The sequence below is a fragment of the Magnolia sinica genome, chromosome 5 (genome assembly GCF_029962835.1).
Source record: "Magnolia sinica isolate HGM2019 chromosome 5, MsV1, whole genome shotgun sequence".
Taxonomy (NCBI): domain Eukaryota; kingdom Viridiplantae; phylum Streptophyta; class Magnoliopsida; order Magnoliales; family Magnoliaceae; genus Magnolia; species Magnolia sinica.
The window spans coordinates 109,147,038-109,204,465 of NC_080577.1; the positions used below are offsets into that span (position 1 = coordinate 109,147,038).

Genomic DNA, 57,428 nt, shown 5'->3' on the forward strand with positions numbered 1-57,428 from the left:
CAAGATCGATGCCGACCGTTAACTTATTATTATTATTTCACTGGAGCCCTAGGGTCTTCCAAATTGCGAGAATTTCCAACCATCAGCCGTCCATGATGGGACACACTAGGTGAAATGTCTCGATGTACCGGCTCTCATGCCACATGGCTAGTCTTAGTATGATAGACGTCTTTTCCCATCATTTCTTGTTTGATTTTCTAAAGATGATGTGCGCGCGGAAACTCGCCCCTTTTACCCACCCCAAGATAATCCTAACTGTTCATCTAGCAAGACTCAGATATATGGGCCTTGGATATAAAAGCTTTCACCGAAGATAATAGAGCCACTAGGAGTTTGGATCCTTAGGCCCGGTTGTTAAATCTAAAGTCTAAAGACAGTTTCTGAAATCTAAAGCCGGAGTATGAAATCTGAAGTAAAAAGCCTTGTTTGATAATTATGGTTAAAGTCTAAAAATTAAGTAATGAATCTTAAATAAATTATTTGTTAATAAACATCTTAAATGTCTGAAATATGTTAATTTGACACATTTGCCTCTATCTCTCGTTTGGAAATGTTTTACACTATAAAGAAATTATTTTTTATTAAATAGAAATAAAATCATTATATTTAATTAAAATAAACTAAAATACTTAATAAAAAACTAAAATATCATCATAAAGCCTTCAATTCCTCTTAGCGGGGAGATTGTCACTATGTGTTGTATAGGATTGAACATCAGTAGCTAGCAACAAAACCTTCAAATAAGGCCCACCGTATATTTATATGCTATACAAACCGTTTATAAGGTCATTCCAAATTGGATGAAGTGAAAACATATCCAAAACTTCTGTGGCCTATTTAAGTTTATTTTTCATCCAATATGTTCATAAGGTCACAAATACTGGTATGAAGAGGGGGAAAAAAAATTATCATATTGATCCAAAGCTTCTGTGACCCCAAAAAGGGTTTCAATGGTAGACATTCAATCCCCTGTTGCTTTATGCAGCTTTTTTTTTTCATCTCAAGCGTTAATACCAACTCGCCAAATGGATGGATGGTTTTGGATATAACACATGCCTCATGATGGGATTCACAGAACTTGCTGATACAGCAGCTATAGAGCTTGTGCGAGGTACATCAACCAATCCGCATCCTACTTGGCCATGGATTAGCTACTAGCAAGTTGAATAGCAATATTCGCTACCGAAGTGATGTCATCAAGTTCCATGGGCCACTATGATGTATGTGCTTTATCTACATCGTCCATCTATTTAGAGATTTAATTTTAGAGCATGAGTTAAAGAATGAGGCAGATCCAAATATGGAGTTGACCCCACCATAAAAAACAGTGGCGAGATTGATGCCTACCATTGAAACCTTCCTAAGGCTCACCGTGATTTTTATTTGAAATCCAACCTGTTCACAAGTTAACATAGACATGAAAGAAGGGAAAAAAACAATATCAGCCTAATTAAAAACTTGTGTGGCCTATTTAATTTTTTAATGGTGGGAGTCACTCTCCCCACTATTTTCTGTGGTGAGGTCCACTGGAGCTTTTGATTTGACTCATTCTTTGGATCTCTACCTAAAATTATATTTCCAAATGGATGGACCGCGTGGATACAAAACATACATCATGATGGGACCCACATAACTTGGTGACGTTACTTCAGGCTACTCCCCTGCCACTAACCAATGCCTAATGGTTGGTGCTATGTTGGCCCTAGCATGATGTATGCATTTCATCCATGCCATCCATCTATGTTTCTATATCATTTTATGGCATGAAACCAAAAATGAGGTATATCCCAATCTCAAGTGGACCACATTACAAGAAAACAGTGTTGAATGAACGTCGACCATTAAAAACTTTTTCGGGGCCATAAAAGTTTTGGATCAAGCTGATCTTTGTTTTTATCATTCATCTAGGTCTATATGACCTAATCAACAGATTAGATGTCAAATAAACAGTACATTAGGCCTTTGGAAAATTTTAATGGTAGATATCCAATCACTATTGTTTTCCTGTGGTATGGTCCAAATGAGATTTATATCCCTATCATTTTTGGTATCAAGCCCTAAAATGATCTTTAAAAATGGATGAATGGAATAGATAAAACACAGGTTAAAAGTTGATTTTGTATTGCATAGACAATTTAAAGAGAAAAAATCGCTGTAGGAACTTGGAAAGGGGTAATTTTGAAAGTAAAAATTTTTGTTTGATGAAAAATTCACTGAGCGCATTCCGCATTCACTATTAAGCCACAGTCCCATCACTGAAAGAATTTAGTGAAAAATCGCTTAGCGCTTTCCTTCTTCCGCGTTAACGATGCATTAACAACCACCACCAAACACGGAACATTTTCTCAATTCTATGTTAAGTGTGAAAATTTAGCATTAACAAACAGGCCCTTACTCCTGCTCCGGTGGTAGACTCTTGGGAGTTTCAACACCCGGTTAAGGGTTCGAGTATCCCTAGGAGGTGAAATCCTATTAGGGTGTGAGTGTGTGGGGGTGTGTGTGTTTGTTTATATATATATATATATATAAAATAGAGCAATAGAGAGGAAAGTTCTTTTTTATTTTTTTTATTTTTTTAAAAAAAAATTAAGTATCACTGAAAAATTACTCCTCTGGCATTAATGCCATCTTCACATGCATCGGTGCATTGCATTTACATCAATGAACTTCATATGCAACCATGCTAACTCATATACATCATAATGCTTTCTATGTGCACCGCGATGTCACTTACTATCATGATGTTATCTCAAAAGACCCTTAAAGGTAAGCACGAAGAAGGATATTTATATTATCTCATCATGTGAGAATGCCGAAGAATCCAAGTTTATGACTTCAAAACCAATTTATAGAAAATCATAATTATACTTCAGATTACCTTTACTTTAATAGTAAAATCTCATGACTACACTGTGAAGTAAACATATCATCGAATAGGCAATTTCATTGAACCATGTAATTTTTTATGTATTTTGGTTTGACTCTCTTTTATATTAGTATTGCAACCCATAATAGGTGAGTTCTCTTACTTACAACTTAAGAGCCTTACTTGATATAGTCTCATTGGCCCCTTATACATTCGGACTATCTCAACTTACTATGATTGATAAGTTTATTTCAACTATTAATAAGTATCTTTAATCCATATATTTATATGGCTCATTCTATTTATATTTTACAATTGAATCAAGAATTATTCCCTTAAAATGTAATTAAGAGCTTGTGATATGTCATGATTTGAAATATAATAAGAACTCAGATAATAATAATTTTACGACTATATGCACTCTTGTGTTTTATGTAAATATGGCAATATGATGAAAATGTCTTTTGAATATCTTGTGAAGGATAATAAATATAATTCCCGATGTATTTCTACACTTGACCCAAAATTATATTAATAACATTTAACTCGAGAGAGAGAGAGAGAGAGAGAGAGAGAGAGAAAACAACAACAGGTCGTCCTATGTATAATAACGCTAGCCGAGAGCAATAACTTGTAGTATTAGATATCTTAAATCTTATCTGATACAAAGTCTATCGATGCCATCGACTGACTGTTCAATGTCACCTTCGATGATATCGAACAGAGCTCGATGACATCGAATTTATTTCGAATTTTCTCAGTTAGTCGTTGCACATATTAGTGTTGTTTTTTGATGACATCGAAGGGCGTTCGATGACATCAAAGACATGTTCGATGCCATTGAAGCTCGGACGAGGAATTGAGATTTTCCGCAAAATCCATGTTTAGTCGCTGGACTCTTTTAGTGTCTCTTCGATGACATCGAAGGTGTTTCGATGTCATTGAAGGTTTATGCAGATTCATTTGCGGAAACATAGATTCTGCTATTTTTGTTTCCTATTCTGATTCTACTTCTTTTGAAGGTGTTTCGATGTCATCGAAAGTTTACGTAGATTCATTTGTGGAAACGCAGATTCTGCGATTTTTGTTTCGTATTCCGATTCTACTTCTTTTTAAACCTATATAAAGGAGTGTATGCGGGATTGGGAGGTATTCCAGGGTATTTTAAAGGGGTTCTAAGTATTTCTAAAAGGGTTCTAGGGTTTTAAGAGGTGGAGAAAAGGAGAGGTTTGAGGATTAGTCGAGCCGGGTAAGTCCTCTATCTTTGTAATATGTGCTTTCATAGTGAAATTTTCTGTCACTTTATGCCATGGTTTTTTCCCGCAAGGATTTTTTACGTTAAATCTCTATGTTCTTTTGTGTTTGCTTGGTGCTCTTGGATTGCTATCCTAGATCTAGATCTATGTGATTCCGTAGCACAAATCCCAACATAGCTTAGATAAACAAAAAAAAAAAGGAAATAACTCTAATTCCACCCAAACTCGTAGGGCCAGCAGGTAGGATTAAAGAGCAGGAAAGATGTCCGGAGCAGCCATGACCAGTAGCATTGAAACAAAACCACCTAGTAGCACTGCCATCACAATATTAGGGCACAACATAAAACAAAAAGAAAAAAAAAAAGAAACAAAAAAGAAAAAAGAAAGAAAACAACGGCGGCTGTACAGAAACACGTCTACTGCAACCTTCACCCATCCAATCCAAAGTAGACCCTAGTACATGAGCAGTTTTGTTCCACTAAAGGTGGGCTCCTACTTTGAATTTAGTGTGTTGCTGGTGGGTAGGAGGCAACTCTTTTTCTAAAATGACAGTATTTTTGTCATGAGGTTTGCATGACTACCAATGAATAACAATTTGATAAAATGGGACTTTAGTATTTTGAACATGCATATTCTTCTAATAATCCAGACAATTTACATGATGGGTTTCAAACCTTGTATGATGGATATATAACAAAATATATCCCGAACATTGGAATATTTCAACCATTTGAAATTTAGATATTTTGCTTTGAAAATGGACTGTCATTGTAACCTTAGTGTCATCAAACTCAAATCAAATAAGTTTTTTGGGCACCCGCATTGATGTAGAGTGGGTCACTGACACTTTCATGTCCAAGATGAACCAGAGAAGGCCCGATTGGAGGCGAAAGTGATCGGGACCATCAAAACCCTAAAACAAGCATATCTCACCAACATGAATGAGTTATTCGACATACCATATATGATTTTGGGGTATAAGAAGCTACTTTAGCCACCCAACCCCACTACTCCGGGTTGTCCATGCTGTATTTGCAAGATTCCATCAGATCGATGATCGAAAATCCCTTTTAATTTCATTTTTACTATTTATAGTCAGTTTTAGTTCGATCATAACTCCTGATCCTTAGAGCTTTAGGAGTCGTGCCCAACATGAAAAGGGCTTAGAAATTTTAGGAGAATAACATGGTTAGGCCAAATTGGACACTTAATATTTTTAGCCTAAAACCTCATCATCATCCATAAATAGTAAGTTTACTATTTATAATAAATCACGAATTTTAAGGAATTTGAGTTGGAGTTTGATTCTGAAACTTCTTCTTACATTTGGTATCACTATTTAAAGGGCTGTAAATTCATTTTTATCTTAATTTTTGAATTTTTTAGAATTTTTTTTATTTTTCTTTTTTCCCTTGTGGACTCAAGGAATCCCTGAGTAGTCCAGAGAAGCTGTAATTATCCCCTTGCAGTGATTGACCACATCACGTCCATCCCTACGCCACGCATCCAATGGGCGACCTACCACACAGACGGTTTGAGTTTATTAAAAGAAAAAGAAACCATTTCCAACTGCTAAGGTCCTAACATGTAACTTCTTGTTCTTTTCTTCTTTTTTTTCCAAATGTAGCCCGTCGCATCAATAATGCTTCCAACATATAACATTGCAATACATAAGGTTATCATCGAGCAATCCTCGAAATACAATGGCATCTACCCTAACACTACGGACTCATTTAAAAATACACCAAACGTTAGTGGATAGTTCTTAATATCAGAAAGACAGGAGTTATTTATAAATTCTATAAATTTAGGGGGTATTTATAAAAAAGCTATAATTTTCATTTTCTCAGGACGACTTCGTTGTGTCTCTGTCGCGACAACTCATGTCAGATAGTGTGTCGCATTCTAATGGGCCACATACTAATATAATCCAATGATTTGAACCATTCAAATTCTTTTTAACACCATAGATAAGCTATTAGGCGATAATCAACTTCAATGATCATTTTAACCTTCGATTTTTGGAGATGAATGTGAGCTATTGAAAGTTTTCCTTTCATCATTCTAAATTACAGATAGTGATCATTAAAATCAGCCACTCAACTAAATTTCCCTACAACTTGCACGGTTCTGGTCATTGTACAACTTAGCATCTGGGCCCCAGTATGCTGCGACAAACGCTAGATCCTACAACGAGTTAGAGGCAAAACAAACTCAAAGAAAATTGACCATTGTAACTTTTCATAATATCAAGAAAGGCCGCACTCGTAATCCGCGGAGTACTATAATGAATTCGTAGCCCACTAGTTGGGACACCTGTACGGAGGATCAGAGCCGTTCAAGAGTCAGGATCAACCACAGAAAAGGTCATGTGAAGATCTGGAATTGTCAAAAGCTTCCACTGAACCTACAGACATCTAACGGTCAACAGCCTACATTTGATGTAGAGCGGGTCATGGACAATTTCATAGCCAAGATGGACTAGAAAAGGCCCGATTGGAGACGGAAATGATTCAGACGCTATTGGTTGTCCATATATAATTTTAGGGTAGGACGAACGTATGTTAGGCACTGGTTGTGCAGATTTGCTAAAATACTTTTGGCGAAAAAAAACGATGAGGTCCATTAGAAACCATGGCCGTTTATAAATAGTAAGTTTACTTATCGTGGAGTTTTAGTTGTAGATAAATTCTGAAACTTCTCATTAGGGTTCTTGGCTGTATTTAAAAAGTTCATTTTTCATTATTAATAAAATTATTTTGAATTTTTTAGAAATTATTATCTGATTTACTTCTTTTCCCTTGAATTCGAGGTATACCTTTGAGGAGTCGAGAGAAGTTTCGTGGATTTGGAATAGTTATCCCTTGGGGATACAGTGCTCGGTATCATCACTTACATCCCTGCGTCAACATTAGGTCCATTTTCGAAGGCCAGGATAGTCTTTACGGAAAAAGAAGACTGATCATGGCCTACTTCCAGAAGTGGGTCTTACAGTGATCCACGTTGCCCAGCTGTCTAGTCCGAGGACAACTTGCTTTCTCATCAATATTAAGAAGGGGAGTCATGTGATACTCCGGTTGGGTATGCACTTCATACGCATGCACTAAGAAATTGTATATATGGAATACATTAATTGAAATCAAACCAACTAAATAGAGGAACTCACGTTCCCTTACTTAAAATCAGAAAATAAAATCAATCCAATAATCCTAACCTTTGATTCTTGGATATTAATTTGTTGAAATGAAACCATAGGATATATTTTCCATTATAACTGTCCAATAAATGTCCAACAATCCTATAATCAGATTATTGAAAAACAATAAAATGTTAGTTTATGATACATCTAAACTGGGGCCCATAATTTGGACAGTGTAATTTAAATTAACTTTATCTACTTATGACCTGTATCAGTAATCTCTAAGTGCCTGCATATCATCCATCACACTCTGCCAGAGTATTAAGGTTTTTCTATTGGCAAACAACAACGTGACTCTCTCTCTCTCTCTCTCTCTCTCTCTCTCTCTCTCTCATCTTTCAACCCCACAAGCTTCTAAAGAAAGAGAATTAATGGAAAGGGATATCCAAGACCTCCTTCCATCTCTCTTCTCCATCCTCCCGTTTACGAAACGCCACCAAAATTCTCCTTAACAAGCACGTTTGGAAACGTTTCTCATGGAAGAGGGCTTGACTAGGAGGAGGGTGTAAGTGGGTTTTCTCATGTGACCATGGTTCCAGCTCCAAACCTCTTCCAACAGCCCAACAATAGCCATGGAGGTTGTGTGGGGCCTGGCGGAGGCGTTATCGATGCGACAGGCTATGTTCGAAAACATATGATAAGATTCGATCCGTTTAATCACATGGCCGAAGATGGATCAAGGGCTAGTAGTTCATGCGACGTGGGCCCTTCGAAACACATGCAACAAGAGAAAGGAGATGATGATGATCATGATGAGAGAGATGTGGGGTGGCTACAATTAGGTATTGGTAGCCATGGGAGTAGGGCTCACGGATTTAATCACATGGATGTGCCTGATCGAAGAGATGGACGGATACAATTCGATCTTCTCTCTGATCGTGCTGCTGCACCGGTGGGCCCCACTTTCAACATGGGCAACATCCAATTGCCAAGGCCTACTAAGAACGGTGCAAGCACTTCTTCAATTTTCAATACACCAACGCAAGTTGGAACGAGTTTGAGTTTCAGGCAGCCGCCGGAGGCGGTGTGGGGTCTGTATGGGCATGGCCCATGGAATCCAATGGCCTGTTCTTCTTCTTCTTCTTCTATGCCATTTTATTCACTACCACATCAGCACACTTACGCTATATCAGGTCCACTTCCAATCGGTGATATGAGAGTCGTTGATCGACCGTTGAGGATGCAACCTGGCCTTTGGTTTGTGCTACAAGCATCACAAAACCAGTAAGTTGAAAATCACGTGAAAGAAAAAAACCACACAAGCTTTTTGTTTTTCAAAATGTTATCTTGAAGTAGATAGTAATTGATTGAAATTGGTTGAAAATGCAGAGGACAAGAGCTCTTTTTGCCTCAGATACCCAAGAGCTATTTGAGAATCAAGTACCTTTATCCTCTCTCTCTCTCTCTCTCTCTCTCTCTCTCTCTCTCTCTCTCTCTCTCTCTCTCTCTCTCTCTCTCTCATGAATTCTCATGAAATAGATAATGAAGAAAATTAATTTATTTTAAAATTTCAAATATTTTGTAGAGATGGGAGGATGACCGTTCGGTTATTGATGAAGTACTTGAGTAACAAGCTGGGACTGAATAACGAATCAGAGGTATTTGTAGCTATTACCACAGGTGGCTTTGCCTTTAAAATGATAATAGAAGTAGTTGGTTTTGTACTGTGTTGTTGTTGGTTTCTCTCTCTCCTTCCTCTTTGTCGGGTCCGGCCTGGGTCATTTAAGATAGTACTCTCTCTCTCTCTCTCTCTCTCTCTCTCTCTCTCTCTCTCTCTCCTTCCGCTTTGTCTGTTCGGGCCCGGGGCATTTAAGATAGCACTCTCTCTCTCTATAGATAGTTCTCTCTATATACATATTTAGGGTATAAACTCAATCTCCGTAGGAAACCCAAAAAGAAATGGGGAATTCAACTAGAAAATACATGTTTCTTTTCAACATGATAGAAACATGAGTACTAAATGGGGTCTTATAATGGGATTCAGTTCTTCTGGTAATAATGGCCATGTTTACTTGGTATGTGTGTGTCGAGGTGCCCCTTTTCACATTTACCTATATGATTAATTATCTATGTAACTGTTCGATCTGGGCCTTGGCATTCTTGCTTAGAATAGATTGAACCTTCACATTGAAAGCCTTAGCCGATGAGGTAGCTTTTCCAAATCAGGTGCGTCTGGGATGCCTCATGATCGTTCTCCAACGTATGTCGGCGAGTAGTCTCAGTGGACCAGTCAATTACAAAGAACACTAACAACTACATAATCACATGCTAAGCTGTGTAGTATAGAGTGAATATTAGGAAAATCAGTTCGCTACAATTATCTCATTCAAGTTAAAATTGGTAGGAAATAGAATTACTTCTCAATGAAAGAGATTCTATCTATGGTGTTTTAGTACTGGGAAAACCATATATTCTCAGGAATCTAGATCTTTGTTTGGATACTAAGAAAGAGTAGTTAAGAACTTGTATTCTTTTCAAAATCGTGACCGTTGTATTAGAAATGACAAATTTTGAAAATTGATTTCTATTAAAAATTCATTTTCCATCCTTCTTTAGTACCTAAATATAAATTCAGCCCTTGCTTAAACCATTTTCCGAGGAATGGATTCACAGGAGCCCAACGACTCTCAACTTTTATTTTCCTGTTTTTACATAATCTGTTTTAAATCCTTTTTAGCTTATGGGTTTTGATTTTGTAAATCATTTCTTCTTTGTAGAGTTGCTCTGACCCTAAGGGACATCTGGGAGCAATATTTCCCATCTTGGTAAATTATATATCTTGAGTTGGGCTTGGTTTGGGAATCTGGAACCTTTTTTTTTTTTTTTTTTCCTTTTATGGGGGAAATGGATATCCGCAGAAATGGGAGTTTCTGGTGTTTGGGGTTCCAGGAAATGGGAGATTTCCACGGACATGCTTTTCCATGGGATATCGATTGATTTCTTTGGTGCTTATGATAAAATGAGGTTTGTTAGGAGCTCCTTAGGTATAGTGATGGTTTTGGTTTGAAGTAGAGAAACTGAGGTTTCATGCTTGTCGTGTTCACAGCTTCCATGGTACAAATCTTATTTATTGCACACGCGTGTTCAATAAAGCTCAGGTACATGCCATACATGCATGTATTAAAAGCTTATTTAAATTTTTAACTGATTTTTCATATTTTATATTACAATAATTTTTTTAATAAAATCATGGAAAATTAAAATCTGCCAAGATACGATAAATCTCACCATGTTAACATAAAATTTTCATTTGATTAATTATTTCACACACACACACACACATATATATATATCAGGAGATTTTCAAAATCTTGTCAAATTTTTTTTTTACGGTGCTTCTACTGGGGCATGCTAACCTTGTAATTCACAAGCACACGTGAGTACGTGCAGAGTTCTTTGATACTCTTGTAGTGTGATGATTGACATGCATGCATTTATAAGTCCTACACATCGCATGCATTAACTCAAACTAACCGTCCAAAATGCTGAATGTAGTGTAGAATATTGTTCGCCGTACAAAACCATAATTTGTTGAACTGGAATTGTTGGCCATCCATTAAATGTCTACCAATTTGTGTCATTTTCTGTTCCCTAGATTGGAGAATTTAAGCTACTTAGCCACATAAAAAATTAAAATAAAATTTTTATAAAAAAAAGTAAAAAATAAAAAGTAAATTTATTTAGCCACATGTGTAGGTATCGTGTATCAACCATCACATCCTGCAGCATATCAAGGTTTTCTTTTTTCATTTTTATGTTTTTTTTGTGGGAGTCATGATATGTATATTAGGTAGGTTTGCCGTGTTGGGGTATATGATGTGTGAGGGAGGAACGCCTCTTTTGTGATGCCCGCTTCGGACGGTCTAGATTATACAGTTTCAAACCATGGAGCCCACTTTGGATGGTCTAAATTAAAGGATTTTGATGGTCCTAATTGACTAATTATTGACTATAAATCATTGGTTAGGTTTGTCCATTCAATCTAATAGTTGATTTACCTAATATAGTTCTCTTGATTTAGACGATAGTTGATCTGCTAGAGTATCAAGTAACTCACCTCACATTTTAAGTGGTCTAAAATGTGTTTTGCTAAATTGCTATTTTTGGAAATGTAAATTGATAAGCTTTTCCAAAATCTTAGTATTGTGCAATGGGGAGGTTGAGCTCTGGCTCCAGTGGTAGACTCTTAAGAGTTTCAACACATGGTCAAGGGTTCAAGTACCCATAGGTGGTGAAATCCCACTAAGGTGTGAGTGTGTGGGGGTGTGTGTGCATGTGTAAAAAATAAAAAATAAAAATAAAAATAAAAAAAGAGGTTGAGATGCAACTTTCTTCCTAGAGATTTTTTTATTTTTTTTTATTTTTTTTTTTGTTTTTAAAAAAAAAAAACCCTAATTCTACATCTCAAATTACAGCGGTGCTCCACATAGAACCCAACACTATTCAGACTTTCAAGAGAGAATATGATTGTATTTTAAAATTCACTTGCTATAGGATTCTGATTCTGTGCTAATTATTAATGTGCCATATTAATGTAGAATTCATATTTAAGAAATAATGTAAGACAAAGTCAAGGACAATCACATGGATGATTAGCTAGGATCGAAGAAAGCTGCCCGAAAGTTAGATCAATGATGGAAGAAAATTTATAAGTTTCAATGGCTATAACTTTGCGACTAAATAACCATTTTGAATATATAATATGTTGTTAGAAAGCTAGAGATAAATTATACATGCTAGCCAATGTCAAAAGTTACTAAGACTTGAATGATTTTTCCTTTTGAGTTTTTAATCAATCTTTATTATTTTTAATAATTTTTGGTATTGCTTTAAGTGTGTTTTTAGGGTTTTAAGAATCATATGATAGCTTAAGTCCTAATTTTAGTCATGGAAAAGAGTTTAAATCAATTGAATAGTTGTTTATGATTTGTAAAAAAATTATTATGTTGAATAACTTATTATTTCAAAAAAGTTATGAATTTAGTTCTTACGATTTATATAAGTTATATTAAGCAACATTTAAACATACTTTATTCTAATTTTCATTAGTAATATCATTTTATTTCTTGTTTTCATTTTTTTTTTCTTTAAATTAAAGGGTTATTTTTGAAAAGAAGGTGTTGAACTCTTCTCTTAATCCACGCATCCACTATATTAGAAAAGGCCGTCTTAAATGTTTCATCAAAATCAAGAGCAACAAAGACCATTGATGACATTATCCACAGACCCAAATACAAAATGGAAAATCCAATATTTCTTGAACTTAGAATTAGAAATGAGATCCATTTCTTAATTTTCCAAATCCAAACAAGCTCCAGGCATTCTTTACTCACAAGATCAGGGTCCACGTTGCCCCACAAACCCGCATTCATTAGTTTCCCCGAAGTTACTTTTATCTTTTGTTGTTGAGAGTGGATTAGTAGTTATCCGGGTACCACCTTAGTGGATATTACCCTAACCGTGTGGGGCCCACCCTGATGTATTCGTTGTATATCCATGCCATCAATCTGTTTTTCCATCTCATTTTAGGATGCGATCCCAACCCTTAATAAGAGACATATCTCAGGTGGAATGTACCACTAGAAATAGTGATGAATGACCATTAAAAGCTTTTGTGGGCCACAAAAGTTTTTGATCAAGCTAATCTTTATATATTCTTTTCAACTATCAAGATGTTGGATGGCAAATAAACATAACGAAAATCTTACGATGGGCTCTTTGGAATTTTTAATTTGGAATTTTTAATCTTGAGGTACTCAATCACCACTATTTCATGTGGTGTGGTCCACCTGAGATTTGTATCTGCTTAATTTTTGGGATCACATCCTAAAATGGGCAAACGGATGGACGGCTTGGATATACAACACATCATCGTGGTGGGTGTTACCCAGGTTACACCTAATCCGCTCCCTTTGTTGCTATGGGATCGTCATTATCAAACAATGTTATAATCATGAAGCACTTATTTGCACACACGTGGCAGTACGTTTGCATGATCTAGACCGTTCATGTATACTAAGATAAGGTGGATACTGGATAACCCATGTGTCAAAATCTACACCAATTCGGTGATTCTATCCATGTATTTGATTTTTTTCTTTTCTCTGATTAAATGTGAAACGTTAGTTGTAGTTTTCAGACCCGCCCATTTATAATATTCAAGGGTCCCTCAATCAGTGGATATGATCACCTGACAGTGAAGGTTCTTGGACATGGAAGGTTTGGATCAGGCCGTACATGTGCACCGTGTATACGGTATTGAATGCTTGGGAACTACCTTTGGTACTATTGATAGCACCGGACCCTCTCTTTAATACTCCGGCAGAGTGAGATGCTCCTACTCATGCACACAGGGTGCATGCATGTACCTTATAGCGGGTTCCACTTTAAGTGGACCAAAAGCCAAAACTTTCATTGGATGCACGATCCTAACTGGTTGATTGGTGGACATCTAATGGACGGTAGAAATGAAAAAGGTCATCTTGGTCCCAATTCAACGGCTAAATGTACATCAATCAGAGATCTGGTTGGTCTCCTAGATCTGATTCTGGGCCTAGTCTCCATCTTGAGTGGGCCCCACAATTTGGACGGTTTAATTATAGGTAGATGAATGTCCTGTCTACATTTTCTACGTGCATGTGTATGGAGAACCACACCCTGTCATTTACTGTTTCTCTACTTTTAGAAAATGAATCTCATTCCTTGATTTGGTGTCCAATGGTTTTATTGCAATGTAGTAAATTTATACATACAAAGATATGATACAGTACCTTCCAACACAACTGTTACGGTTCAACGTGGCAGAGTGTGATTAATGATACACTCGCACTAAAAAGTTGAGTACAAGACACAAAGGTATTTAAATTGAGCCGTCCAAATAGTGGGGCCCACCGTAGATGTCTCTTAAATCTAAGATTGAAACTGTCTGATTTCTTAACTAGTTGATCATAATGATCATTTAATGGACGGCCTGAATGAAAAGTAGTAAACTGTCCATGTTCAGTCAGAGGATAGGATCACTTAATCAATCCATTTTTGGGTGATACTCTTATGTGCCTGGATTCGCAATTTTGACAGGTTTTCTGTCTGCCACGTGTACAATTTCTAATTGGCAAAGGCAAAGTATTCTACGTTGTTGCTGTGGTCCTTTGAAACCATAGGCTTACTTCCAAACACGTGTGGAGCCCTGACCATCAACAGTCACATGGCCCCCACAATGATGGACGACTCCACTTAAAATAAATACGAGAGCATTTCGTCTTTTCGACCCTAAAAGAGACTTGGACTTTCTAGTAGGGCTGCAATTTCGGTTCGGATCAACCTGAACCCGATTGACCCGACCTTAGGGCTAGGTTTTGGTTGTCAAGGTCCTCAGGTTGGAAAATGCCAACCCCTTGGGTTTGGGTTGACTAATTTCGGTCTGATTAGATCTAGGAATAATTGCGTGAATTTGGGTAGGGTTGAGATGAGTTGGGTTAGGTCCGATTGAGTATAAAAAGGATTTCGGAATGAGCACCTTGGTTGGAACTTGGGTTGGGTTGGGTTGTAGGTTGGGTTCTCTCGAGGTGAGGTTGGGCTCAGGTTGACCATTAACCATACCCGCCCTCCACCCCCTACTTTCTAGGGGTCAATGGATTGTTTAGTAAAATTTGAGTTTCTCAGGATTTTTGTGGTAAAATCCTTCTTTCAAAGACGCTCACAAAACATTGAAATGTCAGAATATTCAATGCACCAAAACAAGAACTCGGATCGCTCTACGAATGCATGGAAACTAGGATTTGAAACACATGATATTTGTGTGTGTGCTGTTTCTACCATTCTTAAATGGTCTAATTCATATCTTAACATACCTAGGATTGGAAGAATAGATATTCATGTCTAGTGCAAGATGCAACTCATTTAAATTGCATCGGAAGTCCCATACAAGCTTTTAGGATTTACGGTTTAGAGTTTAGATTTTTTTTTAATTAGTAAACATATAAGCTAAAATAATATGTGTAACTACTTAACTAACTGCAGTTTATTATATTTTTTAACTGATTATGCTTCGCATGAAGTTGATAATCTTATCTTCTTTGTTAATCGTTGCTAAAAATAAAAGTTACTAAAGATAAGGCCTTGGATGGGATTGACTGGTGAGACAGGACTTGAAAAGCTGACCCAAATAACTGAGACATGATTATGATAATGACAATGATGATGACCAGATAAGTGTTTGAAACTAAAACATACTAATCATTGCAATTAAAATTATTTACATGTTATAGGTAAGGAAAGTGATATTTATGTACCATCTTTTTCATTCACTACCTTTTTTCATTTCATTTTTCTCTGTCTAGCAAAAGCTAAAGAGGAATAAAACCAAAGGTAAAATGGGTGAATTACATAACATAGTTAAAAACCCGACTCTAGTAGAGTTGAATAACTTAGTTGAATTTATTTGAGTTTTTTCCAATCTTTTCCTAATGTTTGATATACAAAATATTGTGCACGATGCGCGCGCACGCACACACACACACAATCATATTATCGAGTCTTGAGGGGGAGTTGAGTTATGTTTAGTTGATTTGAGTTATTTCAAGTTTTTAAACTTTCAGGAATATAAACTTTTACTGTCTTGAATAAAACTCTCTATGAATATTGTAATTCCGTAAGATCTTAGAACCAGGCATATATATCCCTCTTCAACATGGAAATGCTTTCAATCAGCACATTCGACTGCTTGAACTTCATTTGCTCTACTTCTTTTTTGTTTGTTGTTTTTTTTGCTTATACTTTGAAATGAACTGAGATTTCTTCTAGCTAGTTGTATTAGCCGATGAATGGTTTTTAACTAGTACCCAGACGCCATGTAGCACGTGTGGGGGTGTGCATGATCTGCCTTGTACACGTGCGTGGATAACACATCACCAAATTTCCCCATTAAAACATATCACCAAATTCCCCATTCACCTAAAACATGTAAATAACTAAGTGTGTGATAATCATTCCTAGATGAAAGTATGATGGTTAGAGTGTCATGTTCTGATGCAAACGTTTTCACAATAATTATATTGCAAACAAGTTGTGGACCCCACGTGATGTATTCATAACATCCACTCCAACCATCATGCATGCCTTATCTTGCTTAGCGAGGATCCCAACAATCAGATTAATCCATGACTGAGGTGGACCACACAAGAAGGAACAATTGGGAAGGGGAGGGCTTGCCTCTCAGGTGTTCCCAGTGGTGTGGTGCACCTGAGTCATGGATCAGTATGATTTTTGGATACATTACTAAAAATGGGAGGTTGTGAATGATGGTTGGAGTGGATGTTATCAATACATCATGCTGAGGTCCACAGAGGTTGTTTGCACCACAATTTTGGGGAAAAAAATGTTTTTCACTTAATCATTTTGATTTGTTAGGTGCCTTGTATTCTTGCATTGCCTAATCATCATTCTCTTTGCCTTAATCTATTAAAGGTCAACTGTCTTTTCATTGATCATGTGTTTCGGAAGGTTTGGTCATTCCAATGCTTTTGAGAGCCATGCCCATCCACATGCCAATATGAAACACATGTCTAGGATCTGAGCTTTTCATCAAGTGGGTTATACTGTTTAGATCTTCTAGCCTAAATATAAAGTCATTTTACACCTTGGGTGAGCCACAACGTGGAAACAAATGGACCACCAGAAAAGATTGTCTCAACTATCAGTTTGCTCTTGTATATTGTGGCCCACCTGAGGAGTGAAACGGCCTGATTTTTTAGTCAGGAGATCTGGAGATTGTTTCCAACAAGATGAAGAGGCTAATATCTGGTACACATGCTCCATATTGCCATGTGTCGTGTGTGTTGGTGGGAAACCTTGTGTTTACCTCACATCTTTGAGATTCAAATTCAAATTCATCATTGCGTAGTAACATGGCATGAATGAGTGGGTACAGAAAGCTAATTTAGACAATTTTGTGCTTTTCCTAGTCAATTGGTCGGTTCAATAAGCCTTAGCTGTGACACGTGGCATGCTTGTGTGGGGCCATGATTAGTTTTAGAGGAATTACATAATGCTTTGGAAAAGCACGATGATCCATACACATGCATGCACCTATTGTACATGCGTGATAAATGTACCTCAAATCAAACTACCCAGATCATGGCCCTACTGTAGATCGGTCATAACCCAACTGTGCAGTTTTTTTTTATAAAAAAATCAACATTCCCAATTGCAATCATTTTGGGGTGTTGACCCAGTCAAGTCATGTAGCGTACAGTGAAACAGACTATTCCCACTGATAATAGGTTAGTTCTCTGTTTAATTAGATTGAGTCACACCTGTAAGTGATGGCTTAGATTAAATACATGTGTGTATGAGTAAGATTCATAGGTGAGTTTGCTTGACTTGAGAGTTGATTGAATTATTGATGTCCCCTTTATCAAGATAGATAGATTAAAGACTGAACTTTGAGATAGAGTTGTCTTCGATATTGCGACCCCATTCAAGCCATTTGTGAAAAGAAGTGAGGCTGAAAATGTTATTCTATTGATGATTTGTACAATAATAATACTCACGATCGACTTGAGAAATGATGATCCGTTCGCTACTTAATTGCGACCAAGCTTCGTAGCGGCATGGTCGTGATATGTGGGATGGACATCTTGTTCGTTGCTTGTTCAGAATCGGACCTTGCGACAAGACAGACGATAGAGGTCAAATCTTCGACAATCTTTTCATTACTCGATCGAAATTGGGCTTCGTGGCGAGATGACCGATAAAATTACCTAGTACATAACAGGAAAGCCCCACAGCCTTCCTTTCAAAACTATGTAATCTTTCTTTTGATCCAGTGAGATGCCGTGAATGAAGGGTGGAGAGATAAACTGGGGAGTACAAACTATGAGCCCCATCATATGAGTAGCGATGAGGCTAAAGTAAAATAAATAAATAAATAAACATCGGTGATTGATGGAAAAATAAATAAGAACTTGGTTGTGTTGGCCTCATTCTCTTCATAAAGTGTTATTTATATAAGCTTCTAGGAGGCAGTAGCTTTGCGAAATCTTCAACAATGTGGAGGATATGAATGATTGGCTGTGAAAATCTCTTTGATTCTTTCACATCAGTGTTACCTATTGTGTACGGTCACGTATATAAGAGAGATATACTCTCACATGCATCGATTGGAATCCTCACATATCTAGACTCCCACATTGAAAAGTTGGTATGATCCCTAAATCACTTGGCTTTGGCATCCGTAGAAAATTGCTTTTGGCAAGTCTCTAAATAGAGTGGGCCTTGGGGTAACATCTTCCTAGATAGAGTGGGCCTTAGGGCAATTAGATCATAGTCAGATCGAGTCACGTAGCAATTCAGTCTGGCCTTTTCTCTTCATGGCCAAGCCCCTTTTGTTTCTATTTTCCTTGTAGTTTCTTTTTCGGTCTCTCTCCCTACGATAGGCTTCGGTCTAGTCCTTTTTTTTCCTGAGGAAGCCCGAATGTTCAGATCCATGCATATCTCTTTTGTTGAATGAAAAAAGGTGGTTTAATTTTTAATTTTTATTTTTTAAAGTCTCTAGCATTTAATGCCAAATAGATATCTCATTTAATATAATTCTGTCATTTAATGCTGAGAGAGAAACTTATCTTATTGACACTCTTTGCTTTTGTATAAAGTACTTTTAATACAACTCTAGTATTTAATGTTCTCTCTCTTATATGCACGTCTTTAACTCCTTTTGAAATCATTTACACCACACATGGCATGACTACGTGGCATCTTCTGGATCATTGATATGGCTACATTAGATCGGGTATAAACAGCAATGGAGGGTGCGAGTGAGATTTTGTCCATCATTTAGCATGTAGTGCCGACACGTAGCGGCATCTCATTGGTTCGCATAAGTGTGTACAATGAGTATAAATGAAATTACGCATCTAATTTTGGGTGTAAACCCCATCTATAGTGGGACCCATAATTTGAAAGGTTTGGATTGAGTTACACATGGATGAGCTTCCGTGGATTGCTGATTTTAGGGCCCACATAATGCATGTGTCTTATATCCATGTTGTCTCATGTCGTCTACCTGTTTCGCAAGATCATTTTAGGGTATGAGGCCAAACATGTTACATATCCATATCTAAGTGGACCACACCATAGGAAATAGTGGTGATTGAATACCCATCAATAAATTAAAAAAATAAATAACTTACTGGGGGGCCATCGGAATGTTTATTTACCATCAAACCTGTTGATAAGGTCCAAACAAATATCGGCTTGATCCAAAAATAATTTAGCCCATAAGTTTTTAAGGGTTAGTCACTACTGTTCTCTATGGTGTGGTTTACCTGATATTTGGATTTTCGGTATTTTTGAGCTCATATCCTAATATAATCTGGCAAAATAATGGACGCGTGGCACATACACCCACAATCAAGATCATCCATCCATCGAAGGCGCGTCAGTTACACATATACCATATATAAGGTGGTCGTGGCCTAGCTATTTAACATCATGATTTTGTGTTCGCACTACCATGGTAAAAGGAGAATGTATGAAGTCCATCCGGTTCAATGATAAACCGTCTACCTAGAAAATAACTTCCAACCTCCTATGTACATGTGACATCCAACCCACCCAATAGATCTTCCTCATCACAGGTATCACCTTTGGCAAATATCAACCACTCCCACACATTCAGTAGACCACACTTGTGTCTTATTATTTATCAATGGTGAAAAATTGTTTTCTGTGGTGTGGTCCACCTGATGAGGGTCTAAGCTGATTTTTGTAAAATCTGATCCTAATGGTGGGACCAACATATTGGAAGGTTTGGATGTCGAGCACATGATGAATTGAAAATTATTCACTAGATGGATCATACATTATAGTCCACCTGTTAGACTTTTAGACCTTCTCTTAAAAAAATATGCTTATACATACATAAGCTTCTTTTTCTTTTTTTCTCTTTTATACACACGCACACACACCCCCACGCACACACACCCCCACATACCCACGTGTAGTGGGATTTCTCAACCTATGAATACTCGAACCCTTGACCAGGTGTTGAAACTCCTGAGAGTCTACGGGGTAGTGGGATTTCACCACCTATACATGCATAAGCTGCTTATGAGTAACCACTACAAGGACAGAATGGTATTCTATAATCAAAAAGAGTAAAATATGACTTCAAGGTGGGTAGGAGTAGGTTTTTTTACATGTAATGCATTGACTTTCCTCCTTACATTTTCTTGAAATCTGATTTCTTTGTCTCAGATTACACTTGATTACATAATTAATAAATAATTATTATTTTTTTAAAAGAAAGATGAAACTAACACATCTCAAATCCTATCCAACGGAGGCGATCATCCCCCACTGAACCCTTATCACCACCTCCCTCATTTTCATGTGTCGGATGATTATATATCGTTCCTAAACGTCATGCTTTCAAATAATTCAACTTAACTTTCCGGACAGCTCCCCCGGCCCCACAAACCCCTAGGATTGTAATTAAAATGTCCATGAAGACCTTAAGTGGTGCACTTTGTTAAAATAATATATCATAATTAAACACTCTTTTGGAAGAACATTGAAATTCTAAACATATTTTATATTGTGGAGAGAAATGCATGAGATATGAACCCACAACAGAAATATTCCAAGTTAGGTGAGGTGAAAATATCATGAAACATAGACAAAACAGATCTCTTCATGGTTGGGTATTTGTGAAAGTCCATTTTCAGTACATGTGTGGAATGCATTGAGAATAAATGTACATAGATAATGCTTACTTGAAGTTATCAAGGGCCAGCGCTAGTATAGATTATCAGAGAATGTTTTCTAGGTCTAAGGTTTTATCACAGAGAGTTTGGCTGAACTTACACACGTGTGCAATAAAGCTTATGTACATGCCACACATGTGCAAGCATGGCATGATAGGTCCTATATCCAAAACAAATGTACGGCTGTGAAAAACTTGACTGAACTTTTCTGACCCATCCACCTGTTTCCAACATTTGGGCGACATGATGAGTGGACCAGATCTACTTTTGTAACTACAGAAAATATTCGGATTAGATATAAGGTCCGGCCAATCTGATGGATGGATTGGATCTCGCACCTATGCGCCATGCTGGCATGTGTGGCCTCTAAATAAGCTTTATTGCACACGTGTATGCTTAGCAAAGCTCCTGTTTTAAGTACACGTACGTACATCACGCATCAGATGCATGGATGTACGTGAACTTTCACATGCAGCTAGCTTTCTTGCCATTAATGTGTCATGTGTCGTGGATATCTGAGCTGTCCACCAATCCAGATCGCCTTAAATGAAAATCAGACCATTCTACACGTTAGGTGGACCACATTCATGCATTTGAGTCAAATAAGTGGCCTGCATGATGAGTAGGCGAGTTTGATTTTCACATCACGTAATCTGTAGTCGGGTCCTCACCACTCAAATGTCCAACCCCACGTCACAGGTTAGTGGGAAAGACGCGGTTGCAAATGAGCTTTCACATGCATTGCATGCATGTGAGCGTTTGTAAAATCAGCTTAGTTTCACACCGGGTAATCTTCATGTTGTATTCTAGGTTGGCCGACTAACCCACTTGGCTCGGGTCTCACACGAGTCAACTCAGTTTTTAGGCCTCCACCGAGTCAAAATCGATGTAAACTCAGTTGGGGTAAATTTAGTACGTGAATTGGCTGAGTTTTCTTAAGATGAATGGTGTGGTCTTCAAGATGAACGGTCCAGATTTCATAGATGTCAGCTGCGCTGGCACGTGTGGCTCGCATCTGTAGTGTAGGGACAACAACATGGGAGAAAAGAAGAAATGGATAAAGGGAAGGTGCGAGGAGCCGTGCAGTTTTAGGTTCTTTCCGTATCGGGTCTGACGAGGTAATTTAAAAAATGGGGACGCGAGAGCCTTGCTAAGCCCACACGCCACCATACGTGAAATTTCAAGCCATCCATCAGGTGAATCTCACCCTGTAGATGTTACTTCCGAAAGATAAAGGCCATCCATTCAGTAAGTGTCCATGAAAGTAGAAATGAGTTGACGGGTAAGAGAACTGCTGATTTTTCACAACCTGCATATGTTCAGTTTTCAGTTAATTGTGGCCCAAATAACAAGTGTATACGATCTTATTCTTTATACAAGGAATAAAAATGATATTAGCCTTCTGATGGATGGTTTGGATTTCAATTTTAAGTCATTTTGGATTATGTGGTGGTGTGTGCATTATCTGATTTGTACACGCGCGTAGCTCAGCAAAGATCCTCGGCAATTCCTCGTCATGCTTTTCGGGTCCCCAACCTTTTGGTAAATTTGGATTGGGGTACGAATACGCGCGAGGAAAGAAGTAAGTGGAGTCTCCATGATTTTGGCTTCCGGAAAAAAGGGGTGGTGGGTCCCACCATGATGAGGATTTGGGTAGGTTGGATCCTGTAACGTGCCGCTTCGACCGTCCATTTTGAGTGACGACTGCTGACCTCACGACTACGTGGGATGGAATATCTTCTCCATGACGTAAGCTTGTCGATGCATGACCGCAGCATGGCAAATGATCGCATACATCGGGACGTATGCGAGTTCCCATACTTTCCAGCTTCTATGGGGTTTAATGTGATGTGTATATGCCATCCAATCCATTCATTAGATATGGCCCACCAGGATGAAGGAATATCGAAAAAATCAGGCTATTCTGTCATCAGTTAGGCCACAACACAGGAAACAATGAAAATCACACCGCTTCAAGGTTCTAGAAGTGATATTACATTGTTCCCTGTGGTATGGCCTACCTGAGCAACAGAATGGCTTGATTTTTTGTGTGTCTCTTCATTTTGGTGGAACATATCTATGAATGGATTGGATGGCATATACACATCATGTTGTGGCCCACGCACAATCTGAAAGTTTCTGTGGTAAGTTCTCCCTCCCATTGATCATCGTTGTTCTTTACTAGAATTTTGAATTAGGATGACTTTTGTCCTCTAAGCCTAACATGGATATGTCCATTGAAGAGAAAGTCGATGCAAAGATACGTTACTGTGGACCCCACACAACTGAAATTTATGGGTATTCTTAGTTTTTTTTCTTTTCTTTTCTAAATTTATGGATTCATCATTCACCTTTGAATCTATGATTATGATTACCACGAGCATGACAACACACAACAACAACAACAAAGAGATGTTAGATTTGTCGTGATCGAGTGGTTGACAAATATTGCATGACCTGAAATTGCTACTTTATGGTCCCCACACGCTACCAATTTATAAACATTTGATCTAGCTATAACCCATGTAACCAGCCCTATTAATGGTATGTATAGATGCATATCTCATTCTAGAGAGAGATTGATGTGGCCCGCATTACTACATCAGTTTACTATATATGGTTATGACCTATGTGGCTCACGTTGCAATGTCAGTCCACTAACTATGGTTATAATCATGTCAGATGGTGATAACTAGAACTAGACACAAACCAAGCTGGCTCGGAAGCTTGGATTAGTTTGAAAAAGTTTGGCTTGGATTGGTTCTTATAGAAGTTCAAACCAAATCAAGACACAGTGAAGTCTGAACTAACAGTGGGTGTACTAACAAGCTAACCCAAAAAATAAAAATAAAAATTCATGTGGTTTGGTCCACTTGAGCTTTAGATATTATTCAATGTTGGATCATGTCCTAAAATGATGTGTAAAAATGGATGAATGGCGTGGATAATACATATACATGATGATAGGCCCACAAAGTTTACTCGGTATGCTTTAGTGGATTCGAATTGGTTGGTGACCTTAACACCCGCCACGTAGATGGTGTCAAAGCTCTATGGGCCCCACCATGATATATGTGTTTTATACAGCCGTCCAGCAAAATTTCCAGCTCATTTTACAATATGAGACCAAAAATAAGGAAGATCCAAACTTTTGGTAGACCATAACATGGGATCCAAACTTGTTGGGGGACAGAAGTTTCATATCAATATTGTTTTCTTGTGGTGGGCCCCACCTCAATGTATGTGATAGATATATTTTTTAGTATTGTTACTTTTGTATTGGTATTTTTTATTGTTATTTTGTAGTGTTATCTTTGTATTAAAAAAGTTCATATTATGTATATTGTTTATTTAACAAAAAATAAATAAATAAATAAAATATTAAGCTAATCCCTGCTCAAACTTAGATCGGCTCATATATTTAAACCAAACCAAACAAAGCTCAAATAATAGGGATAGGCCCAAAGCTCGGCTCATGTAAAGCTCGAACATGAGGTGTCACATAAACAAGACAAACCAAGCTTGGGTCAAATTCGGTTCAGTTCTACTCGATAACTCATGTTTTACTAGTTTTTAAAACCATTGAATTTTTAAAAATAATATAACCGTTCCCTCTTAAATACTAGTTGGTTGAGGCTAGTGACTAACCCTTTGAGAGATTAGTAACCCATCCTAATCTCCATATAGTTATCACTTTCTTTTATAAGAAAAAAGATATAAAGCAATGACTCTAAGAGAGTAGAGCAAGTTATTTGGTTTAGCCTATGCTACCATCGATCTTGGCATATGGTGCTTACATAGATTACAAGATTCTTAATTTCTAAACAAAATTCAAGTGTTTGAAATCCAAGAAAGTTTGTAAGTGTGATACTTTATGGTTTGTGGGTGGATCTAAATCATTGAATTGTGAAAGCAAAAATAAATTTTAAATTTAATTACCATAACTGGAGGTAATATCTTATTCTTCTACTTTAGTTTGCTTACATTTGTAGTATCAGAGCCACTACTCCAGTCCATGACTTTTGATTTGAATTTCTTTACTTCTATTAAAGTCCTCATATAAATCTTAAGAGAATCATAAGTTTCATATTCATAAGGATTGTGGATCAAGATATTAGATGTGGTTGAAGTTACAATATTGATTTACTTATTAATATGTGTTTCTATCTTTCTCTTAATCTCTTCCTTTGAATTAGAACTCAATCAAAGAAATTTTTTATTTGTCAGAGACATTAGTTATTGTGTTTTATGTCATCCATATTTTATGATGAAAGCGATGTAGAGGAGAAGAAAATACATTTGTAGGGCCTTTTAGTTAAACCCAAACCACTAGCCATACCCATGTTGCAGGCTAGCTCATTTCTTAGGCCTATGTTATCTAATTGTGACAAAATTCTATTTGCAGGGACTAGTTTGTAAATAAAGAATTGTCGTAAGGACTTGTTCATAATTACAATAAAATTCTATTTATAGGGACTAGTTTGTAAATAGATAAAAACTCGTGCAGCAAGTTTTCGCGACAAGTTTTGCAATGACAATTAAAGCTTATCGAAAAAAAAAGGTTTACTATTAGCGACGAATTAAAATGTCATCGTAAATAGTCGATTTTTTGCAATGAGTTGGAATGTTGTTGTAAAAATTTAACTTTTTGCAATGAAATTAGACTCGTCACTAAAATAGTCGTCACAAAAAGTCTAAATTGTTGTAGTGCTAGTTTGTAAGCAAAGAATTGTCACAGATAATTTTTCTTAATTATAATAGAGTTCTCCTTAAAGGGACCAGTCTATAAATAAATAATCGTCACAAAGATTTCTGTAATTATGACAGAGTTATGTTGACAACATTAATTTGAAGACAAAAAATTATCACAAGGATTGTTTTATAACAAGATCTCTTTTTCGTACTAATGACATGTATATGATAGTTTTGAATCCCGTGATAGTTAAGATTAATACATTAACATGGGAATTAGTTGGTGGATTAATTTTAACTTTGATAATATCATCTTTCAAGTATAGAACATCAAATTGGCTTAAGAAGTAGCCAAACATCTCGAGTCTTGATGATATTTGACTCCTTGTAATACAACCATTAGATGTATTTAATCACATCAAAGATGATCGTCATCTGCCCGTATAAGAATGATGGCATCATGAGTTTCAATTGATTAATGAAATGTCATCACAACAACCCTATGGGGAGGTAATTATTTTTTTAAAACAACTGAAATAGAATAGTGATTAAGCATCAAAGGGAGGAGAAATCATAGTATTACTATGAGGATTTAAGTGGTTAGGCATCAAAAGGAGGAGAATTCCTAAAGGTTTTCTTCTTTTCATTTAACTCATTTATATTATCATGAAGATTTAAGTGAATCAATTGCATGTTGCAACTTCATCCCACATGAAGGTTTAAATGATTCGACGATTTGATACTAGATTTTGAAATTGGTTAAGTTCTAGTATAAGGTTGAATGCTTCTAATAATAATCTTGATTGGTCATTTACAACAGTTTCTAATTCATTTGTCATTAATGAATTATCATGTATTTCTATATATGTTGAATGATAAAAAAAAAAAAAAAAAAAAAAAAAATGACTAGAAGGAAATATTTCTCCTAACAATAGGGTGTATGGACCTTGACTTGGTGCTTCACATGGACAAACCATCCGTACCTAGGAAATCAAGTGTCAATGGAAAGAGTTTTATATGAGCGTCGTGAGAAATTTAATTGGCTAAGTTCGATATTCATCAAGGCTCATGTGTAAAAATATTCAAAGTTCAATTCTAAAATATGCTAAAGTTAAGGACTTCATGAAAGCTAATGAAGAACAATTTGTAATTTTAGTAAGGCGCCATTAGTCAACACCCTAATGAATAAGCTATCGCTTATGAAATATAATCGTACCGAGGGTGTGAGTGAGTATATTATGGAAATACAAGATATTGCAGCTCAACTTAAGACATTAGAGAATGAGATCTCAAGGTCATTTCTTATCTATTTCATACTCAACTCCTTACCTATGGAATATAGGTCATTTAAAATTTTCTATAATATGCATAATGACAAATGATCAATTAGCGAACTTTTGACTATATATGTTCAAGAAAAATGAAGATTAAAGCAAGTTGTTATAGAGCTTTTTGTCGAGAATCCATAAAATATGGATGAATATGTAAAATTGAAAAGATTCTCAAGAGTAAGAAAGCTAGCAATTTATTTTAATTATGTTGTGTAACTGCAAGAGTCTTACTTTGATGTTAGACTTATAAATGATCTTAGCTTGTTTTTGCAGGCCATGAACGGAGAAAATTTCACACTTTGATATGATATCGTAAAAGTATAAATGACTTTTATAGCTTAAAAACATGTATGGGACCTTGTTAGGTTATCCAAAGGATGTTATGAAAAAATGCCCATACGTGATCAATGTAAGTAAGACCAAAATAGAAAAGAAAATGACTAAAGAAAAGTAAAAAAAGAGTCAAATCAAAAAAAAAAAAAAAAAGAGGTATGGAAATTTATGTGGTTTGATAATATGCCTACTTTATAGGGTAACAATATAAAACTTTCTTCTTTACTAGAAACAAGAGAAACAAAAATATAAGACTTACCTCTCTCTCCACCATATAAAAAATACCCCAGAAGATGAATTAATAGAATATTTCTCTTTACCCATGACCCTCCTTATATAGAGCACATTACAACACAGTACATATGCCAAAATCTCATTAGCAGTAGGCTGCAAACTATACACACCTACATACAAACGTACATATGTAGTGTTTATATATAGCCCATGTGACTCACATTGCCATGTTAACCTAGTACATATGGTTATAGTCATGTCAACCCATTCCATATGGGGATAACCCATGTTTTGTTTTGTTAGTTTTTAAAACTATTAAGTTTTTTGAAATAATGCGAGGACTCCCTCTAAAGTCCTAATTGATTGAGAATTAGTGACTAGCCTTCAAGAGATAACTAACCATTCATGATCTTCATGTAGTTACCACTTTTTATTATGGAAAAAAAGATATAAAGTAATGAATCTAGAAGGGTCTCTAAGATAGTAGGCAAGTTATTTGGTTTAGCCTATCATACCATCGATCTTAACAAACATTGCTTGCATAAATTGAAAGATTATCAATTTCTAAGCAAATTCTAAGCACTAGAAATCCAAGAAAGTGGAGCTATTGGATTGTTTTTTTAAAGCTGCTACTAGGCTAATTTCTTTTTTCTTTTTTTTTGTGTGTGCTTTCTATGGGGGACATTTGAGGTTCATTTTGTAGAAATTGTTTTCTTGGATTAGATAATAAGCGAGGCATGCCATTTTTTAGTGCTTGCCCCAAGTTTATCTAACCAAAAAAAATTTAAAAAATAAAAAATCCAAGAAAGTTTATACATGTGATACTACTTTGTCTGTGGTCGTATCATGAAAGTGAGAACAAATTTCAATTTTGATTGTTATCAGATCATGAAAGTGAGAACAAACTCCAAATTTGATTTTTATGACTAGAGGTAAATTCCTATGTTTCCTCCTCAATTTGCTTACATTCTTTGGTCAAGCTCAATTTCATATTCCTTTTTTTTTTTTTTTTGTTTTTCTTTCTTTTAACTAACAAGACGTAGTCCCAGTGCCTATTTGGCAGACACATAAAAATGAGTTTATCTTATTTTAGGTCATCATAATTTATATATATCAAAGATGACAACTAATGGTTATCATAATTATTTCCAAACCTTGTAAAAAAGAAACATGATTTCTAATACACAATTCCAAGTAACTAAATTGAAATGAACCTATTTTAATGAACTTATATTCTTTTAAGCATCTGCCATATATGCCTTTAGGATTTTTTTAAAGGCATGAGAAAAGAAATCTTCACTTTTCCTTTAAAAATATCTTCCCCTTTATTGGTAGGGTTGGCAATGGGCTAGGTTTGGGTCAAGTTTAGGGGTTCCCATAGTCATACCCATCAATGAGTAATGCACTCATGCCGATTTTTACACCCACGTTGGCCTAACATGGCCATCCATACCCAGACCCATTAGGAGTCAGTTGCACATTAAGATGTTGGATGTCGTTTATGTTTTGATATTTTTTTATCTTATTTTTTTACACACACCCACACACTCACGCCATGGTGGGATTTCACCACCTATGGATACTCGAACCCTTGACCGGGTGTTGAAACTCCTGAGAGTCTACCACCTGCTATTTAATGAATAGTAGATGCCTATATCTATTCACATGTAGTTGCATATATCAATCACCATCCATCACACTTTGCCATGGTATCGAAGTTTTTCTCTTCCACATTTCATTTCCTCTGTGAGGCACTTATGTGCAGGACCCACCATAGTAAATGTGTGCCACCCAACCCATGTATTGATCCGCTTTATAATAATGGGATGCCCCAAAAATCAAGACTAGCTAATCATCAGGTGAGCAACCACTCAAAAACCTCCAAAAATCATGGTTGAATCATCTTGAAATTGGGAGCCCCATTTTTATGGTGGGGCAACCCTGTTAGGTACGACAGAGGTCCAATCAAATGCCTATTTATAAGTACCTTTTTCCTAGAATTTGACTTCCTAACTAAAGAGCTCAGTAAATGCCCTAGGATATTTAGCAGCAACAACCTTCAAATTCCACAGTACTCGACTCTAGAGTAGAGAGTTCTACACATACAAACAACCTCTTAAGGTACATCTGGGTGCACTAACTACCAACCTATATGAGAGCTACATTTCTGCAGTGTCGGATCAATGCCCATGAATCCCTTTTCATCCTAACCCTTTGTGGTGGAGACCTGGGTAATCTCCTCATCAGCATGTCAATCAAGCTTCTAATTAATTTAATCTTATCATATTAATATTCAAAATCATTTTTGAATTGTTAAAAATAAAGATTGAAAGAGGATTAGCATTTTCTGAATGAAAGGATCATGCATGTCACCATAAGAAATTTGATGATCTGATCATCAAAATGGTAGATAGAAAGTCTATAAAGGGAGATTAGCAACACCATTACAAGATGCAAGAGAGAGAGAACATAACTAAATATAAAAATATTATAAGAAATGAATTGTTACAACAACACCACACACAAAAACATACACAAAATGTAACAAATTTACATAATTCAACATTATGCCTACTTTTATTCTATGAATGAAATCAGTCGAAATCACTATAATATTATTAGAAAAGATTACAACCCTAAAAAATTTTAGCATCAAAAAAAAAATTTCTTTTATATAACTTTAATCCTACTCTAATATAGAATATTTATACCTCGTATATAGAAATACCCTATAATAGAGAATATTTATATAAGACAGATGAGACATTTATCACAATAAATACATTTTTAAAAAGAAACACAGACAATAAAAGCAAACTCCAATTGCAATCAACAGTTTCACCATGTTGTCCTTTTCATTTAGGTGACGATGGATAGTCTCAACCTCTGATATTTATACTCAAAAGGGTCCAGAAAACAATATTTAGAAATTTGAAACTTGCCCAAAATACATGGGATTGTGCCATCTAGCCAAAAACCAACATGGAGGACATCGATCTAAACGCTGCCTAAAGAAGGACATTGCACTGTATATATAGTTAGTTTACTACACGCTACAAAGTGATTTGAGATTTTTTTAGTAGGCCTGGCCCGTCAAGCCCAGCCCGAACAGTTCAAAACCCGGGACAAGGCAACCCCAGAGCCAGATATCATTTTAAGAGCTTGGCGAGCCTACAAGCGTGTACAAGACAGTCCAGCTCTACTCACTACCACGTGCTGAAGGATATATATATATGACTCACAATCAATTAATCTGGACCGTCCACTAGGTTAAGCACTCGCTTCATGGGCCATCCACAGGGAATTTAAGACAGCCCAAACGTTATGGATATTTCGTATTATTGAGTGGACCCATTTTTCATAAACATTCATCACCATCCATTTCACTTTTTAGTGATCAGATGGTTAGAATCGTCTGTTCGGTGTGATTTTCACTCAGAGCCGCATGAAGAGTGGCTTGAACCAAATGGATGGTCTAGATCAATTGATTCTTGTCCACGAATCAGCATAAAGATATAGCTACTTAATATCATCAACCATAGTTTTTTTTTCTATTTTTTTCTAGTATTTCACATTTGTTTCCTTTGTATTTTCAGGTACAGATGACATGTAGAGACCAGCAACTTCTGCCTAACATGACATTGCAACATGTAAGGGATAACATATGGTGTTCTGCAGGTGATACAGTCACCTTACTCACGCACTCCCCGAGCCCTGAGCATGTGATGACCCTAGAGTACAGCAAAAGAGCTTAAAGAGAGAATCCTATGTTAGTTTTGCACCATTTAAAAGTGGGCCACTCTTCAGCCTCCACATAGCATAGTTGGACTGAAATCTGGACCGTCCAAGTTGCTGACTCAACTGTGGATGGAGCATAACCTAAAAATTGCACTGAGAAGATAATATTAGCCGTCTGATTTTTCCTTTTGAATTTGGATTAACCACCCATTTGATTGTCATTAATTGCATGGTTAGGATTGCTTGATCATTGTGATTCTAAAGATATTCTCCATCTGCAATGGGACCCTACAATTAGATGGTCTGGATAGCTTTACATTAGTGCCACATGTGAGGAGGATGACTCACGGCCATTTTTCAACGGTGAGAAGCTAACATAGGAGTCCAGCCCTTCATACATACAGAGAGAAAATCCAGGGCGACTATCGAGGAGGAGCATCAGCTGCTCATTTCAAGCATCTTGATCATACAGGTGGGACATCTTTGGCAATCAAAACCGTCGGTGTCATGGGCCATCACATATACTTACCCAAGCCTGAAACTTGTGATGAATGGGAAATCCTGGCCATCAGATTGGTGCAAATATTACCCATACAATGTGGCCCGTTGCTTTGTTTTGCAGTCAACTTTCTCTTAATCATCCATTTACATGTCACTAATATAAAGGGCAAGATGGTATGATCTTGGCGATTTTTGAACCATTGCCCTTTCTTGTGGTAACCCACTAAATCAACGGTTCAGATTACCCTAAAACTATGCCATGTTTTCATCTTTCATCTTCTCTGAGTTTTGTTTTCTTAGTTTTCCAGGTCTTTAAGTCACTGAGAAAAATAGATTGATAACATCACAGTTTTATAGCTGGTTTTAGGGTTAATAAGAACACATGGACTTCATGCATACATTTTTTTTTCCTTTTAATTCACGGATTCCAATGTCTCTTTTGCATTGCTTAACATTGAGTAATTTGGGCTTGTTTGGATGCGTGGAATTATGAATTTGAAAGTTTATTATGGTATGCAAATGGGGCATTTATTAATTAACAAATCTATTATATGGGTTTCTTTTAGTAGATTATGTCTAATTGAGTGTTGGATGCACTTCCATCTAGCACTAATGAAAAAACATCATGTGCGTGTGTATTAGTGGGACGCAGACTTTTTTACCGTGGGTTCCACATATTATAACACATATATGGCACTTTTTCATTGGCTCTAGATGGAGTTCATCTTGTATGTGCTAAATGCGTGTGATTCTACCAATCAATTTTATAAATTTTTAGATTGGTTGTTTGGTTGCCAATTGGCATATTCAAATTCACTTTTAGAAAGAGACTCTTAATCTCTTGAAATCACTTGGAATGGATGATTCATCTCAGGTAGTGTATGACCCTTGATATGCAGGCATTTAAAAATTGTACATGCGACATGCATTAACTAGAATCAAACTGATGAAAAACATGCAACCAACTGTTGTTAAGTCATTATTATACAATCAAATTGGTTGGACAACCTAAACCTCTGATTTGTGAACACTTTCTTATTAAATCAGGATCATTGGATATTTTTCATTTTTAATTATCTAATAAATGTCCACAAATCTAATAGTTAGGTTATCAAACAATCTCAAATTTTGGTCCATGATATATCTACACTGGAAGCCAAATTATTTGACGAATTTGTATGCCACTGATGTAATTTCTAAATAATGTCAAGTGCCTGTGTATCATCCATTATACTCTATCAGTGTATCAAAGTTTACAGTTAAAAATCAAATATCATATAAAAATGATCTAACCATTGATCTACACCATCCATCATGCGTCCAAATAAGGAAAATGGATGGTCCAAGGCATTGATCAGTTGAGACCCATTATGTAAATCATCTAGCCAAAAAAATAATCAGACCGTTGGACAACAATGAACGGTTTACAAAATAATTTCAAGGTTTTTTTTTTTTTGGACCGTCTATTGTTTTCGGTGTGCCTATCCTCAGGTGTCAATGCATGGTTCTTTGGTAGACCGTAGACGTCCTCATTTCAACACTGAAGCACTGGGTTTGAGTACCCACGTGGTGTGTGTGGGTGGGTGTGTAATTCTATTCTACGCCCAACACAAGGGCCCACCAAATGAGCCCAAATGAAGCATATGGAGTGGCCTATACAGAGTCTTGGGCCCTTGGTTTGGACGACGCCCCCAACAGGAAAGTTTGGAATTTGGTTTGTAGATGTGGGGCCCATTGCTGCTCTATCCAAGCAATTGATTTGGTGGCCCATATCATGGATGGACCATTCCAAGAATATTCTCTCAATTAGTTAAACTCTTAACCTTCCTATTGTTACATGGTTAAAAAGGAATGTACAAGCAAACCACATTCAATGGGGAAAGGGCTCAAGATTCAATGGCTAGGATCTTCCACGTTGGGAGACCCATCCATGATGGAGGCCATCAAATCCAATGGCTTCGATAGAGAAACCATGGCGCCACATATATAAACCAATTTCGGTTTCAGAAGGAATAAGGTACTCGACTCGAGACTGAACGAGTCAGTCCAAGTCACCAAGTCAAACACCCATGGCTCAGACCTAAAGTGCCCGGTCAGGTTCTGCCTAAGAATTTTACCACATTGGGCCCAGGTGAAGCTTGCTATGAACCTGAACCAGGCCAGTCAGGCCCACTGAGATCCTTACCATTGAGGTGTAGGGCAGACAGTCAGGCGGGTTCAACCCGACCGACCCATGACCGAACTGACATTGGGTTGGGCTCAGGCAGGATGTATCGGGTTCAGTTTTGGGCTTGGGCTATACAAACACCAACCCGATAAAACTTGGGTAGGGCTTCGGTTGAGGTATTGGGTTGCCCAACCATACCCAAACCCGATCAATATAAATTATAATTGAGTGCAGATCACCTGTGTTGAAGGCACTGGAAATTCCAGTGCCGTCGAGTCTCATTGGCCCACATCATTTCCGATGACTCAAGCTAGTTAAGTCTCATTGGCCCACATCATTTCTGATGACTCGAGCTAATAAGATAAGTTGGATTTCTCTCTCCCAAATAGGCAATCAACATGACATTTAAAGGAGTGGTTGTCCTATATGTTAGCTTGTTTGTTTAGAAAAATTGAAGTTCTTTACAATAAATAACTACATATATAATTAATAAAATCATAGGTACAAAAAATAAGACACGTATTGAAATATAATAGGCTAATGTGATAATGAAAATATTAGCATGTATCCACCCAAACAACCCAACTGAGGCCCCTTCGGTTGGACTTGGGTTGAGAATTCCCAACCCGAGGTTGGGTTGAGTTGGGTTAGGGTTGCAGTATAGGAACCTTGGGTTGGGCTAGGGTTGAGCATCAACCTAACCCAACCTGCTCGGCTTTCAGCCCTATTAAGGTGAATCCACATTGCAAGGTCAACAAGAAATAAAAGCAGGAGAACTACCATCTGCACCACACCCTGACTGAATTGCATACAACATTTTTGTTTTTGGAATTGAATCTGCAGACAAACATCCATGGAAGTCTTCATCTAATAAGACGAGAATGGAGAATAAAAAAGACGTAGACATTTTCATTTTTGACACCTTCCTATTTTAATCCTTGTAAATTTCTAAATGCACCATGCGCTGATGAACATGCTAACAAGTGAATGTTTGCTAGTGAGCAATCCATGCCGGAGTCCACGTGATGGATGGTTCAAACCATGGTGCACATGCGCCAACATGTAAATAACAATGCATTCCAAGATGTAACTTTCGTTTTATGAGGTAAATGGAATCATTCCGGTATTGGAAATAGAATTCATGAATTACAACTACAGAAAATGAATTTCTACATTTGAAAGCTTGATTTAAAAAGTGAATATATATATATATCCAAAACAAAACCCAGCATCCCTTTCCAGTAAGGTTCATTTACAAGAAAGGAACTTGTAAGCTGATTGTAAAAAATCCAGATCCTCCACCCGAAGGCAAGAATCCTACCCCGTGCCAAACGAACAGTGGGAATGCGAACCTGCATGCACTCAGGTAACCAAAACATCGGGACAGATGCACCCAAATAGTTGGGACCCAGAATACAAAGGCCTGCTGCTTTGGAGGGAATGTGACTGACCTAGCCAATCTCTCATCACCGCGTGCACCATAGTAGGAACCCATGAATAAATGCCCAAGTAAGATGGTCCTTCAATCCTCCAGAATCGTGCAAAGCATCCCATGTCCAGTGCTGCGTTCCAAAGGATACATGGTCGCACCTCTCACGTGCTTTTGGTGCTCAACAGCGGCCTTCCGGAGGCCCATGATCTTCGTGGCCTTTCTCTTGTCCTGCTTCTTGATGATTGAACATTTCTCTAGGGGATCGTCCATTCCAGCCCCTACCCTCCTTCACATAGTCAATAGAAATTTCAATACATGTAACTCACTATCACTGTCAAGAGTAATAGCCATAGTTCAAAAACCCTAAAACTCTACTCAACCCAATGTTCAGCCGGGTCGACTCAAAGACTCAATCAGACTCAACTCAATATTTAATTAGAATAATTGAAAAATATTAGGACTACAACAGATATTTAAAATTGTCAGATCTTGAATAAGTAAATATAAAATGCAAATCAAAACAACACTACCGTTACCTCACCAGTTAAGGTCGTTGAGTCCCTTAGGTGATGTTAGGGTTCCAAATCTTACGCCCAAAATATTTCTTTTCTAATAAAATCCCACCAGAGTCACATCAAGTTGTGTCAAGTCAACTGAATCTCTCCAAGACCTGGCCAAGTCAGGCCCAGTACCGAGTTTCCCAGAGACTCGGCTAAATCTCTCCAAGTCAACTCAGAGGAGTTTTGAGTGGAGTCAGCAAGTTTTAGAACACTATGGTCATAGTTAATCTGTGTCCAATCAAATAATACAAGCCGAACCAATGTTAGATCTGTCAGTTACTTGAGTCAGCCCCACTGCATATGTGCTCTGGCCACAAGTCGAACCACTCAACTCATCAGGGACTATTGAACATGTATTATTGGTCAATTTCTGTTTAATTCATTTCTGTCTCTGCGTGGATATACACTGTTTTAGAACATCTCAACTCGATTTTCCAACCATTTGAATTTCATGAATGCTATGCTACAACAGATCAGATTCCTTTAAGCCTTGGGTTAGCCCATGCATCTCTTGAACAAAGACCTTTCATATCCATGTTTCCACCTTCACCAGAATAAAGGTTGCATGGTACCACCCAAAAATCATAAATATATATATATATATATATATATATATATATATATATGATATGCTCAGTCTAGACTCTAGAGAAAGCCCATAGTTCTATCTGGCTCAGGCTGCTCAGCAATGGCATAGGCAGGAACCCACATCTCAGTACTCTAAGCCATTGTTCTGGTGGATTGCGTCATGTGATGGGTTGAACCCTCCAACCAACCACACAGAGCCCACCAGACAAACAATTTAATTTGGATCATCGAAAGGCGGGCCACACAGTTTGTTGGGCCGAGAATATTATATATAATCAACTAAAAGAAAAGGGCAGATCAGTTATTTACCTCAATATCTTCTCTGATGCAATTCGTGCAGCATGAAGTGTACTCTGGTTTGGTACCCAGCTGACCACACGGTTAAAATCCGCCCTCATTGGGGAGTGGATTTTGATTAGCTTAAGAAGACGGGAAACAAAAAAATAGCAGAAGAAATTGAGAGAAAAGTTAGGAAAAAGTACAAGAAAATTCAAATTAAGGACAAGCGTAAGGCCATAGAAGACTCACTCCCAAACATTCCATCATCTGGTAGTATGCCCTACCATGGAGCGGAGTGTGCCCCTGCCTCGACTCCGAGAAATATCTGGTCCTGTAAGGGAACCAAAGTCTCCCTGATTAGACAAATCTCAAAAGAGGAATGTTCAGATCCATCTCAATGGACTGTAAAGTCACCATACTGTGAGCATGTACGGCCCAATGTGTCACATGTATATGACATCTGAGCCTTTGAGAAGGTAGGCCCCACCATAAAGATCATTGGGCACAAAAATCAGAATGCACACATCATGTTGGCGACATCTGTACACTGAATTGATCCATTGGACATCTATTATTTTTGCACACCTATCGAATTGATCATCCTGGTTTTTGCATCCAGTGATCTTCAATGCAAAGCCTCCAAATTTCAGCAGCTCCATATTGCATACACATACACACGTGCAGTGTGTACAGTATGGTTGTTTTGTGCTTACTGCATGGAAATCCATGAAATGCATGCAACATAGTAGCATTTTCCTCATATCAGTATTCATGGTAGAGGATGTAAATGTGAAGAAGATTGTTTTTTTACCATTCTTTGTAACCTGGATCTACAGTGAAACCATACATATCAACAGAATCGCAAACAGATAGAGCAAATTCAAGGGCCTTGAGCCCTGTTCCTTTTGCAGCTGAACCAAAGGATGCACCCAACATGAGATATACAGGATTGTGTATTGGGACCTCCTATAGAAAATGGAAAACAATAATGGGTGAGCAAGACAGATGGTACGCAGAGAAACAGGGGAGACAACTAGGACTGTTTGGATGCGCCATTGAATTGAATTGCATTTAATAAAGTGGCAAGGATTGAATTGTAGCAACTTCTGTCAGTATTAATATTCAAGAAGTAAGCTCCAAACTGCAATAACATTAATTTCAAGTTGGGCCTCAAATGAATGCAACCACAGTTTGAGAGCTACTTCCCCACCATGAATGAATGCAGTAACATTTTAGTCATTTCCTCTTGATTGAACTGAATGTTTGCAATTCAATTCAGTTGTTCATCCAAAGCGGCCCTAAGGGTTCAATATAGAAATAAAATTTAGAAATATGGCCCCACCATGATGTGTGTCGAACATCTACCCCATCAGTCAGATGCACCATTCCATGGTGGGCCACGGGCTTAAAAATCAAGTCAATCCATGACTTGGGTGGGCCACACCACATACAACAGTTGGGAGGGGTTATCCTCCCATTAAAACATTCATAATCATTTATTGGGCCCACCGAGATGTGGTTCACAAATCCAGCTCATCCATTGTGTGTATCCCACTTGGATGATGAGTTAGACCAAGTTTCAGCCGCATCCAAAACTCAGGTGGGCCTCACCAAGTGCTTTTATATGTTTTAGGCATGTCTTCACAGGTTTTAGATGGTATGGCCCACCTGAGCTCCGTATACAGCTTATTTTTGGGATATCCCATAACGTAAAGGGGAACCATAAAATGCACGGTGTTGATGTTCGACACACGTCACAGTGGCCCCACACAGCTTGACCTCATGGGAAGTTTCCATGAGGTCAACCTCATACTAGGATTTCCCACACACACACACACACATTCCTCATTGATTATTTTTGGTTTGTGGAACTCATGGAGTTTTTCAGTGAATGACATGTTTTGTTGGAGGAAATTTTATAAACAATAAAAATTTTAAAAATTTTAAAATTGTAAAAAATTTAAAAATAATAATAATAATAATTTTTTTTAAAAAAAAAAAAAGGAAATATCAAGGAAGAGGCCACGCACATTTTGGTGTATTCTTGGTTACTACGGCAAGTAGGATTCTCAATCCTCCTCCAGCATGTGGATCACTTGTCAGGTGGGGCCCAACCTTGCATGTGCTGTGTCCAGAAAATCAGGCCAGTCCATTCTCAGGTGGTCCAAACATTAAATTGAGACTGTTGCTCTTTTTTTCAGACTGTCCATTTTCTCTGTACATGTATGGCCCACCTGACGACTGGAGTAACCAGATTCTCTAGCAATAGTATATGAATGATGGAGCCCCCGTTCTCATACACAAGTAAAGAGTAGCATTGAGATTCCTACTCACAAGAGTGATTGGTGCATGATTGCAAGATTATCAGTAACTTTCCAGTTTTGAATCAAAACTAGAGAATTTATCAAGATGAGTGGTCTTCTCAGAATAACTTCAGTTTGTGAACTTCAAACAACATGCAATTAAGCAACAGTTCCAGCTGAAATGGTGTAAAGCAAAGAGCATACCAGACCAAAAATAGCATCTAGACAATCTTCCGGTCACATCATAGTCTAGGACATTTTCACAAAATCTTAAAAAGCCACATGCCTTTGGGAAATTCTGAAGGAGGCCATGTTATGCATCTAAACCAACCTGAACTCATGCACCAACCCACTGTATCAGCATTAGAGATGCAAACCCACTTGCACTTTTTGGGGTATCTCCCATCCAACTTGGGTGGGGCCACCATATGAACTGCGTGCATCAGCTTAGAGGTGGCAATGGGTCAGGCTGCCCAGCCCATCCCATTTGACCTGGCCCCTAAACTCGGCCCAAGGGCCAAGCCAAGGCCTGATGATAGGACAGGGCTAGGCCAAAGCAAATGACAAATGGCTCAGCTCATTAGCCTGATCCTCAGTAAGTAGGCCACCATTATAATGGTTTAAAGACAATTGTTAATGATTCCCCATCGACATGAATGTGCAGTTTAAATATAATAATTGGATGCAACTATGCAAGGTCATGTTTCAATGATCCAAATCATTTATATGTAGGATTTACTGTGGATAGAGGATATCCCAAAAAACTTAAATAAAATAATAATAATAATAATAATCTAAAATTGGGGCTATTAAAAGCCTTTAATCACTTGGCTCTTTTCCTTATAGGGCCGGCCCATTAGGTCTAGGCCCAAGGCCAAGGCATTTTCAGCCCGTTAGGGCTTCGGCCAAGCTAGGGCCAGGGCTTAAGGGATTAGGGCTAGCTAGGACCAACCTGGCCCAGCCCTAGCCCAAGCCCGAGCCCGAGCCATTGTCACCAGCTAACGGTGGGACCCACATATATTGTTTGTAGGGCCAAGCATTGCATAGTGGGACAAGATGCACTAGAATGAGAAGAAAACGTAGACTGTATGCATCTAGAAAGAACATGAATGAAACAGCATACAAACCCGAATCATTTTGTTCATGATATCGTGGACTGTGGTTTTGATGATCAAGACCTCCCTCCCACTTTCTGTACAATGTAAACATTAGCATGCTAGCACAGTGAAAAAGACCTTAAAAGATGAGCTTTGCTAAGTGCACGCACATGTGCAATAAAGTTCATGTACATACTAGACATGTGCCAGCATGGCACATAGGTGCGAGTTCCAATCCATCCATCAGGTTGGTCCAACCTTCTACATGTTTTCCCAAAAACAAATCCAGTCCACTCAGCATGTGGACCCCAATATTCGAAACAAGTGGATGGTTTAGAAAACTTAAGTCAACTTTTTTCACTGCCATACATTTGTTTTCTGACCTGTGGATCAACCTGATTCTTGGGCTATGACGTCGATATAGTGGTTACTTTCTGATGGATGAATTGGTTATTGGACCTATTGTGTCATGCTGGCACATGTCTGGCGTGTACATGAGCTTTATTGAGCACACATTTGCACTTAGCAAAGCTCTTACAAGAAATGGATGACACTATGCTATTCATAATCATACCATCTAGTTCTGCAACCTTATCTAGTGCCTTTGCGGATCCTCTATTGAGAAGGCGAAATGTACTTTTTCTACCTACATACTTGGTGTAGTTCTGCAGTATAATGAAAGGGAAAAGGAAGATGAGTTCCCAATGAGGAAAAAGTTCACACGGTAGCTAACATGTCCAAAAGAGCGTTTAGAGGACCTGGATTGGTGCACCATTTTCTCGGACGACAGCATCATAACCATCAATCTCTTCCCCAAAGTTTGTTTTAAGAAGATCTCCTGAGTTACCAATTACAGCACAACGGCCAAACTTCCTTGGCACCAATGGTGGTGTTTGAGGGAGTACAAGTGCAAGTTTCTCCATGCAAAGTGTCTTATTCTCACAGCGGTTGCTGCAATTCAGAACACACATGATTGGGCTGAATGACGCAGGGCTTTTCTAAAGAAAGCGAAGAACCCTTTTTTGCAACTGGGCACAGAATATTTCTCCAAGAAAAATGGCTTCTTTTTTTTTTTTTCCTTTATTTGCTCAACCAACAAACTGACAGATGGGACCACCTTTCACTGATCTAAACAATGAACTGAGTCTTCCACTCTTCCTTATTGGATAACCTTAGCCATTTGAATTGTGGGTTGTTTCCCATTGAGTGCCAACCAATGGCTAACCTATCCATTTTCGGACCAATTGGACAGTTATGATCATCTGATGGAGGGCTTTTCTCAGGGATAGCTCATCCATGATGGGTACTACCAGAAAAATGGTCCAGATCCTCAAAAAGTTTACCAACCTGTTAATTTGCTGGGCTGAACAAAAAATGCCATTTAGTTTGGTCAGGTACTACATAATTCCTCACTGCCAACACCCTATAGCAGCCCTTCCAAAGAGCTAAAATGATGAACATGCTATATTTATCATTTGCTGCATTACCTAAATCCACTGATAAAAAGGAAATATCATTACTTAATTCATGGATACTTACAGAAGCACTCCTTTATTGATCCTACGCCATGCATATTCCTCCCACCCATTTGGTAAAGCATCAATGAACTCCTTGGTGAGTATCGTCGTACTATTGCGAACCTTGACAATTCAACCCACAAATAAATATTATATATATATATATATATATATATATATATGCAGAGGCAGGTAAAGCAATATTTAAAATTTTTAAGGGAAAAAAAAAAAAAGCAGGTCTGCAAAAAGGTTTCATTAGTCTTCTTGAACATAATGAATGTGGGGTTAAACTGAGTTTAATGGTTGCAATCGGTGACAACTTCGTCTTTTCTACCAAATAGCTAAAGCTACAATCAATGCTTTGCCTTTAAGACTTGGACGGGATCCCAACCTGTTTCTTGTGCAAAAAAGCTACTGTAACTTGTGTAGCTATACAGGAAGCGGGCCTCCTAGTAACATAGGGGGAATGACTTTATGGACGTGAGATCCACCCCGTCCATCAGGTAGGCCACCTGTGTTTGGTTGGCTTTGGCCTGATCCCAAAAATCAGGCCAATCCAAACTCAAGTGGGCCACACCATGGGGGACAAGTGTAAAATCATGCCTAAAACCTCTAAATTCATGTGGTGTGGCCCACCTAAGCTTTGACATTGCATGATTTTTGGGGCACCCCTTCATTTGGAGGGGCGCCTCAAATGAATGCATTCTAGGATACTACCACCATGGTGGGCCCCACCCACAAAAAATGGTGGGTGTCCCCACCCCAACCGTTCCCTATGTTATGGCCTACCTAAGTTTTGGATCAACCTGATTTTTGGGTTCAAAGGTGAACATGAGGCAGCACACCTGATCTACAGGGTTCATCTCACGTGTGTCTACCCCAGGTGACGCTCGGTTAGCAATAGGCACATGCCTGTATAACTACATAAGTTACGCTAATGTGGTTCTTTTTTGTGGGACATTTGGTCCAACTGCCAGTCCAAAGACTCCAAAAAGTCAGACCCATTCTGACAGATTCCAGCATGGAAATCAAAATTTAACTGAAGATTAAAAAAATAAAATGATAGCAAGTAATCCGCTGCTAACATGGTGATTGGGGCATTTGGTAACTTTGGTTTTCAAGTAGAGGTTGCAGATTCAAGCTTTGGCTATCAATTTTTTCCTATTTTACCTTCAGGAAACAACTAAACAGCTAAATAACCTGAACTTAGCTGGCCTGTTTTGGCTACCCTTCCAGACCAAACTGGCCCAACCATCCAATAAGGTCCACTTTTTAAACATCAGCTACAATTGAGAGTAACGCACTAGACGGAAGCCTTATTTTTCTCTTTCTTCTTCTTCTCTTCTTTTTGAAGAGCACTAGATGGAAGCATTTATCAAGCTGAAGAAAAGAAATGGATTACATATCTGTGATATATCCTATGGAAGTCAGTTTGTGCAACTGGACCCCACGGTTCAGTATCCATACTTTTGATATGAGGGGCCTACCGTAGATGGACCATGATAATCCTACCCCTTTGATCAGCAACCTTCATTTAGACAGCTGAACAAAAATTGCAGAAATAGTCCACATTCTGGGAGATTTTTGAACCATGGTCCATTGACAAAACCATGGGAACCACTCGTACAAATTGATGGCCCCAGGATACTACAAATATCCTTGGGTTGAGGATCACATAATCCCTCTAGAACTGGAAATGTCAACCTTCTTTTCTTCTTTTTTCTTTTTTGTGAAATGGTAACCAAGCATGTTGGTTGAATCAAGCAAGCAAATATTTGAAAAGTGTCATTCGCCATCCCTTAATCCTCACCCCCCCAAAAAAAAAATGAACTTAGTAACAAGAATGTGGTTGCACCACTAGAGATTCTAAAAGACAATTAACAACAAATAATACACAGAAAACATGAAAGTGGTATGTTCACCTGCTCCCATGTGGCAACAGCTTCACAGAGATTAAAATCAAATGATAAACCTTCAAGCTCGCCAGATTTGGGATCCCTCTGTTGAAATTTTGCAATTCAAAAAATAAGTACAAAAGGAAATTCAATGAGCTATTACAATAACAAGACACAGAATTTATGTAACAAGGAGGATATAACTTTTGAAAATCTGTCTTTATCTATCAGATTTTTAAGAGCTGTCATAACTCGAAATTCACAATCCATTTTCTCAATGCGATACTAACCCAACTGAGGTTGTCCAAGTTACATAAAAGATAATGCATCATTCATAAATAACACTATAACTGATGACGAAAAAAGTAGTGCAGAACCTACCCACTTGGGCACAGTGTCACTGGGAAATTGTATTGTAACTTGGCAATAATCTCTTCCACTCAGAGCTTGTAAACCTAATCCATTTGCACTCTGCAACACCATTTCATGCAATAAATTCCATTAAAACATGAAATTTGACCGTAATTTTTTCTTCAGTCTAAAGCTTAAATAAGACTTCAACATTTTAAATGATTTCATGACCATGAATAATCAGTAAACAGGGGCCCTAGTTGTATGTGGGTACATATAGCGACTACGACTACATTATTGCCTCCAGGCAAAAACTTAACAGTACACCTGCAGTGCATTGCATGTGAACTTCACATGCAATGCATGCATATTTCCATGTTGTCATGTGTGTATGCCATCCAAGACTTGCATAAGGTGTGCCAGCATGAAGACCACCTGGTGCAAAAAAATCAGACTGACCCACACTCATGATGTAGGCTACCCAATGCAAAAACAATGGATAGTTAAAATCACATCTGTTGTTGGTCTGAATCAACATACGCATCTGGCACAACTTAAAAACATTCACATGTGACATGATGTCCGCAAACAACCCACCCTCTTATTTAAAATACTAAACTAAATAATTAATAACTTGAGGCCGGTCAAAAGGACATTAGCTTTTAGAAGTTCTACTGAAAATCAAATAAGAACTAACTACTAATTGAAAAGGTTAATTAAGTATTAATTTCTAAGAGCAATTTCAATTCTAGAGTTCATCCCATCCATCAAAAGAATAACAACAGAAATTCTTTTTATTGGTATTCCGATTACTGCATGAATGTAACTGCAAATGTAAGATTGCTCTGCATTGAATGCATTTTTAGCATGCTAGCAGATGGCATCAACTAGAAGCAAATCCATCATTATCATCATCTAAGCACTATCCCAACTAGTTGGGGTCGGCTATATGAATCCTCTACCACCATTCCACTCTACCAAGAACCATAACTTCCATTAGACCATAGGTCATCAAGTCTGAGTAAATCTCTTGTACCAAAATCAAAGAAATAACATAAGAAAAAGAAATTGATACAATCAAACAATTCACCCTAAAACAGTCAAAATAGATATGAGCTAATAGTGCATCCAAACATGAAAGAATAACAATTCACAAGGAATTACATGATACCTAGTGGAGAATGGTGGATCATAAGCATGCACATGGATTCAATCCAGACCGCCAAATCATGAGTCCTACCATGGATCAGAGCATAACCCTATAATCCCATTGGTTGGACATCTTTTACCATCCAATTGGTGACCATCAAACAAGCAAGTTCCTTTGCTTGGGTGGTTAGGATTGTCAGCTCCTCATCCACATTGGGCCCCACAAGTTGCACGGGTTTCATTCAGCTATATGTGTACCACATGCATGCAATCCATTATATGGAGCTGAGGCAGCATACAGTTATTCAGCATTTCATTGCATTTGGCAACAATGGGGTAATTCCCAAACCAATACTCACCACACACTTCTTGAATCCACTCTGCAATAAGAACAAAGAGCTCAAATCTTCATCGGAAATGTTAACTTTCTCATCTGGCAACCAAAACACAAGAGAAAAGGGAAAATTGGATCCTCAACATCAACTCAAAAAGAAGAGGAGACATGAATTGTGTCCCTAATTACCAGTATTTTAATTTTAGCCAGCATTCAGTAGAGGAAGGTGCCATACTTTCATGGATCAAAACCATTCACCCTGTAGATCCCACCATCGGAGAATCCTAGCCATCATAACAAAACATGGCCAATTGTATACTCACAATGGGAAAAGGTCCACCAATTGTATGGCTGACATTGTTCGCTGGTGAGAATTTTAGACTTTCCAAGCCACTTTGGGCAATCCTAGCCATACACCAAGGGGGGGCAGCATTCAGTAAACAAAGGGACCCAACTTTCATGGATCAAAACCATTCATCTAGCAGATCCCACCATCGGAGAATCCTAGCCATCCTAATAAAACATAGACAATTGTCCACTCACAATGGGAAAATGTCCACCAATTGTATGGCTGACATTGTTGGCTGGTGAAAATTATACCTCTACTTTCCAACCACATCGGGCAATCCATCCACTAAGAGGGGCCAGCATTCAATACACGAAGGGACCCAACTTTCATGTGTCCAAATCATTCATCTAGTAGATCCCACCATCAGAGAATTCTAGCTGTCCTAATAAAGCATAGCCAATCGTCTAGGCACAACAGGAAAAGGTCCACCGATTGGAAGGTTGACTTTGTTCGCTGGTGAAAATTTTACGTCTACTTCCCAACCCGCATCGGACAATGCTAGCCATCCACTAATAGGGGCAACCTTTAGTAGAATTCGGTAGAGGAAGGGACCCAACTTCCCTAGGTCCAAATCATTCATCTAGCAAATCCCACCATTGGAGAATCCTAGCCATCCTAATAAAACACAGCCAATGTCCACTCACAATGGGAAAAGGTGTCCACCAATTGATTGGCCGACATTGCTGGCTGGTGAAAATTTTAGCTCTACTTTCCAACCCACATAGGGCAAAATCCTAGCCATCCACTAAGAGGGGCCAGCATTCAATACACAAAGGGACCCAACTTTCATGTGTCCAAATCATTCACCTAGTAGATCCCACCATCAGAGAATCCTCGCCATCCTAATAAAGCATAGCCAATTATCTAGGCACAACGGGAAAAGGTCTACCGATAGGAAGGCTGACATTGTTCGCTGGTGATAATTTTACATCTACTTCCCAACCCACATTGGACAATGCTAGCCATCCACTAATAGGGGCTAGAATTCAGTAGAGGAAGGGACCCAACTTCCATGGGTCCAAATCATTCGTCTACTACATCCCACCATTGAAGAATCCTAGCCATCCTAATAAAACACAGCCAATTGTCTACACATGACGGGAAAAGGTCCAGAGATTGGATGGCTGCCATTGTTCGCTGGTGAACAATTTTAGTTCTACTTCCCAACCTGCATCAGATAATCCTAGCCATCCACTAGTAGGACCGGCGTAGAAATAGACTGAGTAAGTTGTTTTCATTGGTCGATATCCAATGCGAAAAAAATCCACCAAGCAGATGGTTGAGATGGTTCAATGGAGTACATTTTTTACCGATTACCTCGCAACAACTGGGGACCACCAGACTGGATGGTCTGGATCTTTTCTGAAAGGTGGGCCCCACCAGTACAGAATTCTGAAGATTGTAATGAAATTTTCGTGAAATTGGTACTTACACCCCCAAATTTTCATACCTATACTCCCCCAATGATCAGCATGAACTTCACCAAAGAGGAAAAGGGGGTGCATGCATTAAAAACGAGGGTGTAAATATCAGCTCCTTTGCTTTTTAGAGATAAAAAGTTGAGATTTTTTGAGAAGTATGATACAGAAAACTGGGAGATCTGAATACAAGAGAGAGAGAGAGAGAGAGAGAGAGAGAGAGAGAGAGAGTACTGAAATTGGACACTCCAGAAATATAGATGAGAATTGCAGCGAGCCCGGTCGTTAGAGCGACTGCCAATCCCAGTTGCAAGACCTTCATCTAATGCTGTCAACGGACCCGACGGCTGAGAGAAAACCGAGCTGAGAATCTGATCTCTCTCTCTCTCTGACGGGATCGGAGTGAGGGGTTACGTAGCTCCGGTCCGGCGTAGAGATCTGAAAATTCGAGGGATTCGGCTATCTTGCGCATGAGGTGGCCGTAGCCGTGAAAATGCGCGGAGACAGTCGCACAAGTTTCGTTAAGCCCACGCGCACGCTTAGGGGGCCCTACCCATTCATTCACACGCAATCACGTGCTTGCCGGAAGCGGATTGCCTGTGACCCCGGGCAGGGGCTGTGTGGGGCCCACATAGATGTCAATGGAAAATCCACTCCGTCCATATGTTTTGAAAGACCACAAAAGGACAGGATGCTAAAATTCATACAGATCCAAAAGTCGTGTGGTCCATTCCACAAGAAACAGTGTGGATTGAACGCCTGGCGATGACAGAAGTTTTTTATAAGGATTATAATTGTTCTTATAGTTTATCTGAGTGGTAATAATCCTATGAACGGTTTGGATAGAATATAAACATCATGTTCAGCTCCAGGAAGGTTTTAACGGTGGAAGTTTATGTTCCCACTGTTTCATGTGATATGGCCCACATGAGTTTTGGATCTGTCTGTTCTGCAAAAGTCCATTCTATTTTGATCTTTAAAAAGGATGGACGGAATGGATTTGCCACGGAATCTCTATGGTCCCATACAGCCTCGGGCACTGGATTATCTCTGGGCCCGGGGTCAAGCAATCCTCTTCCGTGTTTGCCAAATGCCAATATGGGTACCGCCGGGTGGACGCGATTGCATACTGCCACTGCCAGTTGCCCCTCGCTGCCGGCTCTTTTTGGGGCCCAAAATAATGTATGTGTCTCATCCACGCCGTCTATTCATTTTTCCAACTTATTTTAGAACATGAGCCAAAAAAATGAGGGATATCCAAATCTCAAGTGGACCACACCACGGAAAACAGTGGTGATTGAACGCCCACCATTAAAAACTTCATGACGCTACAAAAGTGTTGAATCCATATTTATGTTTTCCCTTCATCCATGTCTCCGTAGCCTAATCAACGGGTTGGATGGCAAATCTACGTTACCGTAGCCTTAGGAAGTTTTTAAAGGTGAGCATCCAATCACCACTATTTTTTTGTAGTGTGGTGTGGTCCACCTGAGATTTGGATTTTTCCTACTTTTGCTCATGCCCTAAAATAATAATCTAAAATGGATGAACGGTGTAGATAATAATAATAATAATATTTTTAAAAAAAAGTCATTTTGGGGGCCCACAGAGCATAGAGTGGCTACTGGTTGTGTCAGTATGCAATCCACGTCTCTGTCCCCGCCCGGTGGGCCACACCGTTCAGACCTTCCGACTTGTTTCGCTCTTCAGGTGGGCCACAACAGTCAAAGGGAGGATATAAAATATGTAAGTTTGTTTTAGGCGTCCTAGTATTGTACATCGTGGACTACCCAACGAGCTAATCGAGCTGATATTCTTGCCCGAAATCCAATCAGTATGGCCCACCTGAGGAAAAGACCAGATGACGCACGTGTATGACATATTGGCATGTGTGCCTGTAAGTGAATAGGTAGGCCCAGGCGTGTGGGGCTAGCAAACCTCCCCAGCCGTTAGTGTCACATGAGTAAGCTTGTGGTGGGTCCAAGAGAACCGTCCATATGAGGTCCACTGATCATAGGCCATACGCGAGATCCGCTTATGATAACTCATCCACGTGGATATATAGCATACATTCATGTGATCGCACCGTCGGAAACCTACACAAAGTCGACCCCACTGTTGATTTGATCATAGTGACCAAATCATTTTAACCGTCCGAGTTCTCCTGTTCGATTTTTAATGGCCAACTTCCTTTTTAACCTGCCATTTGATGATTAGGTTTGTTCGACCGGTTAGTTTATTAGTGATTATGGATCCACACTGAGGCCATGGTCCATGCGGTCTAGATCAGCTTTTGGTGTGTGGGCCAGAACCCATCGGCTGTTGTTTGTTGCAGAATATATAGGACCCAATGCGCTTGCATGTGTATAAAACCCAGACGTACTCAGTGCATGCAAGCAAGGCTCATGTTTCTGCCATCCAAACCGTTAATCTGAAAGTCCTGGCCAAGGATGAGGAAGAACCTAGCCACCCATTCTCAAGACTTCACTTAGACCAATGTATTTTTACTTTCTTGAATTCATCTAGTTCATTAAAAGGGTTGAGATGCTCCACTTTAAGGGCATTCCCTGGTTTGGATATGAACAATAATCAATATTTTAAATTGTATTTCAACCAGCCCGTCTAGCTCAGTTGGTAGAGCGCAAGGCTCTTAACCTTGTGGTCGTGGGTTCGAGCCCCACGGTGGGCGTTTAAAATTTTTTAGCTTTTTTTCTTCTTTTTTTTTCTCATTTCCACCGATTGAAAGAATGGATTCACTTATGATTTTGGATGCGGCCGCTCTAGCCTCCTTAAGCAACATGAAATCCACCCCATTTGTAAGATGATTTACTTTCATTTTAAGCAGCGTGTCCATTTGGCCTGCCAAACAGAGTCGGTGATATGAACCCAATCCAATGGATATTAAGTCAATCCACTGACAACACCATCATAAACTTTAAATCCCATCCAATCCACCCTAATCCTTTCAAATTTGCATGGGACGTGTTTGGTTTGAGGGATTGGAAGGGATGAGAAGGTTTAATCCCAGGATTGGCCGGGCGCGCCAAACAGATTGGATATAGGGATATAGCAATCCCATGGATCTCCAGACAATCCCCCACGGTGGGCGTTTAAAATTTTTTAGCTTTTTTTACTTTTTTTTCCTCATTTCCACCGGATTGAAAGAATGGATTCACTTATGATTTTGGATGCGGCCGCTCTAGCCTCCTTAAGCAACATGAAATCCACTCCATTTGTAAGATGATGTACTTTCATTTTAAGTAGCGTGTCTGGCTCAATGGAACACAAGGCTCTTTATTTGTGGGGGTGGTTTTGAGCCCCACAATAAAGGTTTCTTCGTTCACATCCCTTCATTTTTTGGAAGGCCATCAATCCCACAGTTAGAAGTATCCGGCCATCCATTTTTTACCCTTCCAGATGGAAAACGAATTTCACCTATGATTTTGGAGATGACCACTCTAGCTTCTTTTTTTTTCTTTTTTTTTTTTGTAAAAGTGATGTAATCGGAAAGTCTAAGCACGGTTGAATAATAAAATTTTGAATTTTCTTTTATCCTATGGATTCAAGATAACAATGATCTTTCTCTTTACATCATTTTTTTTGTGTCGGTTAGTATCAAAGCAAGGCTTTTTCTTTGATTCAACTACATCTAACAATGGTTCGAGCATTAATCCCATAAAAGATAGTCCAATAAATGATCTTATGATAGTGGCAACATTTGTAGTTTCTAGGAGGGAGAATCTATGAGAGACATCCAATAACTGCAGTTGGTGATCAATCATTGAATGAGAGCTTTAGGAAAAACTTGTGTTTATAATAATGAAAAACATGAAATCTGTGATGTATTTCATGATCATCATGTTATGGTGCGACATGGGTGATGAATTGCATATCACCACCCAATAATGGTAAATCACAGGTCATCGTTATGATTGCGATGAAGCTGTTGTATATGCCAGATAGGAAGATAAACTTACAACGACATAACATTTTTCGAACGAGGTATACCGTGAACCAAATGGCATGTGATCTAATCATAGATGTCAATAGTTATGAGAACATCCTGTCAGAGACTATGATGAAAAAGGTACAACCGAAGATATAAATGTATCCCTTTGTACACAATTGGATTAATCAAAGAGGTCAGCGAAACAAAGGTAACTAAGTGATGTCATATTCCCTTATTCACTGGTGAATATTATAAAGACAAAGTAATATATGACGTGGTCGATATGGAAGCTTATCACGTGTTAATTGATTGATCATAAAAATATGATATTAATGCCACGCATAAAGGCTGTGATAATATACTTATTTTTCTTAAAGATGGTAGAAAAATTATCCTTACCTTTGTGAGAACGGAGAACCGTCCCAAGACTTTTAAAGTAGATGTGCAGTCTCTTATAACCGAACTGAATTTCATAAACAATTATGAGAAAATGAAAGAGATCAATACATTAGTTGAAGATGGGAAAAAAAAGAATATAACACATGCACAATTAGGCCAAACGGGTTCTAATAGAACCTGGTGCGGGCCTCCAAGCCAGATGGCCGTTTACACCTAGCGACAACCCGTATGTGCTACATCGTGACACAGGAAAGTCAAAAAATTCTAAAAATAAAAGGAACCATAAATCTCACTGGGCTTGTGGACCATCGTGGACCACAGACCCAGCGGACACCCAGAAGTGAGATCTGGCACATGCACCCCACTTATGCCAGGACCGGAATCTGGTGCTCGCAAATGAAGCTGAGATACAAGGTTATCCAGCCGTCGGATCTCTTCTACATTTTCAGGGAGGTCTAATGAATTTTTCTACACCCGTCCACAAACTCGGGACCCGATCGTGGCACGGTGGCCGTTGATCCGAATCAGACCCGTGCGACCAAACCCCATATCTGATTATTCTCAATTTTACATGGCCCTTCATCGGGCCATGAAGCACATATCCTATAAGTTTCATGGTCGAAGGGCCACAACCCCGGTTATCCAAACAAGCTCTGGAACAGCTCGTTGGTGGACCACTAGTTCCAAAATTATAGAGTAATGTTCGTCTTATTGGGCTCGATGTTCATCGCGGGAGTCAGACCTGGGTAGTGTCCAGAACCGCTCAACTTGAGCCGAAAGACAAGTGCATAAGAAGCGCAAATACCCTAAAGAAAGGAATTGAAACTTAAGTGAATTGAGTCATCCACTCTTATGCAAAGTTGAGGATTTCGGACCGTCGGTTTGCGACCAAACTTCACACGTGGAGTAAGGATATTTTCCTACTCATATCCGTATAGTCGTGGCCCCGATCGACCATCGGTGACCGTTGAACAGACTTCTAATCATATCTGTCGATCGGCTCATCCAAATGGCGGGCCGATCATGATCATACGTAGATCATCATTAGGGCTAACTATCCTACGGAGTATATCAATATGTATACCCCATAGTGGGCCCTAGAGCTTAAAAAGACCCTCCTATAGGTATAGTATAGTAAAAAAACCCAACACTTGGGGCCATTTTCACTAAATCTGGCATTATAAAAGGGTCTCATTTGGGCACCCTCTCTCCCCATACGATTTTGCCCTAGAGAAGGAAAGAGAGAAGAGAGAAAAGGAGAAGAGAAAGAGGAGAAAGGAGGAGAAAGAGAGTGGAGGAGGGTGTTGTTGATGTTGGGGCCCAAGGGAGCTCAACCTTGCAACTCTCCACCCCTTCTCCAAGGAAATTCCTACACTACAACCACAAGCCACTTCTATCCGAATGGGGAGGTAAGCACCTATCATTTTTGGTAATCTTTGGGTTTGAGTTAAGAAATGTATGAAATCCTAACATGCAAGTGCATTGTCTTAGGATTTCGGCCGATCAACATTGAGTTTGGTGCTTCTTGGTCGTTTTCCAAGTCTTCAACGATCCATAGGTGTGGACTATTACTCTTAGGTGGCCTAGCACCAATTTTAATATGAGATTAATGATTTTGATTGCTTGGATGTTATATTTGAAAGCCTAGAAAAATCTTAGGAATTGTATGTTGGTTGGAATGGTATGGATTTATATGTTTGGCTCTCTCTCTCATGGTGTCATTTATGTTTCTCACATGATTTGATGTATGGATGATTACATGTTCATGCCTTGTGTGATTTTTCCATGTTTTGTTGCCTCATAGGATGTATGATTTATTGCTCTTGTTCATATAATTTCTCAACATGGAGGAAGTGTTAACTTCCTCACCAACCCACACCACACACATACACTTTATTCATAATGTTAATAGTTTGCTTGTTAGAGAAATTTGAATTGTATGTTGAGCAACATGAGAACATGGTGTTGAATATGCTTGATGTTACTTTGGTAGTTGGCATGCTATGAGTCCCTATTCCTATCCTTGGGTTGGTCAGGAATTTGAGAAGTGACGGTAGTCCCATCGGTTGGACTATGCTATGGCTAGACCCATGCGTTTGGGCGGGTGTGTTCGGGTGGCTGTAGTTCGACTACATGGGTCCTTTGTGCCCGATGTCACTCGCCTCATGCTCGCCTGACTCGGGTGGTCTAGCCTACTGTTTGACCAACCTTGATTGTTAACCATACTTGTTCATACTTGTATGGAACCTGGAACACCTTACAACCGTTGTAGCCCATTAATAACCCACTTGAAATTTGGTCCACAGCCTCCTGAGCCGGGCATGGTGGAATGGGACACTGTGTCCGAGCTATCGGCCTATGCTGGGGTACCGCGCCTCCCTGTAGTGACCGCGAGCGATCCCTTTCTCATGGCACTCCTCATGTGCTTGAAGTCGGGGATGAGGAACTCGACGGGATCACGAACCGCGGGGTCTCGGCCCAAGGATCGCGGGTCTTGGCCTCGCAACCCGTTTAGGGCATTAATACGTGAGGTGTACCAGATTCCCAACCTGCTGGATGAATGGATCTAACTAATAACTCGGCTAACACAATCATTGCATCGCACTAGTTAGGGTGGCGACTCGGCAGACGAGCACTGGGGAGTGTTGGCATTGGCGATCATTAGATGTTGTCGTAAGAAGGAGCGTTGTGGTGAGGGCATGAATCATGTCATGTTGCATACATGCGCATTAATAAGACTACTTAGACGTATGTGATTGTTTGCTTTTCATTAAGATCATATCAAAATTGATGCTGTGATAACTTGAGATTAATAACACCCACGAGTTGATCACTCACTCCCACTCAGGGACGGTGTTTTAAAACACCAACGAGACCCTTTCATAGATGCATGATGCAGATTTCGAGAAGCCTGGTGAGACGAGCCTCGGACGAGGAGGACGAGCTATCATACTTCCGGTGATGGAGGGTTCTTCGCCACTGGATCGGCGGATTGGAGTCACCGAGCAGGGGCTCATCCTATTCTTTGTGATTTTGTTGGGTAGCATCATATGCGACTCATGTATTCCTTTGGACATGTATATATATATATATTTATATTTGTATTCAGTCTCTTTCATTTCAGTGGACTTGTATGGATGTACTTCATGTTCCAGGGGATTCCAGGTTGCGCATTTAGATTGGATCGCATATTAATGAAAATTGGCTATAAGTGACCTCGGGAACTCGGGAGTCGAGTATATGCACGACCCCTGATTTACGTGGTCGATATGGAAGCTTATCACGTGTTAATTGATTCACCATAAAAATATGATATTAATGCCACGCATAAAGGCTGTGATAATATATTTATTTTTATTAAAGATGGTAGAAAAATTATCCTTACCTTTGTGAGAACGGAGAACCGACCCAAGACTTTTAAAGTAGATGTGCAGTTTCTTATAACCAAACCGAATTTCATAAAAAATTATGAGAAAATGAAAGAGATCAATACATTAATTGAAGATGGAAAAAAAAAAAAAAAAAAAAAGTATAACACACGCACATTTAAGAGAAGCCGAAGCCAGTATTATAGGAGTTCAAAGGGATTATGCCAAGTGAATTTCTCGACGAATTTCCCTCCATGCGGGATTTGCTATTGCTCAAGTAGAGTTTGCCTTCAACAACATGCAAATTTGATCCAATAACAAGTCCCCGTTCAAGATTATGTATGGTAGTTACACTTGACCTAATCTCTTTACCTAAGTTACCAATTATGAGTGTTGCGGCAGAAAACATGGCGAACTAAATTGCAATAGTGCATGTCAATTTTCAGGAAAAATAATTGGAGTCTAATGCCAAATACAAGGAAGAGACCGATAAACATTGGTATCAAAAGGTGTTTGAAGTTGGTGATAATGTGCTAATTCACTTCATACTTCGTATGAGAGATTTCTGATTATGACGTATAATAAGCTGATGAATAACAAGATAACCCATGTTTTGATCATTAGAAGAATCAATAATAATGCTTATATTGTTGTTCTTTCCAATGGCATGGAGATCTCACAGACTTCAGTGTGGCTGACCAGTATGATTATCACAAGCTGAGTCTGTTAAATAACTCGAGGAAGAGTTCTTTCTAAGTGAATGGGATTAATGTAGGACGTGTGATATAAACATATATAACACGACTGAACCAAAAGAAGGCCAAATGGAAGTAGGAATAATCCGTCAAATATGGGCACAGTCTTATGTAGGGCATAACGTAACTGGGCCTCGGATGTATCCGTTCTAAGAAATTCAATACGAATAGAGAGAAATTGTCATTTCAATTACGAATTGTAAATCAATCATAACTTTTAATCCGGGTATCATTACGGGACGTGTGACCTATTAATCTTTACTATAATAGGCCATCCCGGGTCGATTGATCCACATTTTAGGTCGCATCTATTTATTTAATGAGAAAACACACTTTCAATTCAAAATCACAGTTTTTTTTTTTTTTTTTTTTTTTAAAAAAAAAAAACTTACTATATTTAGTATGTTTTAATTTGGACATCTCCTTTGTTTTAGAGTTTTAGTACGAGCAATATTTTTAAAATTTTCTTATAATTATGCTATAAATCACCCGATATGATTAAAATTAGGAATTTATATTTTTTAGTAAAATTTATTATTTTTGGTAAATTCTAGTTTTGTCGAATTAAGACTTATAATTAAGTTTTTTTAAATTTTTTTTTCTTTACGAGTGATGTAATCAATAACTCTGGATATCATTGAATACTAAAATTTTAAATTTCTCTTTTATCTCGTAAATTCAATAATAATCTCATGAATTCAAGGTTTTGCATACTAAAGGTAAACAATGATCTTTCTCTTTACATCCTTGTGTCAAATCAATTGTTAGATTTCCCCGTTGTATATTTTTTATTACAATAAAATGAACCTATATAAAACAAAGAGAGAATTAGAATGAACCTATATACAACAAGGAGAGAATTGAATACCTAAATATAAAGAATAATAGAGTAAAATACAGCAAAGTAGATTTTTTGTAACAGTGAGAAGTAAAAGAAGAAAAGGGAAGAAGATGCAAAGATTTCAATTTCCCGATATAATTAGTTATCGAAGAGAATATAAATTGAGAGAAGATCAATTGTTAGATATCCCTATTGGGAGATAATTTGTTGTTAGATTTTTCTACCGTGTATTTTTCATTATAATACAATAAAAAATTTTAGAATAGGGAGAGAGTTGAACCTCTAAATCAAAAACATAAGAGAGGAAAATACAAGCGAATTTCTCTATAATTGTAGAAGACAAAAGGGAAGAGATGATGCTTTGACTTTCTTAATATGACAATTTTTCAAAAGAGAATACAAAGTGGGAAAAGATCTATTGTTAGATTTCTCTATTTTGTATTTTTCAACATAATACAATGAAGCTGTATAGAACAAAGAGGAAACAAATACTAAAATACAAGTAACAATAAAAATACAACATGCAAATTTCTTCAAGACTGGGATAAGTAAAAGAGGAAAAGAGAAGATGCGATGAATTAAGTTTCATAATAATAAACAAATTCCATGATTAATTGTACTTTCTTAAATGCGCCACCATCCAATGCATGTACAATAACCTAACCATGTACACATGATTTGCTTGGTTAGTTGTAAATACATATAAATAATAGTAAAAAAGTAATTATGAAAAATGCTTGGTGTTTGATTTAAAGATGACATTT

The 57,428-nt window shown here is 38.3% G+C and overlaps 2 protein-coding genes and 1 non-coding gene across 4 annotated transcripts; 2 read left to right on the forward strand and 1 right to left on the reverse strand.

The window, feature by feature from the left end:
- The first annotated feature begins 7,677 nt into the window (after positions 1–7,677).
- Positions 7,678–32,227, forward strand: LOC131246651 (uncharacterized). Its single transcript, XM_058246999.1, has 4 exons — positions 7,678–8,545; positions 8,651–8,701; positions 8,847–8,919; positions 31,271–32,227. Exons 1-4 carry the CDS (start codon positions 7,851–7,853, stop codon positions 31,427–31,429), a joined length of 978 nt encoding a protein of 325 aa, XP_058102982.1. The 5' UTR covers positions 7,678–7,850; the 3' UTR covers positions 31,430–32,227.
- A 2,914-nt stretch (positions 32,228–35,141) lies between these two features.
- On the reverse strand, positions 35,142–47,867 carry LOC131246652 (sialyltransferase-like protein 2). 2 transcript variants are annotated; one of them, XM_058247001.1, is made up of 12 exons: positions 47,587–47,867; positions 45,611–45,684; positions 44,133–44,222; positions 43,779–43,856; positions 41,879–41,979; positions 41,098–41,290; positions 40,914–41,004; positions 40,370–40,434; positions 37,751–37,905; positions 37,189–37,270; positions 36,970–37,079; positions 35,142–35,795 (listed from the first exon to the last, which is right to left on the reverse strand). In XM_058247001.1, exons 1-12 carry the CDS (start codon positions 47,672–47,674, stop codon positions 35,603–35,605), a joined length of 1,320 nt encoding a protein of 439 aa, XP_058102984.1. In that variant the 5' UTR covers positions 47,675–47,867; the 3' UTR covers positions 35,142–35,602. The 2 variants fall into 2 exon arrangements, with proteins under 2 accessions (XP_058102984.1, XP_058102983.1); XM_058247000.1 differs by having other exon boundaries at positions 35,142–35,798; positions 47,587–47,863.
- Positions 47,868–49,968: 2,101 nt separating this feature from the next.
- Positions 49,969–50,041, forward strand: TRNAK-CUU (transfer RNA lysine (anticodon CUU)). The gene has a single exon. It is a non-coding gene; the product is annotated as a tRNA-Lys (tRNA).
- Positions 50,042–57,428: the final 7,387 nt, after the last annotated feature.

What these genes read in the sequence shown, in the direction of transcription:
- LOC131246651 (XM_058246999.1), top strand. Translation starts at nt 7,851, where the DNA reads ATGGTTCCAGCTCCAAACCTCTTCCAACAGCCCAACAATAGCCATGGA. An exon ending in CTACAAGCATCACAAAACCA is followed by an intron (nt 8,546 to 8,650) that starts GTAAGTTGAAAA and finishes TTGAAAATGCAG; the next exon opens with AGGACAAGAGCTCTTTTTGC. An exon ending in AAGAGCTATTTGAGAATCAA is followed by an intron (nt 8,702 to 8,846) that starts GTACCTTTATCC and finishes AATATTTTGTAG; the next exon opens with AGATGGGAGGATGACCGTTC.
- LOC131246652 (XM_058247000.1), bottom strand. Translation starts at nt 47,674, where the DNA reads ATGAAGGTCTTGCAACTGGGATTGGCAGTCGCTCTAACGACCGGGCTC. An exon ending in GTGGATTCAAGAAGTGTGTG is followed by an intron (nt 44,223 to 45,610) that starts GTGAGTATTGGT and finishes ATGGTGTTGCAG; the next exon opens with AGTGCAAATGGATTAGGTTT. An exon ending in ATCAATAAAGGAGTGCTTCT is followed by an intron (nt 41,291 to 41,878) that starts GTAAGTATCCAT and finishes TCTGAATTGCAG; the next exon opens with CAACCGCTGTGAGAATAAGA.